Genomic DNA, 72,089 nt, shown 5'->3' with positions numbered 1-72,089 from the left:
CTACAGGAGTCCTCTATGTTGAATCGCCGCATGTGGGTCATAGCGTCGCATTTGCAGCACAGCCCAAAAACACTAGCATTTTCAGCGCAGCCTAAGATACACTAGAGTCTTTAGAATTACGTATCTATGTATTTTCTAGTAAAGGGACACACCATCTAACACACACGTATTGATGTTGCGCCTCATATATGCGCAACATTTGCTTTTTGATCGACAGTGTTCACAAGCATGAACCGCGCTATCAGTTCAAGATGACTGGGCGTTCAGCAAGTGGTTAAACTTTGGCCGGGTGGCTAAATAGGGTGACAGAGCGACAAACAGAAAGACAGACGGACAGACAGACAGAGCAAAATTTCTGCGTTTAAGTTCCCGTAGAAAGACTATCGTCTTTAAAACTCTCAATCTTCTTTTTGCAGATGTCTCTGAGGAGCATCAAGCCAACTCCGGCATCGCTCCAGGTAAGCTGTTTTCCAACAACGCAAGAATGTGGTATTTCTGGTAAGAAGTTTGTGGTGTCCTGACTTCTTTCTTGTGTCCGTGTTCGCACGCCCTGTCTTTTTCGAATGGTAATAAGAGTTGCGCAATGTACGAACAGTGCAAAACGCGTTTATTGTTATGACGCTGATTATTACAAGTGTCTAGGTACGCACTTGGCGTCATGTGAGCTTGGAAGGTTTGGGACGGTACACTTGCGATCGCTTAAAAAGTCACGTGACTCCCCCCCCCACCCCTCATGCTGCTCGGCGGTCAAAAGCTCGTGCTCAAGCTGAAGAGAAGTATAGCGTTGCGCTTGGCTAAACCCAGATACACTCTTAAAAAAATGGCGGCACCCTCGCTCCTTTAAAGGAGCACTGCCAAAACATTTTTGCATCTTGTTTTAAATGCGACGCATTTTTTAGCGAACCTTTGACACTTGCAACTTTTCTATCTATCTATCTATCTATCTATCTATCTATCTATCTATCTATCTATCTATCTATCTATCTATCTATCTATCTATCTATCTATCTATCTATCTATCTATCTATCTATCTATCTATCTATCTATCTAGCCGCCTACGTCTGGGTGCTCTCATGATCGCCTCTTAACTTGGTGTAGACCAGAATTGGCATGGGAGGGTAAGATGATTTAGCGCATATGAATGTCGAGTAATGCCATGAATAACGTGAAAATCATGCCGAGTACGTCGTCAAACCCTTCCCTGCAGACACGTGTGGCATGTACATGTTTACCACGGGCTGTGGTGTACGTGTATGCGCCACAGGTGATTGAGAGTTTATATCTACCCAGGAATTGGGAGAACAGACATTGGTGATTTAAATGCGGGAGCATTAAAAAATCGACATCGGCAGCATTGACCCGAAGAATGGAAAGAATTATATCTTCGGCATATCCCACGTACCGTGGGAATCGATGTCATGCGAAGCACTCGCGGGATGCTGACTGTGGCGGGATTTTTCACATTGAGCGAGACGCTACGAAATGACACTAGAGAAATGTGGAAGTGGTATACGCACCCTCATATATTCAAGAGTCGCATATGTATTATATAGCCAGTTGTTTACAGTTGCGTAACGATGCCAACAGCAACATGTGTGTTACCAGCACCAGACGCAGTAAGCTGATATGCAGTGCTCATAATATTCAATACTGGAAAGCGCGAATCCGAATAGGACAAAGAAGGAACACAGATGCACAGTACAGGTGTTACTCGCAACTAAGATTAAATCAGGAAGGTTTCTCTAGATATATATAGAGCTGAGTGGTACGCGCAGGCGCACTGCACGTACGTTACAGTCACAGTCACAGTTGTTATGCTGATACTTGCCCGTTATGACGGAGAACGCAGGCACGTTTCACGAACCGGTGTTTATGTGTAGAAGGCGTTTATGACAGTTCTTGAACAAGGTCATCATCACCGTGATCAGTGAGCACCAGCGGCTGGACCAGACTTGTTAATCGGATCCGTTCGTGATCCCGGCTATCAGGAATCTAAGTGTAGTGAAGGGCGACGTATAGTGCAGCTGGTGGAAATCCTGGATGCATCTTACGATGAAATGATCTATGATGCCTGCTGTGGTGGATGTGGCAGCGACGTCTTCTGATGCGCTGTCCACATCCAAGCCGCCTTTCACTCAGTATATATTGAATCTGTGTGGTGCTGCTTGAATGTAAATTTCAAGAAAGTTATTGTTGGCGTCTGCTATCGCTCCCCATCAAGCGATGCGTCATTTTGTGATAGCTTGCACGACTGCTTAAATCAAGTCACGGTTCGTTATCCCAATTCACAACTCATACTAATGGGGGACTTCAACTACCCGAATATTGATTGGTTGCACGCATGCCCACTTTCCAACCCATCGACAACTGAGGCCAACCTGTTTATCACCACCTGCATGGATTTTGGTTTAACACAAATTGTCACCTCAGCCACCCGTGTTACTCAAACTTCTTCTTCCCTTATAGATCTAGTACTAACGTCATCAGAAACTGTCACGTCACCCGTACTGCACATGCCTGGCCTGAGCGACCATAATATTTTGCATTTCACGTTCGATTTGTCGCATGCACCATCAGCAAAACGGTCCAAGAACATCAGAGACTACAATAAGGGTAACTATCTAGCCATTAATAATGAACTGAGCTCCTTTTTAGACATTTTCTTACCAGGTTATCTCGGGCGCTCAGTAGAAACTAATTGGAGTTTGTTCCGAAATAAAGTCTCTGAACTGATTCATCTCCATATCCCTCTTCGCCGGGTGTACTCCAATAACCAAGCTCCATGGTTTAACAGATATTTAAACCGACTTTCTAACAGGAAAAAAAGACTTTTTAGAATCGCTAAGTTTTCACCTAAACCGGCCCACTGGGCAACGTACAAGACAGCCTCTTTAGCATATTCGCGAGCGCTAAAGGCTACTAAATCCTCGTTCTTCAACGTAACCCTGCCGAACATCCTGAAGACTAACCCTAAACGTTTCTGGAGTATAATGAAACCAGTTAACACCAGTAAAGTGTCATTACGTACACCCACCGGCGATCCTGTCCCCGACCATCTTTGTTCTACTGTGCTAAACGATACATTCATTAAGTCGTTTTCATCATCTAATGATACCCAAAGTCCTGAGCTTCAATCGTACAATCATTTTGCGATGGATCCCATCACGTTTGACCCGCATGGCATCGTCACGATTATCGATAACTTGAAACTAACGTCGTCTCACGGTAGTGATGGAATTAATAGTAAATTTTTAAAGAATACCAAAGAATACAGTTCTATCATCCTGAAATGCATATTTTCACAATCGTATCATGATGGTGTACTACCTGAAGACTGGAGAACTGCTGCAATTATTCCAATACATAAAGGCGGTGATAAACATAGTCCATCTAACTATCGTCCTATATCTCTCACATGTGTACCATGCAAAATAATGGAACATATAATATTTTCTCATCTTGTTAATTTTCTTGAGGATAATAGCTTCTTCTCTTCAACTCAGCATGGCTTTCGAAAGATATTTTCGTGTGATACTCAACTAATTTCTTTTACTAACGATTTGCATTTATATTTGGACTCTGCTTCTTTAACTGACTGTATCTTCCTTGACTTTGCTAAAGCGTTTGACAAAGTGAACCATTCACTGCTCTTATATAAACTAAGTGTTCTAAAAATTGACCCTGCAGTTCTTAACTGGATTCGTGCATTTCTTTCTTCTCGTGTTCAATTTGTGTGCACTAATGATGTTAATTCTTCCACTGCACCGGTTGATTCTGGGGTTCCGCAAGGATCAGTACTTGGCCCCCTTCTATTCCTAATCTATATAAATGACTTACCTACTACTGTTACTTCCAGAATTTGTTTGTTCGCTGACGACTGTGTGATTTACCGTAAAATATCTAATGACAATGATATTCATTTTCTGCAGGCTGATCTCAATAACATTCTTCACTGGTGTCATATTTGGAAAATGGAACTAAACATTAAAAAGTGCAAGTCTATGAGGATTTCTCGCTCGAATACAACTTGTCCAACTTACTTTCTTCACAGTCACCCCCTTGAAACTGTAACATCTTACCGGTACCTCGGCGTCCACATAACTAACACGTTGTCCTGGAAATTACATACAGAACATATAACGTCCAAAGCCAATAAAACACTGGGTTACCTTCGAAGAAACTTCTTTCTTGCTCCATCGTCTCTAAAGTTACTACTATATACCACATACGTCCGTCCTCAAATGGAATACGCTTCATCTGTTTGGGACTCCGGCCAGGTAACACTATCACACATGTTGGAATCCGTTCAAAATCGTGGAGCTCGTTTCATTTTGGCTAACTACCATCGTTCAGCCAGTGTCACCCAAATGAAGGCATCTCTAAACCTCATCCCACTAGTTACCCGCCGAAAGCTCACTCGCATTTGCCTGTTTCATAAAATATTTTATCACAATCCGAAACTTCGTTCCCGATTAATCCAACCTGCTCCCTTCATTTCTCTTCGTCGTAATCACCAACAAAAAGTCTCAGTCCCCCATTGCAACACAGTAACGTATGCCCAGTCATATCTCCCAAGAACTTGTAATGAATGGAATTCCCTGCCTGCTTCAATAACAAGCATCAATGACTCCACTCAATTTAGGAATGTACTTAAAACAATGGTTACCTAATTACCCCCTTTATGTTTTGTTCATCAGTTGGTTTATATTGCTTTTTGCCTTCACCATGTAATAAAAATAAAATTACTGCTCCTCATTTGCTTTTTATGATGTCAGTTGTTAGGAGTAATCATCTTTGTACCCCAATTAGTGACTGTATTTTATGCCATTTGCTTTGTGTTCCTTGTTTTTTTTTTTTTTATTGTTGTGCATTGCCGTTCCCCTCTGAAATGTACTATGTACCCTGAGGGTAAAATAAATAATAAATAAAATATAAGGACCAAGCGTTGTTGGGTCTTGATGAATCAGTGTTGAAGTAACCAGTTATGATGAGAGGCCTGGTTCTCTCAGCATATTTATTGTAGGAAGCATTGAACCCGATTTTTGCGTAATGCACGTGGTCCACGATGCGGGCCACGTGGACGAGGGGATGGTAATTGAGCGTATTCCAGGGCTTTTAAATGCGAAGCATTTCTCAGCGAACCTCGGGCACTTTGGCCGTTTCTATCTATCTATCTATCTATCTATCTATCTATCTATCTATCTATCTATCTATCTATCTATCTATCTATCTATCTATCTATCTATCTATCTATCTATCTATCTATCTATCTATCTATCTATCTATCTATCTATCTATCTATCTATCTATCTATCTATCTATCTATCTACGTGTGGGCGCTCTCCTGGTCGTCTCCATACCTTGTAATATACCAAACTTGGCATAACAGGGGATCAGTGTATGACGAACACGATTCACTGGTCGTGACATGAATAACGCAAGATACCTGTCGCCTACGTCATGAAAGCCTTTCTCTCAGTCACGTGTGGCACATACCCGTAAACCGTAGTTAATGTTATGCGGGTATGTGCCACTGGTGATACACAGTCTCAACCAATACAGTAACCGCGAACACACAACATTGACACGCAAGGAAAATGATAATAATAATTGTTGGGGTTCCTTGTCCCAAAACCACGATATGATTATCAGTGGCGCCGTAGCGAAGGGCTCCGGAAATTTTGACCATCGGGTATTCTTTAACGTGTGCCAAGATCGCACAGAAGACGGCATCTAGCATTTTGCCTCCGCGGAAATGCGACCGCCGCGTCCGGGATAGAACCCGCGAGCTTCGGGTCAGCAGCCGAGCACCTTAACCGCTACACCACCACAACGGACGCAAGGACAGTGAGGAAGCTGAAGACAGAACACCCCTCGATGACGCTCAACTACCATCCACTCGTTCACGTGGTCCGCAACGTGCACCACGTGAATTACGCAAAAACCGAGGTGAACGTTTGCTAGAATAAATCTGCTGAGAGAACCAGGCATCCCATCATTACCGTTGACTTCAACATTGATTTATCAAGACCCAATAATGTTTGGTCCTTATACTGCGTGAAAGACGGCTTGGATGTGGAGAGGGCATCACAAGACGTCGCTGCCACATCCACCACAGCAGGGATCATAGATCATTTCATCGTAAGATGCATCCAGGATTTCCACCAGCTGCACTATACGTCGCCCTTCACTACACTTAGATTCCTGATAGCCGGGATCACGAACGTATCCGATTAACAAGTCTGGTCCAGCTGCTGGTGCTCACTGATCACGGTGATGATGACCTTGTTCAAGAACTGTCAAGAACCCCTTCTACACATACACACGGGTTTGTGAAACGTGCGTGCGCTCTCCGTCATAACGGACAAGTATAAGCATACCAACTGTAACTGTGACTGTAACGTACGTGCAGTGCGCCTGCGCGTTCCGCTCGGATGTGTACATATCTAGGGAAACTTTCCTGAATGAAGCTTAGTTGCGAGTAACGCCTGTCTTGTGCATCTCTGTTCCTTCTTTGTCGTGTTCGGATTCGTGCTATCCAGTATTGAAGAATATAAGCACTACACATCAGCTTACCACGTCTGGTGTTGGTAACGACCATGTTGCTGTTGGCATTGTTACGCAGCTCTAAACAATTGGTTATATGATACACTTGGGACTCTTCAACATATGAGTGTGCGTATACCACTTTCTATTTCTCTAGCGTCATTCCGTAACGTTTCGCTCAATGTGAAACATTACGCAACAGTCACCATCCCGCGCATACTGCGCATAACATCGATTCCCACGGTACGTGGGATCTGCCGAATTTTTTCCTTTAAAGATCGCGCATCCCTTTTTTCCCGGTATGAATGCAAAGCCTCAAGTGTTTAAAGATGCAACATGCCATTTTATATAGCACAATGCTATTGTCACGTGGTATAGTGATGGTGAGGAAGCCGGCAGTCGGGCTGTTAAAGACGAAGCTCTTTATTGGGCCCTGGGCCCAGAAAATTAACTCAAAGTACAAACAGTGCACTCTGTGCACTGATAGCGGCGACGACACTCGGCGGCCATCGGTAATCTCCTCGTCTGTGAAGTTCGTCAGCTTTTATACATACCTTATTGAACCTTCGAGTGTTATCGCTGGTGTTCGGGTTGGCTTTAGAATCAACTCGGTTACTCGTGTCCTGTGTGTAATCTTAGCAGAACAGTCTGCAACAATCGCGATGTTTCAAGCACTGCCGCGCAGCCTGCGACGAGCGGTGGTAACAAGTTTTTGTGGGTGGAGCCCAAGCACATTAAAATAAGAAAAAACAAGCGCGCGTGACAATGTTGGTACATTGGTCTAAGAGCTCTCGTGTTGGGCGTTTTTTAAATGCGAAGCATTTCTTGGCGAACTTGTGCGACTTTGAGCGTATCTATCTATCTATCTATCTATCTATCTATCTATCTATCTATCTATCTATCTATCTATCTATCTATCTATCTATCTATCTATCTATCTATCTATCTATCTATCTATCTATCTATCTATCTATTTATCTATCTATCTATCTATCTATCTATCTATCTATCTATCTATCTATCTATCTATCTATCTATCTATCTATCTATCTAGCCGCCTACGACTTTGGGCTCTCCTGGTCGCTTGGTTAATCGAATGTACACCAAAATTGGTATGGCGTTATATGACTGTATGACGAACATAAATGACAAGTCATAACATGAAAATCATGACACGCATGTCATGTACAGCATGATTTACATGCCACGCTCATGGTGCGCTGGCGGCCGTTTCGCTAGCTTGATATACACCAAACTTGGTATCTTTCGACGTGACTGTGTGACCAACATAAATGACACGAGTTAACATGAAAATCATGACACGCATGTCATGTACAGCATGACTTACGTGCCACGCTCATGGTGCGCTGTTTTAAATGCCAAGCATTTCTTAGCGAACACTGCGACTTTGAGCGTATCTATCTATCTATCTATCTATCTATCTATCTATCTATCTATCTATCTATCTATCTATCTATCTATCTATCTATCTATCTATCTATCTATCTATCTATCTATCTATCTATCTATCTATCTATCTATCTATCTATCTATCTATCTATCTATCTATATTGACGTGAACAGCGCGTGTAATACACAAGGACGAAGAAACGACGAGGACTACGAGGAAACGACGAGGACTACGACGAGGACTACGAGGAAACGACGAGAACAGCGCGTGTATTACACGCGCTGTTCACGTCAATATGGAATACCAACTAGCCCGGTCACACACCTTGCTATCTATCTAGCCGCCTACATTGTGTGCTGCCCTGGCCGTTTCGTTAATGGGATGTATACCAGAATTGCCAGTTCTCATTATACCAGTTCTCATTAATATTGTGCCAAACAAAGATAAACGAGCCCTTGAAAAATCATCTGCTTTCCTTCATTCATAGCGAGGGTCTCGTCCTGGCAGACTTAATGCCTTCAGGTAGTATGCGAGGGATTATTGGTCAGCTGCCAGCTCGTAAAAAAATTGGCCGCGTATCTGCGTGCTTCGCTGCAAATGTCGTGTAAAGACGATAGAAGAGGCGCTGTGTGAGATATGGACGCCATCTGGCAATACGTCGGGAAACATGAGTGCTGTGTTGCGTGCTGGTAGTCCCGGCGCAGCAGCAGGCGAAGACCGGCGGTGACCAACGCGACCGGGGGGGGCGCCAGCCAGCCCGAAAACGCGGTTTGGCGCGAAGCGCTGAAGCAGAGAAACGTCCGCACTCAACGAGTACTCTCCACACACTCTTTTATTTACACGTCGCCTGGGTAAAACAGGAACGCCAGAGCGGCGCCCACAACCGGCAGCCTGAAGGCCGCCCACAACGCTGCTTTTTCATTTTTTAAATATTTTTTTTCACCTTCTTGGCCTTCTCAAAACTAAAGTTTTTCAACACCAACCCATGGCATTCGTACAGTGCAATACAGAACCGAAACCGAAACACAACAATGAGCTCGTGCGAAGGGCACGGAGGAAGGCAAATTTCAGCGCAGTCGCATTTTCAGCTTTGTTGAAACAGCGCTCACTAGACGACGACGAAGTAAAAGAAGGCACACGCAGGCGCCTGTCCTGTGCCTTCTTTTACTTCGTCGTCGTCTAGTGAGCGCTGTTTCAACAAAGATGAACGCATACCAACTCGCTCAAGCTTCCATTCTTATGCATTTTCAGCGCAGCTTAAGAAACTAGGGTCCTTAAAATTACGTATGTATGCATTTTCTATTAAAGGAACACGCCACCTAATACTTACCTAGTGATGTTGCACCTCAGATATGCATGATATTTACTTTTTGATCGACAACGTTCACAAGTATGACCAGCCGCACCAGTTCAAGACGGCTGTCCCTTGGGCAAGTGGTTCAACTTTGGCCGAGTGGCTGAATCGAGGGACGTGCCGACAAACAGAAAGACAGACAGACAGAAAGACAGACCAAAATTTCTGCGTTTAAGTTCCCCAAGAAAGACTATCGTCTTTAAAAAAAAAAGATCACGTGCTACGTGACGCCAACAGGCAAAAAAAGAGTGTTCCACACTCGCCACCATGGCTGCGATTGGCGTTGACTAACATTCCTAGGTTTAAATCAACATATATACCCCAGAAAGTGGACGGGAGGATGACCGCCGCCGTATCTCAGTGGTAGAAGATCGGACGCGTTATTCGAAGGTCGCAGGTTCGGTCCCTGCCGGCGGCAAGTCATCTATTCGTCCACTTTAATTTCTTCACATTTATATTCTGAATGCTACAGATAACACCCCCTGTACTTTCCTTGGCGTTATTGTCTGTTAGTTCTCATTAAAATTGTGTCAAACAAAGATAAACGAGCCCTTGAAAAATCATCTGCTTTCCTTCATTCATAGCGAGGGTCTCGTCCTGGCAGACTTAATGCCTTCAGGTAGTATGCGAGGGATTATTGGTCAGCTGCCAGCTCGTAAAAAAAAAAGATCACGTGCTACGTGACGCCAACAGGCAAAAAAAGTGTTCCACACTCGCCACCATGAATGCGATTGGCGCTGACTAACACTCCTAGGTTTAAATCAACATATATACCCCAGAAAGTGGACGGGAGGATGACCGCCGCCGTAGCTCAGTGGTAGAGCATCGGACGCGTTATTCGAAGGTCGCAGGTTCGGTCCCTGCCGGCGGCAAGTCATCTTTTGATCCACTTTAATTTCTTCACATTTATATTCTGAGTGCTACAGATAACACCCCCTGTACTTTCCTGGGCGTTATTGTCTGTTAGTTCTCATTAATATTGTGTCAAACAAAGATAAACGAGCCCTTGAAAAATCATCTGCTTTCCTTCATTCATAGCGAGGGTCTCATCCTGGCAGACTTAATGCCTTCAGGTAGTATGCGAGGGATTATTGGTCAGCTGCCAGCTCGTAAAAAAAAAAAGATCACGTGCTACGTGAAGCCAACAGGCAAAAAAAGAGTGTTCCACACTCGCCACCATGGCTGCGATTGGCGTTGACTAACATTCCTAGATTTAAATCAACATATATACCCCAGAAAGTGGACGGGAGGATGACCGCCGCCGTAGCTCAGTGGTAGAGCATCGGACGCGTTATTCGAAGGTCGCAGCTTCGGTCCCTGCCGGCGGCAAGTAATCTTTTCGTCCACTTTAATTTCTTCACATTTATATTCTGAATGCTACAGATAACACCCCCTGTACTTTCCTTGGCGTTATCGAAGACGAACTTGGCGATTTATGCAGTCCTTTGCTGGCTGCTTCGCATTACATCGATTCTCACTGTGCGTGGGATCTACCGAATTTTTCTGTCTTCAGCTTCCTCACTTTCCTTACGTCCACCGCGGTGGTGTAGCGGTTAAGGTGCTCGGCTGCTGACCCGAAGGTCGCGGGTTCGATCCGGGTCGCGGCGGTCGCATTTCGATGGAGGCAAAATGCTAGATGCCCGTGTACTGTGCGATCTCGGTACACAATAAAGAATACCCGATAGTCAGAATTTCCGGAGCCCTTCGCTACGGCGTCTCTCATAATCGTATCGTGGTTTTGGGACATAAAACCCCAACAATTATTATTATTATCACTTTCCTTGCGTTCAATTGTGTGTTCGTCGTTACTGTGTTGGTTGAGAATCTGTATCAGCTGTGGCACATACCCGAATAACATTAACTCTGTTATACGGGTATGGGCCATGTGTGACTGAGAGAAAGGGTTTCATAACGTACGCGACAGGTATTTTGCGTTACTCATATCATGACCAGTGAATCGTGTTCGTCATACACTGATCCCCTGCTATGCTAATTTTGGTATATTACAAGTTGTGGAGACGACCAGGAGAGCGCCCAGACGTAGGCGGCTAGATAGATAGATAGATAGATAGAAACAGCCAAAGTACCTGAGGTTCGCTAAGAAACGCTTCGCATTTAGAATTAGGATCCCAACAGGAATCGAACCCGAGGAATCAGGTATTCTACCACAGAGCCATGCCAGGTCTATAAACTGGTTTGTAAAAACAGCCCATGAAGGCGTAATGTCGGTGCAACGTCAATTGTGGTTGTGGGGCTGGCTGTCTAATTTTACAAGACAGCAAAAAACACAAACATACATAGGAGTACATATCTACTACATATGTACTCCTACGATGCAGGCGTCACATCAGATTTACCTCTGTGGTTCCAGTGTTGTGTCCGATTTTATAGCAGTCTAATAAACTTTACATTTGTATTCCTATGGTTCAGCAACCTATATTGAAGCATTGCTCGACTCCAGATGCAAGGAATAAAAGTTAGGATCCCAGCAGGAATCGAACCTAAGCATTCTGCGTTTCAGTCAGCTCTACTACCACATAGCCACGGCAGGTCTGGAAACCGGTTTGCGACAACAGCCTATGCCGGCGCAATGTCACTGCAACGTCAATTGTGGTTGTTGTGCTGGCTATCTAATTTTACAAGGAGGAATACATGAAGAAAATTTCCGTATGACATTCACATGATTGCAACATAAGGTGCACTTAGTTTTGTTAATACTGGCGTATGTACTCTAACGTGAGGGCTCACGTTACGTGGCACCATAATTTACCCTTTAAACGCCAGTGTTGTCGACGCGCCTGGTAAGCCCATATGCACACGGCTACTACAATTACAAAAACACGTCAATCCACTTCGTAACGCTCGGCTCACAGCAATAAAATACTGCATAGAAGTACTCGCTCACAGCTTCGCATGAAACCGATTCCCAGAATGCGTGGTATCTGCCGCATTTTTTTGCAATAGGTAGCTGACGACCCACTTATCACGGCTCAAAAGCTTGTTTGCTCGAGGGGGCGACTGTTAATTATTTGGAGACGGTTTTGTAGCGCTCAATCACAGTTTCAGTTTCAGAGATCGCCGAGTGAGGCGGGAGCCAGAGAGATTTTCCTGTAAACATAGCTGTCCATGCGTGCACATGAGCACCGAGTTGACAACTCTTTTCAACGATGGCTTCCTGGGTGCTGCTATAATCCCCTCTGAGGTGTTGTAAATTTGCGTGACCACCAAACATGCACTCCCGAGGCGAGAACATCAGCCTTTTTACTCCCGTGGAAAATGTCTTTGCACTCCCTCTTCCCGTTGAAAAGGCCTGCTAGGAGAGAGCGCTCGCAGGGAACCTGGCAGCCTACACAAACTCGTGACGCAGGGGGCGGTTGGTTGTTTACACGAAAACCAAAAGCGCGTTTAGCGTGCAGTGGCACGACACGCGCTTTAAGATTGATTTTAAGTATGTTCTTGGCTACACTATCTGTTGATATTTCGTAAATGATGCGTGTGTGTCCACACAAATCTATCCCACAGCGAAACAATACCGGCGCAGCATAGCATCGTTTCGATAGATAGATGTTCAACAATATATAAGATGGAGCAGTGAGAGCGCCACAGCCGTGAAGTAGGCGGTAGCTGCTGCCATTCGGAGGGATTCAGCGATACTGAAAAAGAACTATATAAAGACATAGTTCATCCCTCCGTCATAGGAATCGGTAAACGAGAAACTGAAACATGTCCTCGCAGAAGTAGCCAAATATTTATTATACATTGGTATACGAGAGCTTGCACAATGTCTATTGGTGTTTGGCAGCTATAGCACCGCTTGATGTGGACACACCCACGTTGACGCCTGGTGGCACATCTCCATCCTGACGACGACTAGTGTCCACGAACATCGTTAAACCTTTGTGGTATAGCTGTAGTAGTTAGCATACACCTCGACACAGCATATGGTGAATCCTGCGCAATGATGGCTTCGACATGCTCATAATAAACACTAACTCGACATGCACTCTTTCAAAGCGTCGTCATTCGAAGAGAGAAACGGCAAGGTGTGCGCTTCGTAGTAGTCGGTGCCAGTGCACTCGAAGCAGTAGGCGGCGGAGAAACACCTCTAGTTCATGCTCAAGAAAGTAAAGTGGACGAAAAGATAACTTGCCGCCTGCAGGGCGGCAAGTTATCTTTTCGTCCATTTTACTTTCTTGACATTTATATCCCAATTATTACAAATAACATCTGCTATACTTTCCTTAGGATAATTGTCTGTTTGTTCTCAACTATATTGTGTCTCACAAAGAAAAACGAGCGCTTAAAAGGCATCTTCTTTCCTTCATTCATAGCAAGGTTCTCGCTCTGGCGGACTTGATAATTTCAGGTAGTATGCGAGGGATTATTGGTCACCTGCCAGCTCGTAAAATAAAGCATCACGTGGTGCGGTATGCCAAAAGTCAGACAAAGAGTGTTCCACACTCGCCGCCATGGCTGCGATCGGAGCTGACTAACACTCCTAGGTTTCAATCCACATAATACCCTATGAAGTGGACGGGGGGAATGACCGCCACCGTAGCTCAGTGGTAGAGCATCGGACGCGTTATTCGAAGGTCGCAGCTTCGGTCCCTGCTGGAGGCAAGCTATATGTTCGTCCACTTTACTTTCTTCACATTTATATCCCAATTATTACAAATAACATCTCCTATAGTTTCCTTTCGCATTGTTGTCTGTTAATTCTCATTAATATTGTGTCTCACAAAGAAAAATGAGCCCTTAAAAGCCATCTTCTTTCCCTCAAGCATAGGAGGAGACTCACAAAGGCGTCGCAACTCAGAGAAGGCATGTTCTTGTTGTTCCTGCCAGAGCATGGTACGCCTTCTTTGGTAAGCCGTGTCAATGGTTCAGCGATCTTTGAGAAGTTCTGAACGAAGCGTCTGTAGTAGGCACAGAGTCACAGGAATCGTCTCATGGCATTTTTGTCTCGTGGCTTCGGAAAGCTTTCGACTGCTGTGGTCTTTGCGGATCTGGGCAGGCAACTCAACAATAACAATGTGCCTGGGGAACCGAAGCTTTCGAAATCCGAAGTGACATTTTTGCCGTCAGTGCTGCCGTGCGAATAGCATTCAGTACTGTTCTGAATCGCTGCACGTGCAGCTTGGAGGTGCAGGAAAAGCCATTACATCATCAAGATAAGCTAGGCAATACTGTCACTTGAGTCCGGTGAGGCCAGTCTCCATCATCCTCTGGAATGTAGCGGAAGCAGAGCACAAACCTAAAAGGAGTACTTTGAACTCATATAGACCGTTGGATGTAACAACTTCTCACGATCTCGTTCGGTCACTTCGATTGACCACTATCCGCTCTTTAAGTTCAATGATGAAAAGGAGTAAGCATGGCATAACTTATGGAAGGTATCGTCGATTCGTGCACGTGCATACACATCACGATTCTTGACAAGGCTCAGTTTCTACAGTCAATACAAAACCGCAGGGTGTTGTCCTTCTTTTCCAACAGCACTACCAGTGATGCCGACGGACTATTGGATGCCTGTATCACGTCGTACTTGAGGATTGTTTGTACTTGTTTCTTTATGCCTTCCCTTTATCTAATGCCTATGGACGCTGATTCACAGGTCTAATATTCGACTAAGATGTGCTGGTTTGCGACGAGAGCACGTCCGACTTTCGACGAAGTGGAGAAGCACTCCGCGCATTTTTTATCAGCTTCACAATCTGCTATTACCGTGGTGATGAGCTCTCCATCGATGTGCATTGATTGAAAGACAATGTCTACTGTCGCAGAAGCTGGCGGTGCTTTATCATGAGTAAAAACATGGGGAACTTGCACATATTCATGCAGGAATACTATGGCTGTTCCTTTCGCCACGTGCTGCACTTCATCGCCAAAGGTGGTTAATAGCACATCCACACATCCATCACGGAGGTTCACTAGGTCTCTTGCTACGCATGTTCCCTTTTTTAGCAGCAGTCTGATGTTTCCACTTGCTAGTCCATCAAAATCACGGAAAACTTCACTTTTCACGAGAACCGTCACACTGCAACGTGGCGGTACGATCACACCTTCGCAGAGGTGAAACGATTGGTTGCTCCGTATGACATATGGCGACAGCATTCTCTGTAGAAAAGGAAACTTTAGATTCGTGCAAGTCGATGTTGGCGCTGTTTCATTGAAAGAAGTCCATGCCTAGAATCAGCTGACGGGAACATTCGGGGAGAACAATAAAGCCGCCGGCCTACATGAATCACCTTATCCCTATTCCCTATTCTTGCGGTGCAGAATTGCACGGGGCTGGCTCAGTGGCCTCCGGCGGTACGTTTCTGAGGTCTGGTCAATGCAGTCAGCACCTTTAGAAACTTTTTACCACTTTTTTCGAGCACGCTACTGACCACTGAGTAGTTAGCACCAGGGTAAGTAGCGCAATAGCATCGAGGTCAACTATGGTGGCTAGCAGTTCGGAGTAAACGTCACCATTACTGCACTTGTCCGTCGTCGCGTCACTGCCGCCGTTCGGTTGGGTTAGCGATGGAGGGTCTTGAGTTTTCCGAGTCTCAGTGGTCTTGCCTCCACGGGTCACTGATTCTAGTTTTCCCGTCGTGGGCTAGGTGAACGACGCCTTGGGAAAATTGAAGACGGACGACAACTCGCCGACCGATGGCACATCGGTACTGTCGACCATGACTCACGTTGCTGGATGTTCTGAAGCGTATGGCGCGAAGATAAAAAATCGATTTCATAAGGGCGCTCACCGTTCCGAGGACATGGTGCATTAACTGGGAAGCCAATCAGTCCCACACGACGATACTGACAGCCCGATAAAGGTGACCTGCCTCCCCACAGTGGTAGCAAGGGGGGCCCGGTCTGCATGCGCCATATATCGCTCTTACGGGACCATGACACTGGTACCGGTTTACTGCGAGGAAATCTCGGGGGTATTACGGCAGCTTGAGCAAAGCTCATGAGTCCGAGGTCCTGTTGTAGAACTTGCGCGTACAACAGCTGAGGTTGAGGCTCCGGTTGTGCGTGGTGCAGTACCCGAGGCACTTGTTGAAGAATTGCTTGGTGCACTTCTTCACGCGCAACGTCCACAAGCGAAAGCATCGATGGAGTACCATGGGCCAGTTGCATTTCCTGCAGCTCCCCTTTACAAGAGCCCTGACTACTTCCCGCAGGACGTCGATGTTGCTGGTGAAAGTCTGCCACCGCACTAACCGAAGAAACGCTTACGTCGCTGTTGTACTATTGCGCCCGCTGCTTCAGTGACTTCTCCACCATCGTTGCCTCTGATCTAAACTCAGCCAGAGTGCGCGGCGCATTACGCGTCAGACCTTCGAAAATCTCCTCCTTTACTCCGCGGATCAGGGGCCGCAACTTTTTCTCCTCGGCCATGTTTGGGTTGGCTCGGCGGAAAAACCGTGACATGTCTTCAATTGCAATGTATATACATGGCCACGCTCTTGTTGTTCAGTTGGTTCCTGGCCTGAAGATCGGCCTCTGCCTTCTCTCTTCGGTGCGTGTTCGGGTAGGTAGCAAGTTTCGAAGTCGTCCCGCAATAACAAGGACGCTTCGTAATTTTCAAACCACGTATGCAAAGAGCCCTGAAGTGCAACGTAGACATAATGAAGTTTCCTGGCTTCGTCCTAACCGTTCAAATTGCCGATGCGCTCAAAGTCTTCGAGCCAGTCCTCGGCATCTTCTAAAGTGTCACCGTGGAAAACCTCTGGCGTTCGGGTGCGAATCCACGATGATATGAGATGGAGACGGCGTCGCTTGGGCCTCTTGGGCGTCGCTTGGGTACTAGGCCTTGGGCCTAGTAGTGGCCTCTGAGCTCACGGTCTCCGCTAATCTCGACCAATCAAAGAAGGAGGCCAGACTCGGGCTGCTCATGACGTAAGCGGCGACTTGTGCGTTGGTGAACAGGCGTTAATTCTGTTGGCTCAAATCTGCGGGAGCCTGGGCTACGCTCCCTAACCTGTGGTGGCCTCGGAATCATTACTTCTTAAAGGCTACAGCGCACAAAGACGGGGACAACAGAAGAAAACACAGGACGAAGCGCCGAAAGTGGAAATGAAGTTCACAAGTATGACTTGGTGGGCTAGTTGGTATTGCATCTTAAAGGCTACAGCGCACAAAGACGGGGACAACAGAATTAAACACTTCGGCGCTTCGTCCTGTGTTTTCTTCTGTTGTCCCCGTCTTTGTGCGCTGTAGCCTTTAAGATGCACTACCAACTAGCCCACCAAGCCATACTTGTGAAATCATTACTTCTTACCTCCATCAGATTGTAACCGACAAATGCAGTGCTCGTTGCTAAAAAAAATCACAGCATATCCACGGAGTGAATGATGATGAGTGGGCGAAGCTGCGGAGGTTCATCGGTAAACCGTGAATCTTCCGTGAATTCTGCCCAGTACATCATCACCGACGTGAGATCGGGCGCGTTTATACTAAAGGTTCGATGAGTTATGACGACTTGCAGCTCACTTTAATTTTACATGTACGCTGTGAATTTTCATTGTTTAGAAAACCATTGCTTTAGAAAACATCTGGCGTCTTTCGTTAAGCAGCTGGCGTCTTTTCGTTTTGCTTTAGAAACATCTGGCGTTCTTTCGTTTTGCTTTTAGAAAACATCTGGCGTCTTTCGTTGGTTTATTTCATCAATCAACGGCGTTTTGAACAAAATTTTTATTGTTTAATCACGCACAGGAGAAATCTCACCAGGCACTACCTTGGAGGTAAACAATGGCTGCTAATGGGAATGAGAGACAGAAGAAGTCGGCTTTTAGCTAACACTTACACTTCTACTTCTACTAACGTTTCCTACTGGAACATGCCAATGGCTGCTAATGGGGAATGAGAGACAGAAGAATTCGGCTTTTAGTTAACGCGCACGCTGCGAATTTTTAGGGGCGAAGCTCCTTATAGCGGCACCCGTTCGTCCCTCGTAGCGTAGTATGTAACCAGTCTTACGCTTTGACCTGCAAGGTGGTGCCGGTGGGAGATTTTTCCTGTGCGTTGTTGAACAATAAAAAATTCGCAGCGTTAGCTAAAAGCCGACTTCTTCTGTCTCTCATTCCCATTAACAGCCATTCTTTACCTCCAAGGTAGTGCCTGGTGAGATTTCTCCTGTGCGTGATTAAACAATAAAAATTTTGTTCAAAACGCCGTTGATTGATGAAATAAACCAACAAAAGACGCCAGATGTTTTGTAAAAGCAAAACGAAAGAACGCTAGATGTTTCTAAAGCAAAACGAAAAGACGCCAGCTGCTTAACGAAAGACGCCAGATGTTTCGTAAGCAATGGTTTTCTAAACAATGAAAATTCACAGCGTACATGTAAAATTAAAGTGCGCTGCAAGTCGTCATAACTCATCGAACCTTTAGTATAAACGCGCCCGATCTCACGTCGGTGATGATGTACTGGGCAGAATTCACGGAAGATTCACGGTTTACCGATGAACCTCCGCAGCTTCGCCCATTCATCATCATTCACTCCGTGGATATGCTGTGATTTTTTTATTGTTCAACAACGCACAGGAAAAATCTCCCACCGGCACCACCTTGGAGGTCAAGATCTGGTACTAGCGTTACGACTGGTTACGCACTACTACGACTACGAGGGACGAACGGGTGCCGCCTTAAGGAGCTTCGCCCCTAAAAGCCGGGCGTAGCTTGCACTAATGGCGCAAGGCTAAAGGCGCAGCTGGTCATGGCTATACGACGTGATGCTAAGTTATACGAAGGGATGCCGCTGTCGTTTGGCAGAAGCCTCTTCGGTTCGCCGTGTCAGGTGTGATGGGCTTCGGCGATCACATTACCGCTAGGCGGCGCGCCGCGATTCCCGGTAAGCGGCTTCTTCCTCGCCAGTGCGATTCTTCTTGGCCTCCCCATGTCTCCGTCTGGCGCGCCGCCGCTACGCGCCGGCTTTGTGCTGAACGGTGGAGCGCATGCTCATTTGGCCGCGACGTCACGTATGGCGTGACCCAGCGGGCGAGGGCCGGATCGAGGCGGGAGGGGAGGAGCCGAGCGCAAGTGTACAGTGCGAATGTGCAGTAGTGCCCAGCTGGTGGCAGAGTCCCGGTGAAGCGGGCGCAGAAAGTGTACAGGTGGCGAGCGAGGTCTGCGCAGCTGTGTGATGACGACGTCATGGCACATGAGCAGTAGCGCACAGCTGGCGGCAGAACAGTGGCTGGGTCAGGCGGAGTGAGTGCGATGCTGCGGGCACCTGCATCTGCGTTTGCTAGGCAACGCGAGGTTGCGTCATCGCTCCGCGGAGTGTGTTGTCCGCGATGGACAGATTACGGCCGGCTTAAATAGCTCCGCTGTCAAAGAACTCTTTATTCAGGGCCAAGTTTTGCCTGTGAACTTAAGCAATACAACGTTAAGCAAAAATGTCCAACGCTAGCTAGCTCGAACATCGTCGACCTCTGCCGGTCATACTATCATCTTTGTGCTCCTTTTGTCTACGTTCTTTGCGCAGTTTTCCTGAAAATGGAGTACCAACAACGGTCTATTCTTCGAAGCCACCAATCCTCTTTTTAAGCACGTGGCGTGGTGCAGTCCGACGTTGCATTGGGCTCTTTACTTGCCATTAGTCTCGCGGCATTTACAAACGCAGGAAGCGTCGTGCGTCTTCGGAGGATGTCGAACAACTTGTGACAATATATATGCTATCGCAATAATAGCAACAAAGATAACCTCCGATGAGTACTAGAAGAACGTTCCTTGGCGCCTTTTCAGAACTTTGGAAGCCATGGTAATAGCGACACTGCCAAATTGTTAAGATTTTATTTTTCGATGCTAATTGTCATGGCTGCAGGTGCATGCTGTAGCTTTTGCGAAACGAGGTAGCAACGGTACTACTTCGAGTGATGTGAGAAAGCTTTTATATGAATATTTATGGAATAATATAAACGTGATAGCTGAATAATAAAAAGCAATGCATTTCGTATTTTGTTGCAATAGCTGTGTTAGCATCATGCAGCACTCGTACCCCAGTAAACCATGAATGTCCATTAGATATCCATAGAACGCTAGTCTCGGGATATTCAGTACATCTTCTGGATATCTACATTTCTCCACATGACATTTCACGGATGTACTATAGATCATCTAAAATGCACCCGGACAACGCTCTCAGTACGTTGTATGGATATTAAGGCTGCATGTTCTGTACATTTAAAAGATGTTTTTCGAATAGGCAGCACACAAAAGGGCAACAAATACGCACAAAACACAAGCGCTGACAGCGCTTGTGTTTGAGTATTATGTGTGCGTATTTGTTGCCCTTTTGTGCGCTGCCTATTCGAAAATCATGGCTGACCAACTGGCCCATCAGTCCATATTAAAAGATGTTCATTCCTTAAACTCGCATCCACATGACGTCTAGCGGCTTGTGAGGTGCACTAATTATGGCTCTCAAAAACGAACGCTCGACAGACTGTAGGCCACAATACTTTTCGCTTACTTGAGTGCTAGCTATATGTACTGTTGTAACCTGAAGTAACGGTAATTTTAGTATTTATGATTTTGGAAGTAGGTGTAGGTGTCTCGGCATAAAAGAGCAGTTGTATTGTATTGCCTTCTATGGATAGCACGCTGCATACCTCACATTGTTCCTTTTACGTATATAGCACATAACACATCTGATAACACATCAAATGTGCAATGCTCTTCTCAGGCTATTGCAATGTTTTGTTACACACAATGAGTACAATACATTGCCCTGAAAGATTACTGCACATACAATCATAAGAGTGTTTCAATACTGGCGAAATGACAAGAGAATGAAGTAAGTCGAAAGCAACAAGGCAGTATCACATAAGTTTATATGAGCAAAGCAATGCTGTAAACCATAAGAGTACTCTCAACGTGTAAGAACACAGGCTAAATGTCTAGAGAACGCAGATACACTCAAAAGAAATGAGGCGGTATGATAAAAGTGAACTGTGCACCAGCTGAAGACTAAAACCGAAACTGTCTTCCAGCAGTCCCAGCATAATTCCATAAAAAACAGAAACTGTCCACCAGCAGTCCCAACATAAGTCCAGAAAAAACAAACTGTCTGCCAGCAGTCCCGACATAAGTCCAGACAGGCTCCTCGGCCGATTTATTGTGGTCTTGTGGGTCACAGGAGGGGCTACTTGATATGCTCAGTCCGATCGCTGTGTGCCTGGATTCAAGTAGAAAGGAAGGTAAAAAAAATAAAGCCGGTACAGTAAAGGACTCGAGAGTTCATGAAACTGCTTGAACCAGAGAAACTTTTCGCATTGCTCTTTCTATTTTATGCCTTAAAGTGGCTCTCTTGCAAAACACATCAATTGAGCCCCAGTTCTATGACTTTGAGGGGGCGCCCAAAACTATCGTAAATTAAAAAGTATTAAGATACGCAGAGACTGTCGGTCTTTCCCCAAAAAAATGTGACATGAAGGCGCACTGCTTCAACAAAAGTAGATTAAACTATTTTAAAAAATTCGACAGATCCCTCGCACCGTGGGAATCGATGTTATGCGAAGCATGCGCGGGATGGTGCCGGCGGCGCAATTTTTCACATTGAGCGAAACGTTACTGATTGACGCTAGCGAAATGTGGAAGTGGTATACGCACACTCATATGTTGAAGAGTCGCATATGTATTATATAAGCAGTTGTTTCCAGTTGCGTAGCGGCGCCAATGGCAACATGGTCGTTACCAACACCAGACGCGGTAAGCTGATATGTAGTGCTTTTATTCTTCAATACTGTATTGCGCGAATCCGAACAGGACAAAGAAGGAACACAGATTCACAGGACAGGCGTTACTCGCAACTAAGCTTCATTTGGCAGTTTCCCTAGATATATGGTACGCAGCCGAGTGGCTCGCGCAGGCGCAGTGCACGTATGCTGCAGTCACAGTTGCAGTTGCTACACTTGCGTTGCCGCTGTTATGCTGATTTTTGCCCGTTATGACGGATAACGCACGCACGTTTCACAGACCTGTGTGTGTGTGTGTAGGATGGGTTCTTGACAGTTCTTGAACAAGGTCATCATCACCGTGATCAGTGAGCACCAGCAGCCGGACCGGACTTGTTATGGGATCCGTTCGATATCGCGGCTACGAGGGGTATAAGTGTAGCGAAGTGCGAGGTATAGTGCAGCTCGTGGAAATCCTGGGTGCCTCTTGCGATAAAATCATCTATGATGCCTCATGTCCTGGACGTGGCAGCGACGTCTTTTGATGCCCTGTCCACATCCAAACCGTCTTTCACGCAGTATAAGGACCAGACGTTGGTTGGTCTTGATAAGTCAACGTTGAAGTCACCGGTAATGATGAGAGGCCTGGTCCTCTCGGCAAATTTATTGTAGAGAATCTTTCACCCCGGATTTTTTTAATCCACGAAGCCCACGTTGCGGACCACGTGGACGAGTGGATGGTAGTTGAGCGTCATCCAGGGGTGCTCTGTCTTCAGCTCTCTCACTTTCCTTGCATCGCCCGCGGTGGTGTAGTGGTTACGTTGCTCGGCTGCTTACTCGAAGGTCGCGGGTTCGATCCCGGCCGCGGCGGTCGCATTTCGATGGAAGCAAATTGCTAGATGCCCGTGCACTTGCAATCGCGGTGCATGTTAAAGAATACCAGATGGTCAAAATTTCCGCAACCCTTCGCTATGGCGTCTCTCATAATCATATCGTGGTTTTGGGACATAAAACCCCAACAAATATTATTACTGTCACTTTCCTGGCGTGTCAATTTATGTGTCCGCCGTAACTGTGTTGGTTGAGACTCTGTATCACCTGTGGCACATACCCGCATAACATGAACTCTGGTATGCGGGTATGTGCCACACGTGACTGAGAGAAAGGGTTTTATGACGTACGCGACAGGTATTTTGCCTTATTCATGTCATGACCAGTGAATCGTGTTCGTCATACAATGATCCCCTGCTATGCCAATTTTGGTATATTACAAGTTATGGAGACGACCAGGAGAACGCCCAGACGTAGGCGGCTAGATAGATAGATAGATAGATAGATAGATAGATAGATAGATAGATAGATAGATAGATAGATAGATACGTAGATAGAAACGGCCAAAGTGCCTGAGGTTCGCTAAGAAATGCTTCGCATTTAAAAAAATGACAGGTATGTAATAACTGGAGGAGGTGAAAGTTAATTATTATCCAATGTAATATGTATTTTCTCCAGGATAAAATGAGTCAGGGCATTAACTGCAGTGAAGAGTCAAGTACAAAGCTGAAACCTGCTACAAACGGCCTTCCATCAAGGGTGTCAAGTGTGGTGTCATCATGATTAAATGGTGACGGAGAACCTTTCTTGCAAGCTTGACAACATTCATACTGGACACGACTAAGCCTTGTGTGTGATGCATTAGTTCCCAATCAGGTGCAAACAATGAAGCGCTGCTTTTTTTAAAAGTGCTAACATGAAAGGAAAGGTGTGTTATGCACTAAATACGGCTACAAATGCTCAGCTCTGCGAGACAATATATACAGATATATATATATATATATATCTGTATATATTGTCTGTATCTGTATATATATATATATATATATATATATATATATAGATATATATATATATATATATATACCAAAACAACAAAGGGTTTCTAGGTCCGGTGAAATATTCACAGAAACAGCAAACAGACGCGCGTGCAAAGCAATTTTTTATTTACGTTTCGCTCGGGGTCCGAGCTTCATCAGAATCTCGGACCCCGAGCGAAACGTAAATAAAAAATTGCTTTGCACGCGCGTCTGTTTGCTGTTTCTGTATATATATACATATATATATATATATATATATATATATATATATATATATATATATATATATATATATATATATATATATATATATATATATATATATCCAGATTTCCAAATACTAGCTTGCACACAACCTCGATGAGGTCCGTGTAGATTGTTTAGGTAACAGCCTTTGAATAAGCCTGCGATCAAGCAGTATTCCGGAGCAAATTAAGGCACTGGATCACTGACTGCAATGAACTGCAAGAGAATTTCCCCATTCTACGAAGGCAAACTGTACTTTTCCCCATTTCTAATTCTCAATATAGGAGCTAATCAGTTCACCTAGCCGGTATCACTACCTTACAGGGGCCCTGCAACACTTTTTGAGCATGGTCAGAAAGCGCTGCCAATAGGTAGTCGAGGCTCCCGAGAACACACAAGCCAAGTATTATAGCGTAGCACGAGCCCTAGATTGTACAATAAATTATCAGTCACCTAAACATTGCTCCCTCTTCTCTCGACAAATGATGTGTTAGTCCGCAAATCATAGCGTTTTTGTGCACAGTTCCGCCATTGGCTGATTTGAGCATGGCGCTTATTCCAACTAAGCTTTGGCATGCTAGGGAAAGAGACAACAAGCAAGCGCACACAGCTAAACAAATAAAAACAGAACTACAGCTGCGACATACCACAAAAAACAATGCTAACAAATGCACAGTACTACAAAAGGGCACGCTAAACTAATCTTATCATGGCTACTCTGGCAGCTACAAACCATTACATCAAGGAAACGAAGCAGAAGTAATGATGTCGATATCACCAACAGGGTTGCCACTGACTTTCGAGTAAATGTCTCCAAACGACGAGCAAGAAGTCGCCAAAAGTCGCCATTTTTTTATAAAGTTCGCCACAAAAGTAGCCATTCTAGATATGTGCGGCATACCCAGTAATAAAAATTTCCACTCACGTATAGCCCCGTAGAATACAGTACAATCCAAGACCCTTAAATTATATTGACGTTTCTCGATGCCAGTCGTATCGCCCGCTTCACAATGGGAGTGCATGGTGCTGCTTCACCGACTAGCCGCAAGATGTGCGTGGTGGCGCAAGGATGAATGAACGAAACGCTCATGATATCATTCCATCCCTGTCCTCTCGTTTCAAAGCTAAAAGTGTGGTGTAAACCTTGGGCGAAAACCGTGAAAGCATTATTTGTAGACAGCTTTACGTACCCTTATATGAATTAAAAGAATTAAAACGTTTATTGAAGGTAACACGACAGAATTCTTACAGGAACCGATCATTAGTGAGTCTTACACCTTTTCAGTGTGAACTAATATGATACCGGACATCACCGATCCTTTCCTATAGTTACTTACATCTAGACGCGTCAATCCGATGCGTTATTGCTGTATAACAATGTAAAATGTTATATAGCAATTGTTTTTATTGCACACGCTCACCGAGAACAGTGAAAAATGCCTGAATAAATAATTTTTATTGCAGAAATAGCCACGTATCCGCCTCTCTTCGCTATTCCAAAACAGTCTTTGCGAGCTGAACTGGGGGTACTGCAACAGTGAATAAGTAGCCAAGCTATTCAGAGCTTTGGCGGAACAAATGGTCGGAACACGCGGCCAACCCGTCGTCTTGCCTCTTCAGATGCGAAACTTAGATAAGCTTAAAGCACCTAAAGCCATAAACCTATAGTCAGTCACTGCCCCCTCGCAGTTTGCAAGGCAGTCCGCTGACTTACATTTTGCTAGAATGTCGCTGGGGGACGTTCCAGTACCTCCTGCATCTAGATGGCATCCCGAACTAAGGATCCCACTCACTGATCTTATTTTCACAGAGCATCAAATAAACGTTTTATTATCTCTCTAGATGAATTGAGGAGGTACACACGAGTTACAGGACGGACATACCGAATGACGCGTAATGTGCACATTCTGCTCGTCGGTCTAAAACCAAGAAAAACACAGAGAATGTTGCCGCTCATTCGTTGGGAAGACACTGAGCTTAGGATTCAAAACTCAGTGGAGACCTAAGCCGAAAATCGCCAAAAATTCGCCATGTCGCCATTCATAATTTTAGGTCGCCACGGGTCTCTCAAATTCGCCAATTTGGCGAAAAGTAGCCACCATTGGCAACCCTGATCACCGAGGCATGCAAGGCGATAGAGAACTGTGCGTTTAGGAAAACGCGACTGCGAAAATAAACAAAAACCTTTATTCACGCATTACACAACGGCCTTATTCACTAAAGGAAACCATAAGAGAACGTACCTTTGCTGGCCAATGGCCCACTGCCGAGGCGACCGGAGTTCAGAAACTCTTCTACCATTCTTGTTGCACGCGACACAACCAGAGAACATCCACCACACAACACCCAACAGCGGTCAACGCAAGTACACATACGTTAGATAAAAAGCGGCGGACAAACGTCGCTGCTGGCAGCGTTGGCCCGGGCAGGACCAAACCTCAATACCAAACCACGACTGGTCCAAACATGTGCGCAATGCGCAATGTGCGTACGTGTGTGAAAGAAAACGTGATGGCGATGGCGGTGATGGGGACGACGTCGACGCGTGTCACAACCATGGTCACAACTTAGGGAAATGTTATGTACAAATTCATGCTTTATATTGCCTCTAATTTTAATTTAAAAGTAATTGTACTAAGTTTTTACAAAAGTAATGCTTTTTTGTACAAATCATGGCGGCCATGACGTATTTTGCGTTGCAAACGGAAGTAAGCATAGCCTTTGAGACTTAAAATCTAGGCTTCAAGATGTGGGCCGGGATCAACAAATATCACTCTCCCGTTAGAACGGGCGTCCGTGGATGGCCAGATAACATCACAAAAATAACACAAACAAGATGCACCGATGGTACAGTGTGCACAACTCATACCGTACCGACAGACACGGCGCCTTGCGGCGCAGAGCCGCAACCACGGTGCAGGGAGCATGGCCTCCGAGATTGGCAGGCGCGTGCACCGCCGGTTAATGTCGGAGGCCACGAAGAAAGGAAAACCAAAAAGGGACGGGAAAAAAAACCGCGAGCCGCTTAGAGGTGGGGGAACACGCAGCGCGCGCCTTTGGCAGCGTTGAGGAGCAGACGACAGCGCTGTTTTCATCAGCAAACGCCCAATTTATTCCGTTCTTTTTCTTTCTCTTTTGTTGCATCCGTTCCTGCGAGCTAACGCGAGGAATCAATGCCAGACTTCAGTGGATGCGCCGGTCTAGTGTCGTTGAAACATTCGTTGATTATTTCTAATCCCTTGAAGGTCGGTGTTTTGTGAAAAATAAGGATAAATGTGCACCGTCTGTCACTGACGTCCAAAATGCGTCCATAGTTCACACTGCGTACATGTGCATTGTACGTCCGTTACAATAAGCCTTTGTATATCTTTTAGACGTCCATATTGCGCAAAGCGAAAATTGGACATCTTTCAGACGCAAATAAGGCATCTTCTTTCGTCCTAGATGTTTGGATTATACCGCTACATACCATGGACATTCGTGGTTTACTGGGACAGACCATAGGTCGGCAAGCTCACTTGCGGGTCGACTCACTAGGCTCAGTTCGGGTCGTGAGTCCGAGCCTGATGGATTTCCAGTGTGTAATATTTTGGTGACATTGAGCCCGAGAGAGTCCGGCTGAGGAACTTTTGGAGAGTCTGAGTCCAAGTGAGCCCGGTTGAGGACAATTTCGGTGAGTGCGAGTGAGCTCTAAGCGTGAAATACATTTCTTGAGTAAGTCTGGGTGAGCTGAACTTTTTTGCCGAGCTATCACCTTACGTACTCATGTTCGGAATTACTATCATCCGTATGTCAGCTCAGCTAACGTTCATACCTACGTCTATACACACAAATTTCAAATCACCAGCGTTCATGTGCCACCTCACTATTTAGTTATCAGAGACGTGAGTTATGGAGGGGCTGGTGCCTTGACCTCCCCCCGAAAACTCTTTCAAGGGAAGCTTTTATTATAGATATCTCGGGTCAGTCGCGCCTTATATAAAAGCTTCGTTTCCGGATTGCAGCGACTGATAACTCAACTTTGAAGGTAGGAGATCAAAAGGCGCATCGTAGAGCACCGATTTTGTGAGATAATGGCGTTAAAGAACATTGACACCATGATCGAAAGAAGCCAATTATGAGCTAACGCATTCATAAATCGACTCACTCAGACTCAGATATGGCCGTGAGTTTGAGTCTGAGCGAGTCGTGGTGGTTAATATTTTGGTGAAATTGAGTACAAGTGAGCCTACACGCAAAAGTGTTTCTTGCGTGAGTGAGCTCCGCTTTTTTTGCCGACCTATGGTAGAAAAAACAGGCAAACTACAGCCATAGCTAAAAAGTTTGCCCCCAAACACCATTGCACATACTTCTCTCGCTGGCAAGTTTTCCGGTTGTATTGTGCCACTGCACTCCAGGCGCCTACGTCAAACCTTTAGCCGAGGGGCGTAGGACTTTAGAAGAAGGCCCCGAACATTGAACGTAGTCAAATGGGACGCAATTATTTCCTTACTCGTTACCGCGTCCCTCCGAGGCTCTTGCACAAAAATAAAATACACATTGTGCGAAGCGTTTATTGTGATTACGCAGTAGCTTGTACAATGATATGTTATGCAAACTGTTATTCTCAGACTATGCTCCCGATGCGCCGACGTTTAATGAAGGAACACATCTCCAGGTTTTTGTGCATCGGTGAAATATTCATCGTCATCACCATTCTCAGCCTGTTTTACGCACTCTGGACGAAGGCCTCTCGCAATGGCCTTCGCTTACCCTTTTTGTTTGACATTTTGACCGCACAAACAAGACGAGGACAGAGGGAGGTACGACGACACGGGCGGTAAATTTTCAACTCATTTTATTCACTGAAAGACGTAGCAATATATAGCCATTTATGACATGCGCAGACACAGTTACGTCCACTCCTCAGTCTAGTGGGGCCGCCACTTGTCGAAGAAAGACATTTCTGATTGAAACAATTTGATAGAGGTGCCACTGACACAATCATCACTTTTCTTTCTAATAAAGTAAGCTTCTAATAGCTCTCTAGCTGTTTGGTCTTGGCTTCTACCCAGAATCTTTATCTCCTGAAACCGTGGTTCACACGCGCAGTCTTTACAGTGCGCAGGCAGGTGCGCCAAAACGTCTTCTTTTTTTACCTTTTGCTCGTGTTCCCTGGCTCGATCATTCTACCTGTTTGACTACTTCCTCTAACCATACAGTGAACAACATTGTGAAAATTGTATCTCTTCGTCTGACCCGTTATTTTATCATAATTTTATCGCTTGTTTGTGGACAAACAAGGTAGCTGTGGAGTCTTTTTAGATGTCTGCTGAGGTTTTTACATAATTTTTAGGTAATACTTGTACACGTACTGCTTTTAAGACTGCTGGTATCTCTACTGAGTTAAAATATTAACCTTCATTTGTATAACGTGCAGTTCAGGTACAAGTATCCTTTAGTCAAAACCTTTCTGAAGCCTTTTGTAGCGTAACCTCTCATTTATTTTGGCCGTGCTGCCCATCTTCCCATGGCACGTCCTGCGCATGCTCAGTAATTCAAGTTTTACCTCTACAGCCATCCATCAAACTTCGTCGCAGTACACTATCTGAAAGCGCCAGCAGTAGATGTACCTCAACTTACCGATCTTCACAACTTCGTATCAGCAGTGTCTAGAGAGTAGTATCTTCAGTAACATACGTTCTCGCGGTGCTTAGTCACATCTTTCCTACAGTGTTTTTGTCCTCACAGAAAAAAATGTTGCAGTGGCTTAGCTCCGCTATGCCAGGATAACGTAGCGTTAGCAAAGATTCAGGTGATTGTTCTTAGCTTTCCTGATTGTCTAGGATTAGCTTGATTCTCATGCTTACTGCTGCTCCAATGACACACACATGGTATACATATTATGTGGCACATGTGTATTTATTTTGCCAGGCATCTACTTCGGGATCCGATGAGTTAAGCTTCTCCGCTGTTCTGCGCCGTTGAGCAGCTTTTGCGCTCTCCTTCTCCACGGCTAAACCACACTGGCAAACACCAGTGAGAGGCGCTATCAAGCGGCTCCAGCGCAGTGTCAGACGGCGGCTGCACAGCGAAGGCGAATAGCTTCTAGTAGAAAACAGCGCTACGAGACGGGAAAAAGAAAGGGCACAAACACGGGCGCTGACTATCAACCAAATGTGCTTTATTCCACCAGTCCGCATATTTGTATTCCACCATGACTAAAGAAAGCATAACAAAAAAGCAGAAAAAACGCAGAAAAAGCCCGGTCAGCCTGCGCAAAGGCAAGCATATTTGTTAACTCGACAGAAATGTTATCTCCTTCGGAAGCAGTGAAATCGAGGGGAGGCTAACACATGCCTCGCCGCCTTTACAAATGTGATATGCTTCAGAAACGAGAGGCGCACGTTCGTCATAGTACTTTGATAGGAAATTCGAATCTTTAAAAAATGGCTGGCAGCCGCATTCATTGCAATAGTGGCGAAGCAATTGGTACTATTTAACGGTTGCGTTCTCCAGCGGCTCCTAGTGGGTCGTCCTCTTATAAACGCCGCTCGCTCTCGGAGCCCGTGCTCTTGCCTTGACTGTCGCCATAGCGAATTGTCGCCGAGTCTCGTCCAATAAACCGCTTAACAAATTGGTGGAGGTGCTGTGCTCCCATTCGATGCCTCTGGAGCTTCGATCCCGTACCCTATCAGCTACCATGCCTCAAGACGCCGCCCAGCAGACGCCTCCGCCTACACCGACCTCATGTCCCGGTGTCCCTCGTATCCGCGACCCCCCAGTCTTCACTGGCGCAGATGGGACCGACGTGGAGGACTGGCTCGCGATCTATGAACGCGTGAGTGTCCCCAATAAATGGGACGAGGCGGGAAAATTGACCAACTTGGTTTTCTACCTCGCGGGTGTGGCCGGCCTGTGGTACAACAACCACGCATCCGATTTTACGACGTGGTCCGACTTCAAGACCGCCATCATCAACGTGTTTGGCCACCCTGCCGTTCGTAAGCTGCAGGCCCAACAGCGTTTGGACAGTTGACTGTCCTTTGCTTGTTTAGAGACCTTGTTCGCGTGCTCGCGCAAGCGGTCATTAGCACACCGGCCAGTTTGACCAACATAGTAACGCCCGCAGGAAAGAGGAATCCTGTACACAACGGAATCGCCACATTCAACAAACTTTTGCCGGTGCTTCTTACTACATCTTTCCGTCTCGGTTTCTCTGTTTACCTGCTGACACAGGCTACCAAGTTTATTTTTGGCAGAGAATAACAACCTTACCCCAGCCCTACTGACCACCTTTTTAAGATTATGTGCCACCTGGTGCACATACGGAATGACTGCAACTGGTTGCTGGGGGTGTGTCGGTGATTGCACAGCTGTTGAGACCCTATTCTTAAAGCTAGAAAGGAGGCTTTCTGCGATGCTGGTCAATAGAGTTTCCGGGAAACCTGCCAGCTTCAAACGTGCTAATTGACAAGAAAAACTCTCCTCAACCTGGTGGTCACAGGACCTCTCAAGCGCCGCCTTCATGCAGGCCCTGGCAATGCCGCGCTTCACAATCTTCGAGTGCGCGGACGAAAAAGGGAAAAGGCTCTTCTGCGACCTAGGCGCATAGCCCCAACAAACATGGTTGTTTGAGAACGAGAGTTCCAAGTCCAAGTAGCCTATTGTCTAAGGGATGCTCAGTGGTCAACTAAAGTGGAGTTAATTAGTGAGGAATATGTCAAAAATTCCAGCAGCAGGCTGCACGTCACGAGGGTTAGTGCAATAAAAAACTAAAATATCGTCCACGTACCGCATCACCTTTACCACGCTAGTCTGTCTAAGCTTGCTGTAAAGATTACGGTCATAGCGGGCTAGTAGGATGTCGCTGAGAGCAGGGGCGATGCATGAGCCAATGTAGACTCCTTTTCGCTGAATGAAAAGCTTATCGTAAAAACTTATAAAGGTGGATTGCATGTAAAACTTTAAGAACTCTAAAAATTTATCGACAGTGATTTCACATGCATTCTGAAACTTAACAACACCGTATCCGTCAGTGCAATTACTAACTTCGGCACACACAACATTCTGAGGCAACGAGTAGTATAAGTCCTTGATGTCGACAGAAAAGGCACGCACACCCACTGGGCAGTCATCTCGGAGATAGGCAGAAACGGTACCTGGGCTCCTTATGATGTAGGGGTCGTCGATGTCAAGTAGGCACAAGAACCTTTGCAGGAACGCACCAACTTCTCGCTGCCAGGTACCGCGCTCGGAAACGATGGCCCGGAACGGGCAAAGTTCTTTGTGAGTCTTGGCGCTGAAAAAAGCTGAAAGGCTCGTTCCTTTGCAGGCCTTCACGGATGATGCCAGTTTCGCAAGTCCAGCTCTTTCGCACAGCTGAACTGCCCTAGTTTTCACTTTCGTGAGGACCACTCCTTTCGCTTCGTGGAAGTTGCTGTTAATGGCCCCTTCTGCCTTTTCCTTGTACACACCACGAGGCACCACGACGAATCCTCCCTTTTTATCAGACAGGAGCAGCTTCAGGCCGGCATCCCTAAAGACAGCAACCGCTGAGCGGAGCTTAAACGTATTGCGTTAACCCGCTGAGGCAGGCAGTCCACTCCTTCCCTGATGCACCGGTCAACTTCATCCGTCTTTGCTTTACCAGCAGCTGTTCTGGCGAGGCTGAGTAGTTCCGTCTTGTGCAAATCAGGGTGCTCACAGAATTTTGGCCCGAGTTTGAGAAGATCAGTCTTTTCGGGGCTCTGTTGCCTTCAGAAGGCCATGCACCTGAATGATGCCTTCAGAAGGCCATGCACCAGCATGCACCCGAATTCTGACGTTTGCTCCTAGGCAGTCGAACGACCAGGTTGCCCCAAAGGAAGTCAGCAGTCTGAGACGCCAATCGCAAGTCTCCTAAAAACCTCCTATGGGCACTGGGTGAGGACATTTCACTGTAGTTCACAATCTGCAGGCAGTCCGTGAAGAAGCGAACCTGTCAAATGTGGCACATTCTTTTGACATGGCCTTCTTAAGGCATCAGAGCCCCGAAAAGACTGATCTTCTCAAACTCGGGTGAAAATTCTGTGAGCACCCTGATTTGGACAAGACGGAACTACTCAGCCTCGCCAGAACAGCTGCTGGTAAAGCAAAGACGGATGAAGTTGACCGGTGCATCAGGGAAGGAGTGGACTGCCTCAGCGGGTTAAGAAAGGCAATACGTTTAAGCTCCGCTCAGCGGTTGCTGTCCTTAGGGATGCCGGCCTGAAGCTGCTCCTGTCTGATAAAGAGGGAGGATTCGTCGTGGTGCCTCGTGGTGTGTACAAGGAAAAGGCAGAAGCGGCCATTAACAGCAACTTCCACGAAGCGAAAGGAGATGTCCTCACGAAAGTGAAAACTAGGGCAGTTCAGCTGTGCGAAAGAGCTGGACTTGCCAAATTGGCATCATCTGTGAAGGCCTGCAAAGGAACCAGCCTTTCAGCTTTTTTCAGCGCCAAGACTCACAAAGAACTTTGCCCGTTCCGGGCCATCGTTTCCGCGCGCAGTACCTGGCAGCGAGAAGTTGGTGTGTTCCTGCAAAGGTTCTTGTGCCTACTTGATATCGACGACCCCTACCTCATAAGGAGCCAAAGTACTGTTTCTGCCTATCTCCGAGATGACTGCCCAGTGGGTGTGCGTGCCTTTTCAGTCGACATCAAGGACTTATACTACTCGTTGCCTCAGAATGATGTGTGTGCCGAAGTTAGTAATTGCATTGACAGATACGGTGTTAAGTTTCAGAATGCATGTGGAATCACTGTCGACACATTTTGAGAGTTCTTAAAGTTTTACATGCAATCCACCTTTGTAAGTTTTGACGATAAGCTTTTCATTCAGCGAAAAGGAGTCTGCATTGGCTCATGCATCGCCCCTGCTCTCAGCGACATCCTACTAGCCCGCTATGACCGTAATCTTGACAGCAAGCTTAGACAGACTAGCGTGGTAAAGGTGATGCGGTACGGGGACGACATTTTAGTTTTTTATTGCACTAACCCTCGTGACGTACAGCCTGCTGCTGGAATTTTTGACATCATCATCATCATCATCATCATCATCATCAGCCTGTCTACGCCCACTGCAGGGCAAAGGCCTCTCCCATGTTCCGCCAATCAACCCGGTCCTGTGCTTTCTGCTGCCACGTTATACCTGCAAACTTCTTAATCTCGTCTACCCACCTTTCTCATCTTAATCTCATCTACCCATTTTTGACATATGCCTCACTAATTAACTCCACTTGAGTTGACCACTGAGCACCCTTAGACAATATCACCAGGGTGCTCAGTGCTGAGCACCCTGGTGAGCAACCTTAGACAATATCTAAGGGTGCTCAGTTGACCACTGAGCACCCTTAGACTATCATAGGCGACTGGACTTGGCACTAAATATTCCTGGTTGCGAATCCGTGTGGATCGAACATCATGAACCACATTTTTCGCAAGATAGTAAGAATTTAGTTGTTGCCTGCATCTATCGCTCACCGTCGTCATCTGTCTTGGAGTTTTGCCTAGCTTTAGGAGAGGTGTTGAATACTCTGTCATTAGAAGGGAAGCGGGTGATTATTTTAGGAGACATGATTATCAATCTTCTTGATGACACCAACGCAAAGGTTTCCGAATACATTTCCTGCTTCAGTGGATATGGCTATGAGTGCCTCATAACTGCACCCACTCGTGTTCCATTTCAAGGCAATGGCACTATTATAGATCACATTTTGTCTAACCTCATTAGTCCTCCTGAAGCAGCTGTCATCGAGGTGCCTGTCACAGATCATTATCCTATTTATGCAAGCATAGGCATTTCCAGTAATAATAAACAAGTCGAAGCTTCAAGAATAACCTAAATACTGCATCATTCATTAACATCATCGAGCAGTGTGATTGGTCGTCAGATAAGAAGTGCAAAAATGCTGAAATAGCTATCAACAATTTTCCTCTATCATTTCAAATGCAGTCATGGCCGCTTCAACATTAGTTGTAAGCAGAAAAAAGTACCTCGTCCCAATTAATCCGTGGTTGACACCTAACCTGTTAAAATGTCTGCGGAAAAAGGATAACTTATACAAAAAGACGAAAAAGTCCCCTTTCAATGTTAACCTTCAAAAGCGCTATAAAGAATACTCAAACACATTAGGTAAGTTACTTAAAGCCGCTAAATTAAAGCACTTCGAAGATAAAATAAAGCGAGCCGGAAATGACGTTAAGCAGCAGTGGAAAACTGTAAACTATTTTCTTGGCAGGACCACGGTACATTCAGATATAACCTTGATTCACTCAGAAAATCGTGTGATCGAAAACCCATCTGATATCGCGAACTCTTTTAATGACTCGTTCGGCATTGATATTCCGCAGTCGACAGCATCCCTCGAATACACTTGTTCACGGTTACCACATTCATTCTTTCTTTATCCGACGTCACCCGAAGAAGTGTTCACCGTTATCAATAGTATTAGGAATACAAGCGCTGGTCTCGATAAGTTCTTTGCTGCCGACATGAAACTGATAGCTCATTTAATCTGCGATGCATTATGTTACATTATAAATCTTGTATTTGAAACTGGATTTTTCCCGACAGCCCTGAAAAAAAGCAAAAATTATTCCCGTCTTTAAAAAAGGCGACAAGCGCTTAATCTCGAATTACCGGCCTATAGCAATTATCTCATTCTTCAGTAAAGTCATAGAAAAGCTTTTTGTGGGACGGTTAAGGTGTTATTTAGACAAGTTTCATATTCTTTCTAATAAGCAGTTTGGTTTCAGGCCCGGTTACTCAACTGAACTTGCCATGATATCCCTAACTGACGAAATTAAATCTGCTATTGATAGCGGTTGTGTTGTTGGAGGTGTTTTTCTTGACCTTTCAAAAGCATTTGATTCTATTTCTCACGTCATTTTATTTCAGAAACTAGAGTCAATTGGTGTATCTGGCGTCCCACTAGAACTAATTCGTAGCTATCTGCGTGATCGAGAACAGTTGGTATATGTGTCCGGTACCTTTTCCAACCCTAAATTCATCAACATCGGTGTTCCGCAAGGTTCAATTTTGGGCCCGCTTTTATTTTTAATCTACATCAACGATCTTCCTCATTGTCTAGCACATTCGTCCTGCATACTCTATGCGGACGATACCAGTATAATAACTGCAGATAAAGAGGTTGACTCGATGTTGTTTAAACTAAACACCGACCTGAAAAATATCATTAAATGGTTCAATAAGAATAAATTAAATATAAACGCTAAAAAGTCAAACTTTGTTGTATTTTCGTCACCTAATCGAATTATACCTAGGAACCCCACTGTCTACGTAAGCGATACTCAAATTCACTCTACCTCTAGTACAATGTTTCTCGGGGTCGAACTTGATGAACATTTAAAATTTAATTCACATGTATTACAGCTTACGCGGAAAGCTGCATATGCCATTCGAATCTTGCTAAAAGTTCGCCCTTTCTTTCGTTTTGAAATATTGTTGTCACTTTACTACGCTTTCTTTCACAGCAGCATAATCTATTGCATTTCATCATGGGGAAACACGTATGCCACTCATTTATCAGCCATCCAACATCTTCAAAACCAAGCATTGAGGATAATAACGTTCAGTAGCTTCATGTCCAATGTATCATCCTTACTCTGTTCACATAGAATTTTATCAGTTCAGAAGCTGGCCAAATATTTTCTCGGCATTCTTATCTACAAATATGTGAATGGAAAACTTCCCATTCCTTTACTAAACTCAAGTCAGTTTCCTCAGGCGTCATCTACTCGTTTTGCAAAGGCTAATAACTTCCTTTTACCCAAACCCAGGACTAATTATGGCAAGTTTACCATAACATTTTCGTCTGTATCCTTGTGGAATTCTTTACCTTTGGAGATCAAAAATAGATCCCTCGAAATGTTTAAAAAAGGCTTGCGTTCGCACTTATTAAATTCATAGTGCTTAATATTATACAGAGTATGTTATAGCATTTTTGTGTTATTTTGTGCTTATCTTCATATTTTGTATAACTTATAGTCCCTTTTCAAAAGTCAATTAGAGCGCAACCACACGACACATTCACACACCCACACACCCACACACCCACAACCCAGACATCAACCACGCACAGCAACATAATCTATTGGGTTGTGGGTGTGTGGGTGTGTGGGTGTGTGAATGTGTCGTGTGGTTGCGCTCTAATTGACTTTTGAAAATGATCTACCAACTAGCCCAACAACAAGTTCTTTTATAGTCCCTATCTCGTGCTTATCTGTATATTTTGTATATCTCAATTTTTCTTTCCTTACCGTCATAATGCTTGATATTATACTGAGCGAATGTTGTTGCATTTTTGTGTTAGTTTTTTCGTGCTTATCTACACATTTTGTATAACTTATATTCGCTATTTCGTACTTATCTGTATATTTTGTTTATCTTAATTTTTCTATCCTTACCACTGTTTACCATTGCGTTGTATCTCTGATTAATGATTTTATAGGAGGTCTCACTCACAGTCTTGCGACTTTGAGACCTCCTTCTGTATTTGTATATAACACATGCAATTTATCACTTGTATTTCAATTTCAAAATAAAGTTCAATAGGCTACGCTTCTTGGACTTGCAACTCTCGTTCTCAAACAACCATGTTTGTTGGGGTTATGCGCCTAGGTCGCAGAAGAGCCTTTTCCCTTTTTCGTCCGCGCACTCGAAGATTGTGAAGCGCGGCATTGCCAGGGCCTGCATGAAGGCGGCGCTTGAGAGGTCCTGTGACCACCAGGTTGAGGAGAGTTTTTCTTGTCAATTAGCACGTTTGAAGCTGGCAGGTTTCCCGGAAACTCTATTGACCAGCATCGCAGAAAGCCTCCTTTCTAGCTTTAAGAATAGGGTCTCAACAGCTGTGCAATCACCGACACACCCCCAGCAACCAGTTGCAGTCATTCCGTATGTGCACCAGGTGGCACATAATCTTAAAAAGGTGGTCAGTAGGGCTGGGGTAAGGTTGTTATTCTCTGCCAAAAATAAACTTGGTAGCCTGTGTCAGCAGGTAAACGAGAAACCAAGACGGAAAGGTGTAGTAAAAAGCACCGGCAAAAGTTTGTTGACTGTGGCGATTCTGTTGTGTACAGGATTCCTCTTTCCTGCGGGCGTTACTATGTTGGTCGAAGTGGCCGGTGTGCTAATGACCGCTTGCGCGAGCACGCGAACAAGGTCTCTAAATTCTAAAAAGAGACAGGGCGTGCAAACACGGACATAAGAAAGAGATCAGGACACCACAAACGGCGTTTGTGGTGTCCTGATCTCTTTCTTATGTCCGTGTTTGCACGCCCTGTCTCTTTTTAGAATGAATACGTACCAACTAGCTCAGCTCTCTGTTATTCTAAGGTCTCTAAACAAGCAAAGGACAGCCGACTGTCCAATGAATGCGGCTGCCAGCCATTTTTTAAAGATTCGAGTTTCCTATCAACGTACTATGACGAACGTGCGCGTCTCGTTTCTGAAGCGTATCACATTTGTAAAGGCGGCGAGGCATGTGTTAGCCTCCCCTCTATTTCACTGCTTCCGAAGGAGATAACATTTCTGTCGAGTTAACAAATATTCTTGCCTTTGCGCAGGCTGAACGAGCTTTTTCTGCGTTTTTCATGCTTTTTTGTTATGCTTTCTTTAGTCATGGTGGAGTATAAATATGCGGACTGGTGGAATAAAGCACATTTGGTTGATAGTCAGCGCCGTGTTTGTGCCCTTTCTTTGTCCCGTCTCGTAGCGCTGTTTTCTACTTGAAGTGATGCACCAACCAGCCCAAATCCGTACCCTACTGCGAATAGCTGCGCGCGCGCCGGCGCCAGTACGTCTACCTCGGCTACGACTTCACTCCTCTGGAAAGCGCAAACCGGCGGCAGCGAGTCGCGCGCGGCAGCGGCGGAGTGCACGGAAGGTGCCGGCTCCGATGCTCCAGCTGTGTGACATCACTGATCCTCGCCCATACGCAGCACGGCTCTTGAGGAGCCGCGCGAAACTGGCTCGGCTAGGCCAGTGTAGCTAACGCTACAAAACCGCTGCGCGCCGCGTGCATGTTTCGACTAAATGCCGTAGTCTCACCAACTGCAACCTGTCCTTTTTAGTGGTTAGCCTTATGCAAGGCACTACTTACTAATTGAATTTGCTAATTTGAATTTGCTAATTTGCTAATTGAATTACTAATTTGAATTTGCTTGTTTAAAGTGTGCTGGAAAAGACTTAGGATCTCTTAAGAAAATGTTTGACATTCTTTGAGAGTCAGCACAACAGGTTTCGAGCAAAACGTGTTGCATATATGTACCACTTGCCTTACTGCAGGGCATGAAATCTGGTAAACATGTGTACCGGTGTCGTCATGCGTTATCTTACGAAAAGAAAATCTGGAACAGGAGCACCATTTACAAAATGAGTGGTGCTGTTGACTTACAAAATCGTTTGCTTCATGCAATTACCAGCGCAACTGGGCACTTGCTGCACATGCTAGCTCGTTCTGCCTTGCTTCTGTGCCTTAGAAAAGCACTTAAACCTACTTCGACTGGCCCAACACTCCGGGTGATGAGCCTAGCCAAGGAATGTGATGTCGCTCGGCACGCTTAACATCTGTTTACCAGCTGCGGACCCCTTGTTCTAGTTCTTATGGGCAGATAGTTCTCGTTTGCGGTATCCTGAATATTTATTCATTTATTCAAATACCTGAGCGGTTCCTAAATTGTGAACATTGTGTGAGGGGGGGGGGGTGACAGCAGTAAACAGCCACTAGAAAATTGTACAAGACATCGCAAATTCAACATAACACTATAGAAAATGACACTGAATATAGACATTGAATATAGAAAATGACATTCAATATAGACATTTAAACATAGACACAGCATATAGACACAGCAAAACTTGCGAGGGCAGTGACAAGATATATGTATGAGCAAAAGAAACACACTCCAGCAATATATTTTATGCAAAAATAAAACGTAAATGTAGAAAACATTATGGAGTGGAGAAATGTATGAGCGGAAAAAAATTGCCCGCGCATCTACGTGCTCCGCTGCAAATGCCGTGTAAAGACAATGGAGGAGGCGCTGCGTCTACGCTACGTGAGATATGGACGCCACCTGGCAATACATTGGGAAACATGAGCTTGTGCAGAGGGTTTCCTTCCTCCGTGGCAGAGGGCGTTCGTTGGCGCGCATAGCATGGCATTTTCAGCGCAGCCGCAGCCGCAGCTTAAGAAACTAGGGTCTTTAGAATTATGTATCTCTGTACTTTCTATTAAAGGAACACACCACCTAACACTTACCTAGTGCTGTTGCGCCTCAGATATGCGTAATATGTACTTTTTGATCGACAACGTTCACAAGTATGAACAGCCGTACCAGTTCAAAATGGGTGGGCGGGAAGCGAGTAGTTCAACTTTGGCCGGGTGGCTGAATCTGGTGAGAGACAGACAGAACGACAGACCAAAATTTCTGCGTTTAAGTTCCCCAAGAAAGGCTATCGTCTTTAAATGAAGTTAGTTCATTTCTAAAAGTTATTGGGTCACGGATGTTGACAATGGTGTCAGGGACGCTGTTCCAAAGTTTTATCCCCCGGGGCAGGGCAGAATTGTTAAATGTGTGGGTTCGGCCAGACAGACGTTGAAAGTACGTGCTGATATTCAAGCGGCTCGAGGAGCGATGTGGTCTTACGAGAAGCACTGTGGTTTGACGGTTGCTGTATATTGCGACACGCGCTCCTTTCATCCTATGTTTCATGTTACCGCCCCCTTACAAGTGTTACTACTACCTTGCGCAAACCGCGCCAGAATGTCTGGGAACTTTCTAGGCTGTAGTAGATCATTTTGTTAAGGTTGCCCACATGACGCGAATAGTCAAGATTATTCCAGAGCTTGCGTGACCACCACTGATAAGTCTGGAAAGTTCGATACGTGATGTATGAAATCTGCGTTCTTAGAACCAGTAACTGAACAGGAAGTACATTCCACTTTTATACATGTCCACCATAAAAGGTGGACATGTATAAAAGTGGCGGCGAGCTCCCTTGCTACCCCTACAAGAATACCACGCAAGTGTGCAAAGTCTGTTACCACGTTGGTCATAGGTCTGACGTATGCCCTCAGCCTGACACTCCGGTGTGTCGAATCTGTGGCATGCGAGATCCTGTTCCCAGTCACGAATGCTCGCCCAAGTGTGCAACCTGTGGCGAAGACCACCTCATGGGAGATCGCACTTGCAAGAAGAGGCTCAAACCTCTGCGCCGCAAACGCTCCAAAACTAGCAACACGTCAACCTCGCACTTGCCACGAGGGCCCGGTTCGACAATGACAAAGAAGCAGCTCCGCTGCTTCAGCTCGGAAGCCGAAGACCTGGATGTGGACTGGCCCGGCCTGCCACCTGCCTCCGATAGTCCCCGCTCCAAGGACCAGCCGCTCCATGGACGGTCACAGTCGCAGTCCCGGTCAAGGTCCCGGTCAAGGTCCCAGTCAAAGTCCCGGTCAAGGTCCCGGTCGAGGACCCACACGGGAAGTCCTTCTAAACCGCAACAAGACCCCGCATCTCACTCCTCCAAAGGCCACAAGGCCAGGGCTCCAGGCTACCCCAGGTCGCCTCGTCCAGAGGAGGTAAGGCGAGCGGACGCCGCGTCTCCCACTGCTCCTATCACTAACAATCCAGAGGATCAACGAATTGTAGCCGAGAACAAACTCCTTCGCGAGAGTCTGGCTGAGATTAAGAAAGAGTTGGCGTCCCTCAAAGCTCACCAGAGACAAACCCCACAGAAACAACTTCGCCACCCGGTTGGCCACGTTTCGTGCCAAAATGAAATGTCTTCAGGGTCGCCTGAATGTATCCTCCCACAAATTATGCAGCAACTCGAAAGCATGCAGGCTTTTCAGCAGCACTTGTATTCCGAATTTCAGAATCTTAAAGCTTATGTCGACGAATCTGTATCTAAGGCTAAAAGTATCTCAAGGAAGCGCACGAATGATAGCCCGAGTTCGCCGGCAAGCCGACGACCGAAACAGGCGGACGCCGCGGACATCGCCACTATCCATCATGGCGAATCCACCGCTTAATATACGCACACACGTAAACCACCTAGAGATCTGGCATTGGAACTGCCGCACCTTTCATAAACGTGCGGCAGCTCTACTGCAGTTCATACAGACAACACCAGTTAAACCAGACATTATTTGTCTGCAGGAAACAGGCGCCAAGCCAGTCACGCTACGGGGTTATTATAGCTTTTCCAGTGCGGACTTCCCAAAAATCGCGACGCTGGTGGCTAAGGATATCTCATCGAATGTACATTACATATCAGGATGTCAAACATCACACCACGTTATTGAGATTTACGCACGCAAGCGCAGCAAGCCCAGCACCTTTATTGTAAATGTATACAGCCCGCCCAAAGAAAAGGGCACATATTTCGAAGCTCTGATTAGTGGGGCAGTCTCCTTTTTGCGCAAGCAGGATCGCCTCGTTTCCTGGGTGATTTTAACGCCCCTCATACAAGCTGGGGATACACGCAGGACACTCCAAAAGGGAGACTTTTAGAAAAAGCTGTAGAGAATCACGGGCTCCATCTCATCACACTCCCCGCAATCCCTACGCGGTTGGGAAACAGTGTCAGTGTCGACACTTTTCCCGACTTAACATTTACGTTAAACTCACCTGACGCCACCTGGACTAATCTCGACGAAACCTTAGGCAGTGACCACTACATCATTAGTGTGTCCATATAGCTTCGCCAAAGGTCCGTCGTACTACTGGCCAGGTGACGATAACGGACTGGTCTAAATACAGACAAATCCCCCTACCACCAAACACCTTTAAGGATGCTAAAGCATGGGCCAGTTACTTTCGTGATGGGCATGGGTCCGTTTCGAAACGCGTTGCCCTTACATGGAAGCACCGGTTGTGGACCGGCATCTCCTTCATATGTGGGAAAGTATACGCAGCCTAATTGAGCGATGCAAGCGCCAGCGCCTCAATCGTAGGCTGCGTCTCAAAATAGCCGAAGTTTCGGAGCGCGCCAACGAATATGCTCGCAAACTCGAGACGGAAAGCTGGGTGAAGTTCTGTGACTCGATGAGGGATACGTTGAGCACGGCGAAGACATGGGCTATTTTGCGAAGCTTGCTTGAGCCTGGCAGCACGAAATCTACGGTATCCCGGACGATCCAGAGATCGGTGGGGGATTTCACAGGCACGGAAGAACAGCTCTTGAAAATCCTCCATGCGAAATACGTAGGTGACGCCGGTGGTCCGCCATGCACACTTGGTCACGAGGGCGCGCCAAATGCAGCGCTGGACGAGCCTATCACAAGGGCTGAACTTTTTGCTGCGGCACAATCTGCTAAATCCAACACAGCACCGGGACCCGATCGCGTTACTAACGCCATGTTACGAAACCTTAGTGATGATTGCTTGGATGAATTAGTCCGATATTTTAATGAGCACATTTGGGAAACTGGTATTCTTCCGCCAGAATGAAAAGAAGCCTCAATCGTACTAATCCCCAAGCATGGCAAAACACCCACCTTACAGACGCTGCGTCCGATTTCTCTTACATCTTGTCTCGGCAAGCTCTTCGAGAAAGTCATTCACACCCGCCTATCACACTATCTCGAGGATCTCGGTTTTTTCGCTACCTACATGTATGGTTTCCGCCACGGCCTTTCAACATAGGACGTTTTGCTCCGGCTTCGGGACGAAGTAATACGCGACATTCCCTCGGGCACGGAACACATCTTGGTTGCTCTTGACCTAAAGAGCGCGTTTGATACCATGGGCCACGACCTCATCTTGCAGGAGCTCAGCTCCTCCAACTGTGGGGAACGGATATATCGCTATATCCGTTCTTTCCTCACCGATCGAACTGCAACAATAGGCTTAGGAGACATTAGATCATCGGCTTTTCACATGCCCAATAGGGGAACGCCTCAAGGGGCCATATTATCACCTTTACTCTTTAATATTGGGATGGCCCGCCTTGCCCGACAGCTCGAGTCTATACCAGACTTGGGCTACGCCTTATACGCCGATGATATCACCCTTTGGGCGACCCGAGGCTCTCTCGGCCACAAGAAAACTACTCTCCAAGAAGCAGCGCAGACAGTGCACCTCTTCGCGGAAAGCTGCGGTATGGGCTGCTCCCCGGAAAAATCAGAATTCATTCGGGTACATGGTAGGGGTTACCGAGGTAAACCACCATTTGCACTGAATGTAGGTGACCATCCGACACGAGAGGTGCCGCGAACACGTATACTTGCTCTTTGGGTACAGGAAAATAGGCACGCTGACCACACCCTTAAAACTCTTCGCACGACTGTCAAACAAATCGCGCGCATGGTCCACAGAGTCACGCACCATCGCAAAGGTTTCGGAGAGGCGGACACGCTCCGCATAATTAATGCCTTTGTCATTAGTAGGTTGACGTACAGTCTCCCCTACCAAGAACTCAGTAAGGCTGAGATTGAACAAGCGGATACCCTCATTCGTACCGCCTACAAGGCAGCCCTCGGTCTACCAAGCGGAACATCCACAGATCGGCTACTTGCCTTGGGGATCTACAATACCTTCGAGGAGCTTAGGGCCGCAGTCCTCATTTCGCAGCGAGAAAGACTTAGCCTCACGCCCTCGGGTAGGGAAATCTTACGTGGCTTAGGATATGCTGTACGGCCCCAATACAGTGACGAGGATCTGGTACCCCCTTCCGCTTGTATCCGTGCGCAACTCTATATTGCTCCTATACCGAAAAACATGAATCCCTTGTACCACCGAGCGCGTCGCAACGCCAGAGCCAGGCAACTCAACAAACAATTCGGAACGGACCCAGATACGATTTACACAGACGCAGCCCGCTACGGCACGCATGGCCTTTCGCTGGCCGCTGTTGGCTCGGTACGAAGCCCGGGTTTATTCACCTGCGCTTCAGCCAAGACGAGCTCAGCGAACACGGCGGAAGCCCTGGCGGTAGCTCTCGCCATCAAAACCAAAGACGTTATGGGGCAGCGATCTTATATCCTCACGGACTCGCAAATAGCGTGTCGTTATTTCACTAACGGCCGTGTACCTGCGTGCGTCGCCCGCCTCTTAGGTGCAACACTAGGCCAGGAACATTGCATCATATGGTGCCCCGGACATATAGCAGAAACGGGTAACGATAGAGCGGACGGTGCAGCTCGAGCTATCACTCACCGAGCGACTGTCCCTCGTCCCGATACCCGTCTGCATCTCCAGGCTCCCCACACTCCTCGGGATATCCTAGAACACCAGCGTCGACAACGACGGCGATACTCCCCGCCCCACTCTCGGCTAGGTGTTAAAGAAGCGCATGAGTGGCGCCGCCTGCAGACAAATACATACCCGCACCTGCGTTTAAAACATGCCATTCACCCAACCGCATACGCGGGTACTTGCCCGTGGTGTGGAGGACAGCCAACTCTTTCTCACATTACGTGGGAATGTGAATTAAGGCCCCCGAAAATTAACTCGCCTCAGATTCCGGCGCAAAAATTCAGGACGGAGCAGTGGCAGACCCTGCTCGCCAGCGAGGAAAAGGAGGCCCAAGTGGCTCTCCTGGACCAGGCGCGGCGGGCTGCTGAGGCCAGTGGAGCCCTGGACTAGGGGCCCCACCCACCTGCTTCTCAAACCCCTCTTCTTTTTTAATAAACGTTTGTCAATTCAATTCCACTTTTATAGGCGTCAAGAATAGTAAAGCGCGCGATATTGATGGCATTCAAATTGGGCCAATTAAACACGTACTTGACCTTCTAGTGCCTCCACTTACCTCTCTGTTCAACTTGTGTCTAGCCGCAGGAGTTTTCCCCGAGAAAATGCAGCACGCTAAAGTTAGCGTGTTGTAGAAATCGAAAAATAAGAATGATTTCTCAAATTACCGTCCAATCGCAATATTGCCTGTTATTTCTAAAGGGCGAGGGAAGGTTATCTGTAAGCGAATTGTATCTTTCTGCGATAAGCACTCTTTGATTGCGCCAGTACAATTGTGTTTTCGTCAAGGTGTATCAAGTGAACACGCTTTACTAGCACAAAAAGAAATCATATTAAAGGGATTTGAAGAAAAGAAGCTAACACTGGGTATATATATTTATTTTTTCTAAGGCGTTTGACAGAATACACCACCAAACTCTGTTTACTCAACTAGAACATTATGGTTTCCGGGGTGTAGCCCTAAATCTCGTCAAATCTTATCTAGGGCATACAAGGCAATGTGTAAGCATTAAAATTAAAAGTTCTTCACTGTTAGACAAACACCGGTGTTCCCCAGGGAAGTGTGGTAGGCCACGTGTTATTCAACATCTACGTAAACGACATAGTAAGAGTTAGCGAGGACGTCGAATCTTCAGTTTACGCCGATGACACAAGCTTGTTCCTACAATCCGACGACGTATCTAGTCTTAGTATACTAGCTCAACACGCGCTAGAAAAGCTACAACAATGGAGTGACGTGAATTCTCTTGTTATCAATGCTGCTAAAACAAAGGCTGTTCTATTCAAACCACCTAATAAAAAATATACACTAGCTTAGACTTACACGAAAATTCGACGACGCACACCACCGAGGAAAGTAGGCGCAAGGAAAGGATTAAAGGGAAAAAGAAGGAAGCTCAGCGGTTCGAAAAAAGACCAGTAGTTGTCCCGTACGCCCATAAGGTTGCACACAACCTTAAAAAGGTGGCCAAGAGGTACAAAGTACCTGTTGTGTTTTCTGCGCCAAGGAAACTGTCGGGCCTGTGCCCACAGATTTCAAGAGGAACTGTGCCTGCCCCCTGCGGTAAGAGGCATGCGAGGCCCTACGTCACCTGTGCGACGGGAGTGGTCTACGAAATTCCGCTCACCTGTGGAAGGGTTTACATCGGCCAGACCGGCCGATGCGTAAACGATCGAGCGAGGGAGCATGTTCTTTCGATAAAGAATAATCTTTTGGCACATTTGCCTATGCACTGCAGCGCGTGTGGATGTGAGGCAAGATTTGCCAATATCACTATTTTAGGTAGAAGTAAGGAGGTGATTGAGCGAGAGATGCTAGAAGCATACCTCATCCGAAAGAAAAAAGATATATGTATTAGCGATACGTCGGTGGTACTGCGTTCAGCTGAATTTGATTTTTTTGACAGGTTTCTAAACCAGCACGTGCATTGAGAGTGGGCGATTGTTGGATGGGACGCATGGTGTGTTATTGCGCATGTGTGGCATGGTGTATATATTGCGGTGGATTTGCAAGAATAAAATTAGTTGCGAGTTGACGCTCTTTCCTTGCGCCTACTTTCCTCGGTGGTGTGCGTCGTCGAATTTTCTTGTAACATGCACCAACTAGCCCAACAACAAGTTTTACTAAATTAGACTTACACCTCGGTAACAGAGAGATTGGGGTTGTACAAGACGTTAAAATATTGGGGGTCACTTTCAGTGAAGACTTAAACTGGGATTCGCATGTGTATGATGTTGCCAAAAAGCTTGCCAAGGCCTGTGGAGGGCTTTCAAAATTCCGAGATATAGTTTCTCCAAAAGTTAAACTCCTTATTTATAATGCCTTATTTCACTCGCACATCAATTCCTGTACCCTCGTGTGGGAAAACACCACGCAAAAGAACAAACTAAAATTGATCAGGCTACAGAAGAAGGCAATACGACATTTAACGACATTTAACGACAAAACATTTAACGTGCTCCAAGTAGAAGAACTGTACAATTTCAATCTCATTGCTAAATACAAACATGGTTTGAGAAGTAAAAAAACACTGTGTCAGCTAAAAGAGTCATCCGCAACACCTTACAACATAAGGGAAAGGGACACGTGGCACATACCGTTTTCGCGAACGAATTATGGCCTTAAAAGTCTTAAGCATATTATGCCAAACTTTTTGAATTACCTAAACAACAAAGGCATTGCGCCTGATACGCTGACAAACAAGCGGTGGAAAGAATATTTAATTAGCAACCCCAGACAACGTCTCTGATTGAGGTCAAGTAATCTCGAGTTCATTTTCATGTGTATTATATTCAATTTGATATTTGGTTTGATTAGAAGTGTATTTTTTCCTTTTCATATGTACATGTACAAACATGAGCTGTTTCATGTATTTGTGTTTTCATTATGCATACCGTTTGAAGGTAGTGTTTCTTGTATATATGTAATTGTGTTCATTTCCATTTTTTCTCCCATTGCTCTCCCATATATATACCGTATTCTTCAGTGTTTGCCGATTTTTTGCATTATCTCTGCAGTTGAAATTTCCTGCTAATTTTGCAGATATTTTGCTTGCTTGTGTTATGCTTTCTTGTACTTTTCCTGTTTACCTGCTTGTATTTTATTTCTTTTTTTCTACATGACTTTTTCTTCGGCCAATCTGCTTAGGGTCAGGAATCCCGTCAAGCTGCATTTTAGCAGCTTTTAATTCCTCCTAGCATCTTTTTTTTCACTTTTTAATCTGATTTACATTTTGTTTTGTGTTGACCATTACCATTGTATGAAAATATTGAATTCATTATACCTTAACATTGTGCTGTAACACGATTGCTGAAAAAAGATTGCTAAATAAACTGAAACTGAAACTGTATAAAAGACGGTGCGTCCCAGCGATGATGAGATAATCGACGGCCGACGTTCTGTTTGCCGCTATCAGTGTGCAGTGTGTATTGCTGTAGTCTGACTTTCCGTTTCCCGGGCACAAGTTCGGCCAAACAAAGAGTTTTACCTTGGACGCGCCGACTGCTGCCTTCGTTGACGTCACGACCCCGGGACAATACTGTTTTATGTAGCAAGGAGGTTAGAGAAATACCCCTACGTGTCTGAAGGTGTGGAAGTGAAAGTGAATGCTTAATTTGTGTTATACTAGATAGTATCTTGTACTCATGGGTGATGACGCGTGCTGCACGATTTTGAACTGCTTAAGTAGATTTCATGAGATAATCCTTATGCGGAGACCAGATGACTGATGAATATTCGAGCTGAGGGTGTACGAAAGTTTGGTAGGCAAGCTTGCCAGCCGTCGCAGGTGTGCTGTCAAGATTACACTGTAGATAACCTCATGTTTTCTTTATATGCATTCATCACGATAGGTTAGGTGTGAAATGAATACCAGAATATTTGTAGCGATTCGTAGATAAGAGAGCGTCGTTGTTAAGATATTATGTGAACATGGAAATCGAAAGCTTCCGGCCAGGAGTCGCGGTTTTGCATTTGTTGCTGTTCAAATTCATAAGCCATTGATCACACCAATGTGTTATTCGGTCGAGGTCGTGTTGAGGCGCGCTATAGCCACTGACTGTATAAATGTTTAACACGACAGTGTTTTATGCCGGGGTCCACCAAGACTTCAGTGACGTATTTCCGTCACGGAAGTGACGTCGAATAAATTTATACGCTCAGATGGCAAAGAAAAAATTGGCCGCGTATCTGCGTGCTCCGCTGCAAATGCCGTATAAAGACGATAGAGGAGGCGCTGCGTGAGATATGGACGCCATCTGGCAATACGTCGGGAAACATGAGCTTGTGCAGAGGGTTTCCTTCCTACGTGGCAGAGGGCGTTCGTCGGTGCGCATATGGTATCTTCAGCGCAGCCGCATTTTCAGCGCAGCTTAAGAAACTAGGGTCTTTAGAATTACGTATCTATGTATTTTCTATTAAAGGAACACACAACCTAATACTTACCTAGTGATGTTGCGCCTCATATATGCGTAACATTTGCATTTTGATTGATAACGTTCACAAGTATGAACAGCCGTACCCGTTTAAGATGGGTGGGCGGTAAGCAAGTGGTTAAACTTTGGCCGGACCGCTGAATCGGGTGACAGACAGACAAACAGAAAGGCAGACAGACAGACAGACCAAAATTTCTGCGTTTAAGTTCCCCAAGAAAGACTATCGTCTTTACAAAAGTTCCGTCAATGATCATCGAACCCACGACCACTCGGTCCGCAACAACAGATGCCGGGCACGCTATGAACTGCGCCACGGTTACAGACTCTAGAGGCTTTACAAAGGCGCCTTTTATATCTACCACTCTCCCGGTCGGCGGAGTGGTGTTTCTCTCTGTGAGCGGTAAAGCAAAGTAATTCGTCATTACAGTGGCCTCCACGATTAACACCTGCAACTCGTTACACGTCCGTCCCATTCAGCGCATTTTCAACAGAAGTTCAATTTTGTCAATGCCTAACACACCGCGAGTTGGCGATCTTAGCCCAAGTGTCGTAAAAGCGTCGGCCTCACTCATGGCATCACGCTAATCCAAACGAAGAAATTGGCCGCGTATCTGCGTGATTCGCTGCAAATGTCGTCTAAAGACGATAGAAGAGGCGCTGCGTGAGATATGGACGCCATCTGGCAATACGTCGGGAAACACGAGTGCTGTGTTGCGGGCTGGTAGTCCCGGCGCAGCGGCAGGCGAAGACCGGCGGTGACCAACGCGACCGGTGGGGACGCCGGCCAGCCCGAACACGCTGTTTGGCGCGATGCGCCGAAGGAGAAGAAACGTCCGTACTCAACGAGTACTCTCCACAAACTCTCTTACTTACACGTCGCCTGGGTAAAACAGGAATGCCAGAGCGGCGCCCCCTGTCATTCGTACAATGCAATACTGAACCGAAACCGAAACACAACATGAGCTTGTGCAGAGGGCACGGAGGAAGACAAGTTTCAGCGCAGTCGCATTTTCAGCGCACCTTAAGAAACTAGGGTTGTAACATTGTAGGGCGAGTAGGGCCAGAAGGACCGTCACGACGAAAACCTGCCTCCTCAGTCGTATTCGCCTGTAACGTTGGAGTGGCGTCGCGTTCCCTCCTCCGCTCCTGGCCTTTCCACAAAGCTACTGCCTAAGTACGAAGGCCCCTACCGCGTCCTACGTCAAGCATCCCCAGTTAACTATATGATTGAGCCTGTTCAATCATCTACGGATTGCCGTCGTCGCGGCCGCGAGACTGTTCACGTCGATCGACTGAAGCCGCATTATGACCCACCAGTTGTACCTGTTCCTTAGGTCGCCAGGAGGCCAGGATGGCTCCTTTTCCGCGGGGGAGTGATTTGTAACATGGTAGGGCGCAGACAAGAACGCCTGCGAAAGAAGACGACGAAGACGGTTGTTGTTGGCGCTCGCGCTTGCTCGGCTTGGACCGTTGATCGCTGCAGCTGTGGCAACCTTTTAATAAACGCGTTACTGTCTCAACGTTAAACGCATACCATCAAGGTCTTTAAAATTGCGTATCTATGTATTTTCTGTTAAAGGAACACACCGCCTAATACTTACCTAGTGATGTTGCGCCTCAGATATGCGTAATGTTTGCTTTTTGATCAACAATGTACACAAGTATGAACCTATTCAGCCGTTCACGATGGCTGGCCCTTGGGCAAGTGGTTCAACTTTGGCCGAGTGGCTGAATCGAGGGACGTGCCGACAAACAGAAAGACAGAGAGAAGGACAGACAGAAGGACAGACAGAAAGACAGACCAAAATTTCTGCGTTTAAGTTCCCCAAGAAAGACTATCGTCTTTAAAATAGCTCTGCGAGGCGCGCCTGCCTCACCTGGCTGTTACACCGCGTTCCCCGCTCACGCGCTCGCCCCGAGAAAAAAATCACAGCATATGCACGGAGTGAATGATGATGAGTGGGCGAAGCTGCGGAGGTTCATCGGTAAACCGTGAATCTTCGGTGAATTCTGCCCAGTACATCATCACCGACGTGAGATCGGGCGCGTTTATACTAAAGGTTCGATGAGTTATGACGACTTGCAGCTCACTTTAATTTTACATGTACGCTGTTAATTTTCATTGTTTAGAAAACCATTGCTTTAGAAAACACCTGGCGTCTTTCGTTAAGCAGCTGGCGTCTTTTCATTTTGCTTTAGAAACATCTGGCGTTCTTTCGTTTTGCTTTTACAAAACATCTGGCGTCTTTCGTTGGTTTATTTCATCAATCAACGGCGTTTTGAACAAAATTTTTATTGTTTAATGACACACAGGAGAAATCTCACCAGGCACTACCTTGGAGGTAAACAATGGCTGCTAATGGGAATGAGAGACAGAAGAAGTCGGCGTTTAGCTAACACTTACACTTCTACTTCTACCAACGTTTCCTACTGGAACATGCCAATGGCTGCTAATGGGGAATGAGAGACAGAAGAATTCGGCTTTTAGTTAACGCGCACGCTGCGAATTTGTTATTGTTCAACAACGCACAGGAAAAATCTCCCACCGGCACCACCTTGGAGGTCAAAGCGTAAGAATGGTTACGCACTACGACTACTACTACGACTACGAGGGACGAACGGGTGCCGCCTTAAGGAGCTTCGCCCCTAAAAAGCGCGGCCGGGGTGGGGGGGGGGGGCGCACGACGCGCTTTGCGTTTCCCTTTAGTCCAGCCGTTGTAATCAATCACATTTTAACATGCCGCGGGATGGCGACCAAGTTCTGCGTCCAATATGCGGCGTTCTGGCTATCACACCTCGTTCTCCGAGTACGCTTTCACCGTTAACTACTACAGACTGAAAGGTTTTGTGTAATCATGTAACATGGACGTTAGTCGTCGGGATGGAGATGTATCACCAATCATCAAAGTGGGTGCATCTACGTTAAACGGTGCTATAGCTGCCAGACATCAATATACATTGTGCAAACTCTCTTATATCAATGTACAGTAAACATTCAGTTACTTCTGTAAGGGCACGCTTTAACTTCGTGTTATTTTGATTGCTATGACGGACTATACAGCGGACAGTCGTCGGCGAACAGTATGATTTTCGATGATATCTGGGATGGCAGGTCGTTAATGGATATGAGCAATAATGGAGAGCCCAAGACGCTGCCCCGTGGTACACCGGATTAAATGTCAGTATTGGTAGATGAAGTGCCATCGATGACAGTGAACTGTTAACGAAATGACAAGAAGTTTCGGAGCCAGTGGACAGTTAGAGGAATCTATATTAAGTGATGATGAGGCGACGGTGGGCGACACGATCGAATGCTTTTGAAGCGTCTATGAATATGCAGTCTGTCTGCAAATTATCATCAGCGTTTAGGCACAGGTCATTAGTAAAGTTGCGTTTTGCATGAGAACCCTTTTCTTAACCCATGCTGGTTTACAAAAACGAAATGATTAAATTCGAAATGACTGGTAATGTTTGAGACAATGATGTGTTCAAGTAATTTGCCGCTGGCTAGTGATATCGGTCGACAGCTGCAAACATTGTTTTTATTTCCCGATTTGTAAACTGGAATCACTTTGTCACTTTGGATAAAGACTGCTGGAAAATATGAGTGAGAATTCCAGTTGAACGGATTACTGTTAGTTTAAGAAATTGTGAGTTAATGCCGTCCGCCCCAGATGAGGTGGATATTTCAATTTGTTGAAACTTTCAAATCCACTGGTTCGACTGGTTTAAACTCCCAAATAAACGTGTATGAACATTTACTCAGAATACGGAAAACACGCTGCACGATAAAACTGGCCGCGTCCGCAAGTACTGGCCTCTAGCCTTCGCGCTGGCGGGGCCCACCCTTCCCGCGCGCACAGGGGTCCGTCGCCGACTGTCCGGGCAGTGCCACGGCTGCCGCCTTTGAAGCCAGCGAGTGGCCCACGCGCATCGCCACTGCTCAGAACCTGGCTCTGGCATAGCGGTCTGGCGATGGGCGTGCTTCCACGCGCTGTTCTCAGTCGTAACACTTATGTTACATGTACTCGTAGCTAGCTTCTGGGGAAGGAGGCATGTTTAATCCTTCGTAAGTGCAGTTGTAAAGTAGCCATTGAAAACAATAGCAAGATCTCTGTGCATTACCGTCATCGTCGGAAAGTCAGTTGTGACATGACTTCCTTGTGGGTGAGATTATTTTTCATAATCTGACAGGATTATTGCTCAATAATGACTGAAAGTCATGTGATAAAAATTTAGTTTTGCCATGCATATAGCGTTCCAATACTCTTTTTCATAGGCTTTATGCCGTGCCTTTGACACTGGTGAACCCGAGTTCTTTGCTATTTTTACAGGCGTCGCTTTCTATTTCTGAGTGAGAGGAGTGACTTAGTGAACCACGGTTATATATCGCAGTAGAACAGCGCCGGCGAAAACAACAGACCAGACGAGGAGGACACGTAACACAAGGCGCCTTGTGTTACGTGTCCTTCTCGTATGGTCTGTTGTGTTCGCCGGCGCTGTTCTTCTGCGATTATTAACCAACTAGCCCAAAAGTACATCTTGACGGTTATATATGTTAATACGAATAGAAATCCGTGGTACGTGATCACGCATGAGTTGTTGAACTTTACCTTTGAATAGTTCCTAGTTTTCATGAACCGATCTCAACGAAAAGGAAGGAATAACTTGCTCATAATACTTTTGCGTGCCTCTCTTTGTGGCTTGGCCGTCGATTAGCCTGTCCCCGAGAAAAATCCCAAGTAACAATATAAGCCCATCAAGGCCTTCGTCACGAATGACAAGCAGAAGACCTCCTGTGCGGTCACGGCAGCTTCCGCCGACTAGACTGCGTTTCATGTTTTTCGTGCCTCTAATTGAAACACTGGTATACACAGGTGGCTAGTCCAGCAATTCGACCCAGCGTCGTCGTCTTCGCCCAAATGATCGTTTTGGACAATCTTCTGCATCATTTACTGTTCCATGGGTGTGTTCGTGAGCAAGCGGCCCTTTTGTTTCAGGCAGTGCTATCAAGGGACACTGGCATACACCTCTTTCTCATCTAGAGGCTTGAGCTGTGCGATTAATTACTTGTGATAAGATTAGTTTGCCGTTCCGGCGCCCGGGGGCGTCGATGGTTGCAATGAAATAAATACGGCGCACATGACCAGCCAGTCAGTGCGTGGAACCCGCCAACGTACGTGTGTGTGATTCGGTCCGGCGTACCGGCATGGCCCAGGTCTACCCGGTTATCACAAGTGGCGTTGAGGACGTTGGACCCGAGTACATCGGAGTGGGCGGAATACCGTGAGCGGGCCGAGCTGTACTTCATCGCGAATGACATCACGAGCGACAAGCAGACAGCTGTATTTTTGACATGCTGCGGTCCAGAGATTTATTATCTGCTACGAGGCCTCCTAGCACCAAGCAGGCCTGCCCAAGCAGGACTGACCGAAATTTTTACCACACTTGGCAAGCACTACGCCCCTCCCGTATCAGAAGTAGTGGCAAGTTTGAAGTTTTTCTCGAGGCATCGAAAAGAGGGGGAGACCGTGAGTGACTACATTGCCTCGTTGAACAAATTAACCGAAGACTGCAATTTCGCAACATTTCGAGAGCGCATGTTGCGCGACCAGATAGTCAGCGGAATCAATCACGTAACCATGCAAACACGGCTGCTGGAAACGACGTGTTTAAAACCTTCGAAACTGCGAAGAACACCGTCGTAGCTATGGAAGCTGCGCGTAAAGATGCACGCGCATTGAGCTGTCAGCAAGTGCAGCTACTATCTGACGAAGCTCCGGAGCAAGCGAACGTTGTCGCCTCGGGGAAAAATGATAGCTGTTGCTTTCTTTGCGGGGGAGGTCATTCTACGCATTGGTGTAGGCACGGCAGCACGATCTGTCACAACTGCCGCCAAAAAGGGCACCTTGCAAGAGTTTGCAGCGTTCAGCCGGGGAGTAGAAATTTCGATCGGAGCCAGTCTAGTCGCAGCTGGTCTAGTCGCGTGAACAACCTGGGCGACCTGCCTGTCTCTGCTGAAGAGCCCGAAGTTTTCGACTTGTGGACGCATCACACAGCTAGTTCGGGGCCAATGCGCATAGCGGTTGAAGTTAACGGCGTAACGCTCGATATGGAGTTGGACACCGGCGCAAGTGTGTAGACCATTGATGAAGGCAAGTTCGCCGAGCTTTTTGTTTCGGTGCCGTTGGAGCCATCGAGTGTGCAGCTCAGAAGTTTTTTCGGCGACATGAAACGCGTCCAGGGAAAGCTGGAAGCAATGGTCAAACTTGGCGACAAGGAGCGCCAGCTACCACTATTTGTCGTGAAAGGGGCGTGTTCTACGCTGTTTGGACGAAGCTGGATGAAGGCCTTCAAGCTAGGCATCGCTCACACGGAGGGAGTCAACGTCGTGAAGTCTACGGAAGACCTGGTAAGCCAATATCACGAAGTTTTTTCGGAGCAGCTTGGCACGTTTCACGGCGTTGCAGCTTCTATATCCGTACAAAAGGGCGCGAAGCCACGTTTTGTCAAGGTACGTCTGATACCGTTTGCTTTGCGTGATCGGGTTTTTGAAGAACTACAGAGGATGGAAACCGGTGAAAACTTCTCAGTGGGCCGCGCCCATCGTTCCTGTATTGAAGCGCGACGGCCGGGTTCGGGTCTGCAGCGATTTTAAGACTACCATAAAGCCGGTGACAGTCGTCGAGTCCTACCCTATTCCTAGGATTGAGGAACATTTTGCGCGGCTTACAGGGGGCAAGTAGTTCACAAAGCTTCACTTGCAAGACGCCTACCAGCAGGTCCCACTCGATGAGGAGTGCCAAGAGCTAGTCACCATTAACACTCCGAGGGGGTTATACCGATTCACAAGGCTGCCGTTCGGGCTTTCATCAGCTCCGGCTATATTTCAGCGAGAGATGGAAAATCTTTTGCACGACCTTGATCATGTCGTAGTGTACTTTGACGATATTCTGGTCACAGGAACCAGTGACAAAGAGCATTGGGAAAATTTGGGCCGAGTGTTGGATCTCCTGAAAACCGTGCGACTGCGACTGAAGTCATCCAAATGCGAATTCTTCAAACCAGAAGTCCAGTACTTTGGCCATATCATTACTGCGGCTGGGCTGCGTCCAAACCCGGCTAAGACTGAAGCAGTGCTGGAAGCCCGCGCACACCGAGCGGTCAAGGAACTTCACAGTTACCTCGGGTTGGTTCATTTTTACAGAAGGTCTTTGCCAAACCTTTCTGCCGTGTTACAGCCGCTCAATAGTTTGTTGGCGTCAGGAACACCATGGCGCTGGGAAACTGATGAGCAGGCATTTCGGAGAAGCAAGGAGCTATTGGTCTCTGCTGCTATACTGGCACACTTTGACCCAGGAAAGCCAACTGTGCTTGTCACTGATGCATCTTCTTTCGGTATTGGAGCAGCACTGGCGCAACGAGAGTCATCTGGAGAAGAGCGCCCTATTGCTTTTGCCTCCCGCAGCCTGGCAGCCGCGGACAAAAACTAAAGGAGGCATTGAGCCTTGTATTTGGCGTTACAAAGTTCAGGCAGTACTTATGGGGCCGGCATTTCGAGGTCGTCACAGATCACAAACCGCTGCTCGGCCTGCTCGCAGCAGACAAACCAGTTCCCGAATCCTGTTCTCCGAGAGTGCCAAGGTGCGCCTTGCTGTGGTCGGGATACAGTTACGACCTGAAGTATAGGTCGGGTTCACAAACTGCACATGCCGATGGGTTAAGCCGGCTACCTCTGCTAACTGCCGATTTTGTTGTTGACTGCCCTGCCGAAGTGTTAATGCTGAAAGGAGTATACTCAGGGGTGCTGCCGTCAAATGCTGTTGCGGCAGCCACCTCCAAAGACCCGGTGCTGTCGCAAGGAAGAGCAGCGTTGTGGTCAGGTTGCCAGCTAAACCTAGGGTCAGAGGGAAGACCCTACGAGACGCGTTTTCATGAGATGAGTGTGCAAGAGAACTGTCTATTGTGGGGCAACAGAGTCATTGTTCCAAAATCCTTACAAAGGGAAGTCCTCCAGTTGCTGCATGAGAGTAATCCCGGACTGTCCAAAATGAAGGCAGTTGCGCGTAGCCATGTGTGGTGGCCTAGCTTGGATAACGATATAGCGATAACCATTCAAAGGTGCCGCATTTGCCTGGAGCATCAAAGAGTGTCACGACCACTGCCTGTCATGCCCTGGCCGTTCCCGGAGAACCGTGGTCACGGCTGCATGTGGACTATGCCGGTCCCTACAGGAACACCTATTTTTTAGCGCAGTCGATGCGTTCTCAAAGTGGACTGAAGTGTTCCCGGTCTCCAGACCCTCGGCTGAAGCAACTACCTCCTGCATGCAAATTATGTTCGCAAACCAAGACCTTCCAGATGTGGTCGTGTCGGATAATGGGCCAGCATTTACCAGTGAGCTGTACTCCACATTCTTCAAGAAAAACGGGGTGAGGCGAATGCTGGTGCCGCCGTATCATCCAGCGTCAAACGGGGCTGCAGAGCGGGCAGTGCAGACTGTCAAAAACAAGTTCCGGAAGGCTGGCCCTGGAGATATTCGCACTCAAATTGCCCGCATGCTCCTGACTTACAGGTCAACGCCTCACGAGGTCACGGGTTGCTGTCCGTCGGAGCTGTTTGGGGCAGAACCTGAGGACTGCGTTGGACCTGCTACACCCAGACCTCAGGACTAAGGTGCTACAAAAGCAACTTACGCAGAAAATCAGATGCGACCAAGGAACAAAACCTAGGGTTTTTTGTCATCCTGGTGACCAGGTGTTCGCAAGGAACTTCCGTCCAGGTCCTGCATGGCTCCCTGCAGTCGTCACCGAACAACGCACTTCGTCCATGGATGTTCTACTGGAGGACGGACGGCGTTTAACGCGACATCTGGATCACATCCGCCAGCCCCCTGAGGAACTGAGTGCAGACAACAAAAAGTCAGGCAGCCCAGTAGCTACAGGTCTTGCTCCAAGGTTGGACGTGGGTCAGCGGCAGCTAACTCCGGATCGCCTTCACGACACAGAGTCTAGGCAAGATCCCAGGGAAGACTTCGCGAGGGAAACGGAACTTGCTCTCACAACACCCAGTACTCCTGTCCTGCGTCGAAGTACCAGAATTCGACGACCAGTATCAAATGTTTGCAGTCATTAATAAAGGGGGGAGGAATTTGATAACATTAGTTTGCCGTTCCGGCGCCCGGGGTCGTCGATGGTTGCAATGAAATAAATACGGCGCACATGACCAGCCAGTCAGTGTGTGGAACCCGACAACGTACGTGTGTGTGATTCGATCTGGCGACCGGCATGGCCCAGGTCTACCCGGTTATCACATTACTCTTATCTTATGCAGTCCGCGTCTGCTTCACTTAGTCTGGGCTGTGCAACAATACAAACAAGTGACCAACAGCCTCTTCCTGCGCGAGGCTGTGTTGTGATTCGTTAGACATGCTATATTCTCCATCTAGAGGCTCATTCCCACCTGCGACTGGCACCGCTCGCGCGATCAAGTTTGTCGCAAGCGGTCGCAAATGACCGCTTTGGTCGCAAAGCAACGGCTTGGGCTCCGTCGCCCGCTGCTTGGTTTTCAGTCGCGCGACTGCAATCGCAAACCTCTGAACCAATCAGATGCGCAGGAACAGAACGTCAGCTTCCTTTCCGGGGCAATGACAATGCGAGCAGAAGGGAATTCTTTGTGGCGACTGGTCGCACGTAGTTGTGAACACTAGTCGCCCCGAGTCGCTTTTTGGTAGCCACTCGAAAATGGTCGCGCTACCATTGCTAGTCGCCGGTGTGAGTGAGCCTTCACAGCCCGAGGTATCAGCTACTCTGCTTTGAGGCTTGCAGCGCACGCGAAGGTGATTGGCGACAGGCGTATACACCAGCCAGTGCGACTACAGGCGTTAGTTCCACTGGCATCAGACTGTGATTGACGCCGCTCTTGCGAATAAAAGCTCTACTAAGGTAAAAAATGAAACTACTGTGCACGTGCGACTCTACCGATGCTACCCGCTTAGGGCTATCCCCGCCAGCCAATAGCAAGTGGTTCGTTGAAAAAAACTAAATAATTAGTGCAAGAAAAATGTCTATCTGTGTGTGCACGTGAGTGACAAGGTTCCCTGTTGTAAACCATTAAAGTGGGACACTTGACACAAATGTTGCAACAATGCTTTGAAAGCGGTCTCTTAGGCAACTGCAGCGGGTAGCGAACAGTCGTGAAGATAGTCGAAAACAAAAATTTGCTGTCTGCGCCGCATGTCGTAGTGAAGTAAAAACAAAATGTAAGCTTCTCAAATACCTCGGTAGGTGCTAGTAACCGTAATGGTCGCGCCAGTTTCAGCAATTCTCTTATTTCGGGCGCCCTAAAAGCAGTGGACAAGTAGTAATCACATGTAACACAGTCCTGCAAAGGGCTAAATGCTGTGTTATCGTAAAGAGTTGTTTAAATTGGGTGAATCTAATCCCATATCATGATAAACAGAGGGGCGCGATACTACGGCACACACAGAGCGCCCCTCTATCATGAACCAACAACAACTTGCCAAACTTTTTACTTTACTGAGATCATATTTTGATGAAGGCGAAATGCTAGAGGTCCGTGTCTTGGGTGCACGTTGAATAACCCTTAGCGGTCGAAATATTCCGGAGGGGTCCGCTACGGAGTCTCTCACAGCCAAAGGAGATTTGGGACCTTATGCGTCATAAACCAGAAAAACAACCAAAATACCATGCTTTATGCTCCTGTTCGCGCAAGTGCATTGCGGAGACATTCGGAAAATTGCTGAAAAGGGCAATGTTTCATATTCCCAAGTATACGTAGTAGAACATGCCGGGCGCAGGCCTACAGGACTGAATTGCCACGCGCGCTTCTTTTAACACGAAGGTGTTTTATGCCGGGGTCCACCAAGTACATCCGTCACGGATATGACGTTGATAAAAGGGACGCCAACGGGTGAGAAAGAAAAAAGCCAAGAAAACGATACCCTGCTGGGAATCGAGCCCACGACGCTGCGGCCGCGACGGCAAGCGCCCGACGCCCTACCGACTAAGCTAACTCCGGAGATGCTAGGTACGGGGCGAACGCGCCTTATATCTTTCAAACATTCTCTTTCGCGGCGGGCAGAGCGGGGCAGTGCCGCCGTCTGTGAGATCTGAAAAGAAGTAATGCTTCACGATTGACACTTACTAGCGCTTACTCCGAGATTGCACGCGATATCGGAGGTCATGGTTAAAGCGTCTCGATACCAGAGAGGTACACTGGCCGCGCTGGCGTCGCCGAGGCACCCTTGACGCAGTTAGGTTCATTGCATTTGGCTTCGTGTTAGCGTGCGTCGGCTCATCGGAGTAGTGCAGCTTCCACGTGCACCAACGGGATTTCTCCACCGTCGACTGCTTCAATTGCGAGAGCACCGACTAACAAAACTGCTGCAATATGCGTTGCAGAAAGGACACGATTTTGACGGGCGAAGGTCGTGCCTTGGTGGAGCGATAGCAGCGCCTGCGAGACAGAGGCCAGCGGGTCGCACGCGTTTGCGGCTCAGGCTACGAACCTCTACCTCCCGTGTTGCTCAAGTGCAGTGTGTGTTATGTACGCATGAGCACAGGCGTCGGATACCCATGACTAGAAAGCGCACATCGTGCCGTTTCTCTCCTTAATTGACGACGCTTTCAATAAGTGCATACCGGGTACCAGTGTTGATTATGAGCTTGTTGATCTCATCCTTACGCGGGGTTCACGATTCGCTGTGTTCAAATATATGTTCACACCGTCCTCTATCACAACGGTTTAATCATGATCATGGGCGTTAGTCGTCGCGATAGAGACATGTTGTCAACATGGGTGCATCCACGTCAAATGGTGCTATAGCTGCCAAACACGAATAGACATTGTACAAGCTCTCATATATCACTACACAATAAGCACTACTTCTGTGAAGACACGTTTCACTTTCGTGTTATATCGATTTCTATGACGGAGGGATCAGCCATGTTTTTTTTTTTATTTTCATGTAATCGACCCGTTACACGAGTAACCGGGCCTTGCGCGCGCCGCGCTAAAATGTCAAACTTTCCAAATTATTTTACATTGTTCTGATGAGCTCGAGTGCGCAACGCGAACAGTAGACTTTATTCTGGAACTAACGCGGTCACCAAGGATAAGGCTGGATATTCGATTCAACATGCATAAATTCCAATGTGCCTTGTCGCTGATCAGATCATTGGACGACCGACGGCTGTGTGCACCGATGTCGTTGCCCTTCGAGTGTCATTCTTTTTCTGTAAAGTAGAAGGTTGGGTGAGTTGGTTCATGATAAAGAGAGGGGCGCGATACTACGGAAAGCACACTACGGAATCATACGATAGTATACGGATCCGTGGTATCGCGCCCCTCTGTTTATTTTTCTTCTGGCCACAACTTCGCCCAATAAAGAGTTTGTTCCTTACCGGTTTCTATCTTCACCGCCACAACCCCGTGACAGTATATAGAAATGAAAAGTCACGCTAAAAAGTGTTAGGAAGAGCACGAAACGGGGCAGTTGCTGAAATTCCTGGGCACAAGGAATTGTCTGAAATTACAATCAATTTGGCCATTAAACGAGTAGGAGTTTATTGTTCTGGACGTTTACAGCTAATTCGCCCGATATTTATCAGTGTGATGATTCAATAACAACATTTTTTTATGGGCTTTCATAAACTATTGATTCAGGGACATCTCTTGCAGAGTGAAAAGCGCCAGCAAACAAAGCATGTCTGTTTGCTATCATGCACAACTCTCATGTTGTGTGTACTCTCGATTACAGCAGAGCGAGCGATTTTTTTACAGCTAATTTGTCAGTTGCTCAATCTACTCGCGGCGCCATGGACCTACAAATACAGAATAGTAAGGTTGCATTCCTACAATTGCTACTGCCACACTTCACGCCACTGCTAACGGCGTCCAATATGAGAGACATATTTAATCTACAAAGAGAAGCTATCGTCCAACGAACAAGTTAACGCCGTTAAAATAGGGTATATTGGCCTCCATAAGAAATTCAGCGGGAAAGATTTTGACCATTAAACGAGTAGCAGTTTATTGTTCTGGACGTTTACAGCAAATTCACCCGAAATTTATCGGGCGAATTTTAGTTAGGAACGCACAATAATTTTGAGTTAGGAACGCACAATAATGTACAAGCGATTCACAAATGATACTTGGCAGAAAAGACAACACTACAAAATGCAGAAACTGGGTAAGCTTGGCCAGTAGGAATGAATCGATCTTAAATGCAGGGTATGGACAAGAACAAGCGCTGATGTTCAACTGACCCCTTATTTGGAAGAGAACACGATTGGATATAACAAAAGGGTATATTCATAAAGTACATGCGAGAAATGTCAGCAAACCATTGAAAGCAGCAGCCCATGTACGCATTCACCGCACACACTTCAATTGATTCCTACCCTGTCGTGCCTTGACGGAGCGAGACACAGGCCAGCGGGACGCGGAACGCCTGCGCTCGCTCGCGGCTTGAGCTGCAAACCTCTGTCTTTCGTGTTGCTGAAGCGCAGTGTGGTAGTGTATGCATGAGCGCAGGCGTAGGTTACCGTATTACTCAGGAGCGCACATTGTGCCGCTTCCCTCCTTAATTGACGACGCTTTGAAGAAAGTGCATATCGAGTGCCAGTGTTTATTATGTGCTTGTTGATGTCATCTATGCGCGGAATTCACGATACGATGTGTCTAGGTATATGTTAAAAACTTCAGTAACCACAGCGGTTAAGTCGTGATCATGGGCGTTGGTCTTCGCGATGTAGATGTGCCACTTTGCGTCAACGTGGGTCAATCCACGTCAAACGGTGCTATAGCTGCCAAACACCAATAGATATTGTACAAGCTCTCATATATCACTGTACAGAATAAGCACTACTTCTGTGAAGACATGTTTCACTTTCGGGTTATACCGATTTCTATGACGGAGGGATCAGCCATATTTTTTTTTTCGGTGTTCTCTTAATCGCACGCTGAGGCGGCGCCCCTGCTCCACATAGACGGGATTGCACGACAGTACACAGCATGGAGCTGGCCGGGACGTCGCCAGGCCAGGGCCCGGAAACAGTCGAGTTCTAGAAACCGCCGCCGAGGGCGAAAAAATTTCGGCTGATCCCAGGTACCGTGGGAGACGATGTTATGCGAAGCATGCGGCGAGGTGACTGTGGTGTAATTTTTTTTACTGACGACAGGTTACAAAACGACGCTATAGATCTGTATAAATTTTATACGCACACTTATATGTTGAAGAACCGCATATGTGTTTATAACCAGTTGTTTACGGTTGGGTAACGCTGTTAATGGCAACGTAGGTAATACCAACACCAGAAGCGGTAAGCTGATATGTAGTGCTTATACGTGTCCTGAGAACGCACCCACGTTTCACAAACCCGTCTGCATGTGTGGAAGAAGTTCTTGACAGTTCTAGTTTGAAAAAGGGCATCATCACCCTGACCAGTGAGCACCAGTCATGACTTGTTATAGGATCCGGTCGTGATCGTGGTGACGAGGAGTCCACGTGTAGTGAAGCATGTAGTATAGTAGTGTTGTTGGAATTCGTGGATACCTCAGTCATTTTGTCGACAAGTTGTCTGTCGATAGAGCCGGTGACATATCGGAACCTGAAACCGCCTTTCGCGTTGGTGAGGTATAGGCCGTCGAGGCTGGTAGGCCGGGTAGTGCTACGTAGACCAACATCAGTGGATGGTACTTGTCGTATTCGTAGACTACCTGGGCGTATTGGCCTACGTAGCCTAGTCTACAAAGCAGCTCTCAATCAATCTGGCATCATCCTCGGTCAGCATGAGGCCATCGCCCAGGCTCGTAAGAAATGAAGAGGACAGTGCGTCGTTCTGGCGGACGAAGTGCACATAACGGTGCGGTGATGTGGATATCATATGTACGTTTCGTTAATGTATTCCTCCGGGGTCAAGCACTGCTTCAATATAGCTTGCTGAATCGCAGTAATACAAACGTAATGTTTATTAGATTCCTATAAAAGCGGAGCCAAGACTGGAACCACAGAGGTTAATCTGATATAACGCCTGTATCCTAGGACTACATCTCGTAGGAGTATCATGTAGTGTTTATTGCTTTCTTGTAAAATTAGATAGCAAGCACCACCACCACAATTGACGTTGCATCGATATTACGCCCGCGTAGCTGTTTTTCCAAACCAGTTTATAGACCTGGTGTGGCTCAGTGGTAGAATACCTGATTGCCACGCAGAATGCTTGGGTTCGATTCCTGCTGGGATCCTAATTTTCATTCTTTCCATTCGTCGAGTCAACGCTGCCGATTTTGGTTTTTCTTAACGCTCTCGCATTTAAGCTACCATGCTGTTCTCGCCGTTCCTGGGCATATATAAACTGTCAATCACCTGTGACGTATACCCGTACACCGCGGCCCGTCGTAAACGGGTATGTGCCACACGTGTCTAGTGGAAAGGGTTTGACGACGTACCCTACAGGATTTTCTCGTTATTCATGTCATAACCCGCCAATCATATTCGTCATGACCTCTTACCCTCCCGTGCCAATTTTAATCTACACCAAGTTAAGGAGGCGATCATGAGAGCACCCAGACGTAGGCGGCTAGATAGATAGATACGTAGATATAAACGCTCAAAGTGCCAAAGGTTCGCTAAGAAATGCTTCGCATTTAAAAACAACCGCGGCGCGTTCCGGCTTCAAACACCGGAAGTGGATCTACGAACCTCTGCGTTAGCGTGGCATGGGCGCTGCCATTCGCTCTATCGCACTTTCTGGCAGGGGCGCCCTCGTTGGGGTCAAATTTCCATTCAAAATATTCTTGAAATAACCGAAGACTACTTTTTTGTATAATGCTACACTTCAATAAAAGAAATTCCTATTTTATACCAAGTGGCCTCGCCTTGCCAGATACCGCGTTATCAATCTTTAGTAATATCGTTTTTGCTTTAGCTGACTCGTAGCTGTCAGCATCCTATCGGCATCATTATCTTCATTTCAGAAAAGACGGCGGCAGAGGCGGTGCAACAGCAGGTAACGGTTCGCCGTGCATCGCGGTGCTGTAAATGTTTCGAGCCACTGCCGGCCGAGACGCCAACTAGCGCTGGTCAAGTTGTTACTAATGCAAGCAACTCGCTTTCGTTCTGTTTGTTTTGGGTTGGTAAAATGCTTTCGCGAAGCGCATTCAGCTGACTTCGGGGGAGCGAAATTGGATTCTCCAGCCCCAGCGCTTACGTTTCGATCCAATCTAAGTCGTCCGGAGACCGTTTTGTATCAGTTCTATCGATTGAACTAGCCACTGTAATAGAACGAAGCCGGAGACCGTTCTATGACCGTTCTTGCCTATTCTCACGTCTTGACCGTCAAACAAGCCTCCACGAACCGCGTGCGGCCCGATAGAACGGACCGCCTCCGTTCTGTGACACAGCGCTTACAAAATACAGTGAAACCTCGGTTATACGAATCTCACGGGACCACCAAAAATATTTGTATCATCCGAAATTCATATCAACAGAAAGCATGGAAAATTACCATGCGACAAAGAAAAGCTGGCGTACATTTTCATTTATTGTTTTTCAGGGCTGCAAGAACATCAGAAAGAACCCTGGATGATTTTCATCTCAGTTTTTAGATGTCGGCAATCCTACCAGCACTCGTAAATATACAGCCCCTACGCTCGTATTGAATTAATGAACCGGGTGCGTTGTGACCCGCGACAGCGGTAGCCCCTTCCAAATTTTAGTATGCTTTTTCGCATGACAACTGAGTAGTGCAGCGAAAGTAACAAAAGAAGCGCTTTGAAGCGATGGATCAAGGCCACAAAATTACAGAACCACGGTCCTGTGTTATGACGTTGTTATCGCGGAGGTGTTGGACATGTTTTTTTTGGGAGATCTACGGCGGTGCCCGCACAAGTGCGATCTCAACGGTCGCGCATGTTGACGTTGTGAGGCCTGACCCCTTCGCCAAGGCCGTCATCGCCTTCTTTCAGTCCTCGTCCACCTCTCATAGGATGTCTGATGCACGAGGCAGGCACGTGTAAACACAGTACAACGACAGCAGCCCGCGTCGACGCGTTAGAAAAAACAAAAAGCATGACGCTGATGTCCTCTGTAATCTAAACGCGAAGGCACACGGAGACACATAAAAGTCTCAAAGATTCGCGCACACAATCTCGGAGGCCGGGACGCGTCTCTGGAGGTTTAATCTGACCGTAATAAAAAAAAAGTTCTTACACCGTGATTCTGACAATATGGCGGTGCGGCGCGCACGCCCACGCTTGCGTTCCCGCGCTCGCACGTGCTTGGCGTGTCTTCCGCGACAGCGCGCACAGCACCTCTTCGTACCTGGGCGGTAGCGTACATTCGTATCAAACGTCGCTGGGTGAAAATCGGTTCGCAACAACCGTACTCCATTACACTGCAGGCCAATAGGCCTTGACCGGGACCAACGAAAAATTTGTATCATCCCGAAATTTGTATGAACATTGATCGTATCACCGAGGTTTCACTGTAGCCCCCCAGGGCGAACCAGCTGCAACAATGCGTTTGTCTAATGATGACGACAGTACTTGCATCGCCATCTCGCCTCGCTCTATTGCAGTTCAGTACGCCGCCGCTACCCTCATTTCTGTACTACAGCCAAAGCTAGTTTCCGTTCGCTAAAGTGGTATCGATGTTCTCTGACCAGGCGGTCTTCTTTTGCGCATCATCGGCTCGAATGTCTACGCGCCATAATTTAAATATGAACATCAGGGCGTTAAGCCGCCTAGTTAATGTGGTGAGTGAAGCCCTGAATGTAGACAACTACGGTAAATTTAATGCTTGCTTTTTCAGCTGCGCTGTCACCTTTATTCTTATTTACTAGCTTGTCGAAAGACGAGGAAAGTATTTCTTCTTGCGGAAAGCGAGCGTCTGTCGATTTAGGCACCTCACCAGTGGAACTGCTTTTGAACACACTGTCACAATATTTGCTTATCGCGGAGACAAAACACCAACGGACAATATCCAACTTTCAACCAACTTTGAAACAAGGTTTAACCAACCTAGGTGAGTACAGCCTGCCAACATGATAGTGCGAAACACAAGCTTCAAATCCAGTAACTCTATGCATTCGTCCTTCAAGTAATCAGAGGCAAATTTAACGACGAGGCCTATTTACTAAAAGCTTTTTAGAATTTCAGTGCACTTGACATCCCTATCACAGATCCCTGTCGCAGAGATCTATACGATTGACATTGATGGTAAATTATAGCAACCGGTCATATATGCTCAGGAAGATATTGCTCAGAGTTGGGGCAACCCGAGGCCTTATGCATATTCCAGCCTTTTGCAGATAGACCACCTTGTCATGAGAAATAAACATGAACCTGAAATAAAAAGACAGAAGGTTGAAATAATGACTAGCAGAGTCCTTCTGTGAAGTCTACGAGAGTTCACAGAATGGCATAAGCACTGCCAGAACACATGGTTGTCGAAAAACTAGAGTTCATGTTCAAAATATTAAGCTCATTCTTTTCGACATATCACACAAGTAAACTGGGGCAAACAAGCGATTCACATACACCATGAATGACAAGGAATAGGATAAGATGCGGTGTTCCAACAAAATACCGTAATATTGATTTGCAGTCATCGGATGTCGTGCATCATGTACACTGACAGTACTCGCTTCATTCGGTGTACAAAATGTCGCATCACACCACGAAAAAGCTGTTCAGGATGAAATTGGCGAACTTTGTTGTGCCACGTTAAGTTTTCCATACATCCAATGCAGCACGTGTCTATGTGACAGCTGGAGTAGCTTGCAGATATTGGATACGTATAGTGAGGGGAATAGCATGTCATGAACTTCTGATAACGTAGAAACTTCAGGAAGTTGCTACAAGATGCTCGTGGTCGGTACGAAACATCTACCCCCTCCCTACTCCCCTCCCGCCGAAAAAAAAATGGAAAAGAGGAGGATAAAGAAAACAAAACAAGAGAACACCAACTTCAAATCGATATTTTTTCATTGCAAAAGCAGACTAATATTTGCGCTGGCACCGACCAAAAACGGAAAAGCTATGGCAATAAGGAGGAAGTAAAAAAAAATTCACCGACGATTACGATACTGCCTAATGCGAAAGCTGAGCGCAGCTTCGTGTTGGGGCAAGGCCATCTGTGTATGAAAAGAATCGTAATAGCGCGGAAGCAACACAAAGGACAAGAAGGACAAGGTGTTGATGCTCGGTTGTCACGTGACTGCCTTTACTCTTTCTGTTTGTCACTTCACTGACTGTCTGCATATATACGCCTTTCGATCCACAATAAAGTTTAGTGGAAAGTTAGCGCTTGCCTGCGTCCCTTTTTGTCCTTTCTGTAGCTTCCGTGCTATTACGATTCTGATCATGGAGCACCAACTAGCCCGATCTCCCACCTTCCTGTGTTTGAAGTTTTGGCTTTCCACAAGCTATCGACTCAACTATAAATCATAATTTTTGTAAAGGATGACAGCACCTACTACGACATTCGTCTTTCTGCGGATACGCGAGGTACCCGCTACACATCTGTAAGGCATTCTGTGCACTTTGTTGATGCTGCATGTGCCTGATGACGATGAAGAATTATGGCTGAGCATATTGCAGGGGGTGGGAAGCATTAAACCACACACTTGTGGCGCAATTAGCACTGTGCGATGACTGGCTCTCATTTTGCTCTTCTGCCCCGCTATATTACATAGGTTAACGCGATTCTTTGCCCGACATGACGCCTGTATAGGGTCTTTTTGCAAATGAGTTTGAAGCAACAGTGTGGCTCTGTTGCAGAATACTCGACTGCCACGCAGGAGCCCCAGGTTCAAATCCCGTTCGATCCTGAGTATTTTTCTCATTTTAGCTTTTCATGTCTATCGGTTACGCCACCTACGGCGACGGCGACGCCGCTCAACGCAGGAACGGGCGCTTAAGAGATGCCCTTTAAATACTCACAGGGTTCCTCATGCGCACACCCCTAAGCCGACTGGCAGGCGAAAGCCATCTTATTTTAGGGGCGAAGCTCCTTTGATCGTGGGTCTGTCCCTCCTCTGTAGTGTCTAGTAGTAGTAGGTAGCCACCTCTAGTTCTTGGAGTGTTCACTAGATGGAGCTGTCGCAGCCACCTCTACTTCTCAGAAAGATCCCTAGATGGCGCGGAGGCCCTCGCTGCGTTGCAGATGCGTGCTCTAGTCCCCCCCCCCCTCTCTCGCCTCGTGACACCGACGCTCCGTGCTCGCTGTGTTGCAGATGCGTGCTCTAGCCCCCTCCCCCTCTCTCGCCTCGCGAGGCCGACGCAGGCAGCGTCTGCTAGCGACTTTCTTGATTGAAAACACCGACTGCTCGCGCTGCACAACCGTTCACTGACCATCCCGTATATATCGGCACTTGATTTAGACATCCAAGGTAGTGCCAGTGTGAGATTCCTCTTGTGCGTGAATAAACAACAAAAATTCACAGCGTACACGTAAAATTAAAGTGAGCTGCAAGTCGCCATAACGCTCATCGACCATTTAGTATAAACGCGCCCGATCTCACGTCGTTGATGATGTACTGGGCAGAATTCACGGATGATTCACATATGGCGCGTGTCATTGGTGGAAGGCAATCGTTCGATTTAGTGCGGTGACGTACGCTAGGGGGACCGTTATAATAAAATCCGCTCGCTGTTGGCGCGCTTTCACTTTCGCTCGGAGTATTCACGGTCTACCGATGAATCCCTCCGGAGCTTCGCCCCACTCATCATCATTCACCCCGTGGATATGCTGTGGATTTTTTTCTTCTCTGTCGATGCATTGTTCCTGTCTCGCCATCGTCGGAAAGCTTTCTGAACCTAACGTCAACTGCCTCTAGGACCGGGGGCACCTCACTGGTTTGCACTGCCTCCCTGATCCGCCCAGCGTGAACCAAGCTACGATGTCATGTGATGACGTCATCATGTCACGCCACTGGGATGTTATGATAACGTCATTATTACGTCACACGTTTTGGAGATCTGTGACGCCATGATGATGTCATATGGTGACGTCAACACGTGATGACGATTTTTCGCATCACTTGTGTAGCGCCGCCGACAGGAAAGGCTGACGTGAGAGCCGGTAAATTTTAGCGTTTGATTGTGCTTTTAAGGATCTCGCCTTAAAAAAATTAAGGAGCCCTTAATCTATTGCAAGGGTTTCAATCACGATGTACGTGGTCCTCTCGCTTAAAACTTGAAAAACACCGCAAAGACAGGACGAAGCAAAGTGACACGCAGATGGGCGCTGACTGCCGGCTGAAAAATTATTGGCGAAACCAAGAATAAGTTGATACATCAAAGAGTGAAAAAAACGATAAGGTTACAAGATTTTTGTAGCATTAGCTACACTTGCCCAGCCGGAGCCGATTTCGCGTGGATGGTCATGAGCCGTGCTGCGCATGCGCAAGGACCATTGATGTCACACAGCTTCGTCACCGGAGCTGGCATCTCACGCGCTCTCCGACACCACCGCGTGCTGCTCGCCGCTGCTGGTCTGCGCGTTCGGAGGAGTGGCGTTGTGGGCGCGGCAGACACGCTGGCGCCGGCGCGCGCGCAGACTCCGCCACCGCCGCGCGCGGCTCGCCGCTGCTCGTCTGCGCCGCATTCGAGAGGAGTGACGTCGTAGCCATAGACACAGTGGCGCCGGCGTGCGCGCAGCTATTCACCTTCGCTGTGCAGTCGCCATCTGACACTGCGCTGGTGCCGCTTGATAGCGCCTCTGACTGGAGTTTGCAGGTGGGTAAGGCCATGGAGAAAGAGAGCGCAAATGCTACTCGACGGCGAAGAAGAGCCGAGAAGCTTATCTCATCGGATCCCGAAGTAGTTGCCTTGCAATTAGCGGTTCAGCGTACGAAGAATGAACAGAATAAGGCTAATAATCCTAGACAATCTGGAAACCTAAGAATAATCAGCTGAACCTTCGCTAACGCTACGCATATCCTGGCATAGCCGAGCTAAGCCACTGCAAATTTTTTGTCAATAGCTGATTTCTTTTTCTAACAATTCGAGTGACGGAACGCTTATACATCGATCACCCTGTAGCGGAGAGGTAGAAGAAGAACGATGCTGCTACATTGACGTACGAAAACCAACTGCTTTATTCGAGGGCCCACGCGCTCGCCTTCCACGCGCCTCCGCTGACTTCGTCGTCGTCGGTGCCTCGGCACACCAGCACGCGACAGGGCCCCCCACCGTATAGACGGAGTCGTAGGCAATGAATGTCCATTATACAGTCCTTGTCGGTAAAACGGAGTGGCGAAGGGGTGCTCAGTTTTCTTCTCAGGGGGTCTGGGCTGAGAGTGACTCAGAGG

The 72,089-nt window shown here is 46.8% G+C and overlaps 3 protein-coding genes across 3 annotated transcripts in view; all 3 read left to right on the top strand.

Moving 5' to 3' along the window:
• LOC119406748 (uncharacterized) overlaps positions 1-15,636 on the top strand; it is a 273,147-nt gene extending 257,511 nt beyond the window's left edge. Inside the window, exons 2-3 of the mRNA XM_037673480.2 lie at positions 417-458; positions 15,592-15,636. Of these exons, the coding sequence (XP_037529408.2) occupies positions 417-458; positions 15,592-15,636 (87 nt within the window). The remainder of the gene's footprint in view (positions 1-416; positions 459-15,591) is intronic.
• A 25,595-nt stretch (positions 15,637-41,231) lies between these two features.
• LOC119406747 (serine/arginine repetitive matrix protein 1-like) lies at positions 41,232-53,714 on the top strand. The gene is made up of 2 exons (XM_037673479.1): positions 41,232-41,702; positions 53,613-53,714. Exons 1-2 carry the CDS (start codon positions 41,232-41,234, stop codon positions 53,712-53,714), a joined length of 573 nt encoding a protein of 190 aa, XP_037529407.1.
• A 1,244-nt stretch (positions 53,715-54,958) lies between these two features.
• Positions 54,959-58,424, top strand: LOC119406745 (uncharacterized protein K02A2.6-like). Its single transcript, XM_037673478.1, has 2 exons — positions 54,959-55,035; positions 58,049-58,424. The coding sequence occupies exons 1-2, from the start codon at positions 54,959-54,961 to the stop codon at positions 58,422-58,424; spliced, it is 453 nt and encodes a 150-aa protein (XP_037529406.1).
• The last annotated feature ends 13,665 nt before the right edge of the window (positions 58,425-72,089 follow it).

Source organism: Rhipicephalus sanguineus, chromosome 10 (genome assembly GCF_013339695.2).
Source record: "Rhipicephalus sanguineus isolate Rsan-2018 chromosome 10, BIME_Rsan_1.4, whole genome shotgun sequence".
NCBI lineage: Eukaryota > Metazoa > Arthropoda > Arachnida > Ixodida > Ixodidae > Rhipicephalus > Rhipicephalus sanguineus.
The sequence above is the reverse complement of the archived record's forward strand: the minus strand, read 5'-3'. Positions and strand labels throughout refer to the sequence as shown.

Coding starts and splice junctions, on each gene's coding strand:
- LOC119406747 (XM_037673479.1), top strand. CDS start 41,232: ATGCGAGATCCTGTTCCCAGTCACGAATGCTCGCCCAAGTGTGCAACC. Junction 41,703..53,612: donor GGTCGCCTCGTCCAGAGGAG/GTAAGGCGAGCG, acceptor CCGCGCGCACAG/GGGTCCGTCGCCGACTGTCC.
- LOC119406745 (XM_037673478.1), top strand. CDS start 54,959: ATGGCCCAGGTCTACCCGGTTATCACAAGTGGCGTTGAGGACGTTGGA. Junction 55,036..58,048: donor ATCGGAGTGGGCGGAATACC/GTGAGCGGGCCG, acceptor CCCGGTCTCCAG/ACCCTCGGCTGAAGCAACTA.